This window comes from Stegastes partitus, unplaced genomic scaffold, assembly GCF_000690725.1.
Source record: "Stegastes partitus isolate 25-593 unplaced genomic scaffold, Stegastes_partitus-1.0.2 Scaffold822, whole genome shotgun sequence".
NCBI lineage: Eukaryota > Metazoa > Chordata > Actinopteri > Pomacentridae > Stegastes > Stegastes partitus.
In genome coordinates this window covers 30810-97639 of record NW_007578553.1, presented here as the reverse complement: position 1 = coordinate 97639, position 66830 = coordinate 30810, and the positions used below count along the sequence as shown (strand labels likewise).

At 40.8% G+C, this 66830-nt stretch overlaps 3 protein-coding genes across 6 annotated transcripts; 2 read left to right on the top strand and 1 right to left on the bottom strand.

Moving 5' to 3' along the window:
- Positions 1-6357: 6357 nt before the first annotated feature.
- Positions 6358-12890, bottom strand: LOC103365240 (solute carrier family 46 member 3). Of its 2 annotated transcripts, none has more exons than XM_008292632.1 (6): positions 12808-12890; positions 12011-12223; positions 9808-10690; positions 8878-8961; positions 8483-8639; positions 6358-7051 (listed from the first exon to the last, which is right to left on the bottom strand). In XM_008292632.1, exons 2-6 carry the CDS (start codon positions 12200-12202, stop codon positions 6934-6936), a joined length of 1434 nt encoding a protein of 477 aa, XP_008290854.1. In that variant the 5' UTR covers positions 12203-12223; positions 12808-12890; the 3' UTR covers positions 6358-6933. The 2 variants fall into 2 exon arrangements, with proteins under 2 accessions (XP_008290854.1, XP_008290855.1); XM_008292633.1 differs by lacking the exon at positions 12808-12890 and adding an exon at positions 12663-12728.
- Positions 12891-13252: 362 nt separating this feature from the next.
- LOC103365241 (synaptojanin-1-like) lies at positions 13253-43017 on the top strand. Of its 2 annotated transcripts, XM_008292634.1 has the most exons (30): positions 13253-13293; positions 14285-14442; positions 14675-14761; positions 15181-15448; positions 15662-15887; positions 17608-17691; positions 18593-18670; positions 20875-20936; positions 22561-22657; positions 23586-23761; positions 24657-24738; positions 24819-24971; positions 26361-26526; positions 26944-26967; positions 27621-27812; positions 29081-29165; positions 29526-29666; positions 29756-29948; positions 30034-30192; positions 31196-31352; positions 31634-31760; positions 31961-32173; positions 32261-32339; positions 32568-32733; positions 32891-33073; positions 33435-33563; positions 36611-36660; positions 36777-36966; positions 37509-37849; positions 39221-43017. In XM_008292634.1, exons 2-30 carry the CDS (start codon positions 14319-14321, stop codon positions 40238-40240), a joined length of 5052 nt encoding a protein of 1683 aa, XP_008290856.1. In that variant the 5' UTR covers positions 13253-13293; positions 14285-14318; the 3' UTR covers positions 40241-43017. The 2 variants fall into 2 exon arrangements, with proteins under 2 accessions (XP_008290856.1, XP_008290857.1); XM_008292635.1 differs by lacking the exons at positions 18593-18670; positions 26944-26967.
- Positions 43018-44285: 1268 nt separating this feature from the next.
- On the top strand, positions 44286-47258 carry LOC103365239 (UPF0769 protein C21orf59 homolog). Of its 2 annotated transcripts, none has more exons than XM_008292630.1 (8): positions 44286-44388; positions 44635-44784; positions 45057-45224; positions 45826-45893; positions 45989-46147; positions 46412-46543; positions 46668-46763; positions 46851-47258. In XM_008292630.1, the coding sequence occupies exons 2-8, from the start codon at positions 44646-44648 to the stop codon at positions 46959-46961; spliced, it is 873 nt and encodes a 290-aa protein (XP_008290852.1). In that variant the 5' UTR covers positions 44286-44388; positions 44635-44645; the 3' UTR covers positions 46962-47258. The 2 variants fall into 2 exon arrangements, with proteins under 2 accessions (XP_008290852.1, XP_008290853.1); XM_008292631.1 differs by having other exon boundaries at positions 44292-44388; positions 44638-44784.
- Positions 47259-66830: the final 19572 nt, after the last annotated feature.

Below are 66830 nucleotides of genomic sequence, written 5' to 3'. Positions count from 1 at the left end.
TTTAGTCCTTGATAATCCCCTAAAAAAATTACTGTGTCCAGCTGTATTTGGAAATTTTTGAGCCATTTAAAAAAAAAAAAGCTAAAACAATATATATATATTTCTATGACTGCTTTTTGATGTGTGTGTGTCAAGGAACATCAAAAGTTATTTTGGAATATTCATTGGATTTGTTGGCAATAACTAATATATAGAAAGACACAACTCATCCTTGAATTTATAACCAATGTTATTATTATTTTTTACCTATATGTTTCTGAGACTGAATGTATTTGACAACTGAACTTCCAGATAGCTGTGGGAGAATATATTGATGTATTATGTGCTCCTCAGACTGATGTTGAACTTTTTGCTCTCTCAGACTGCAATCCCGACGGAAGCCCCGTTAATGCAAACTGAAATGAAAAAAACACCTATTAATAGACCAGCGAAAGCCGACGCGGCCAACTGGAGGCCATAAAACTGAGCTCACTGCATAGAACAGGAGCATGGGTTGGGTTGGAGAAAATCTGATAAATACAGATGTGACTGTGTGCTCTCGCATGGCTCCACAGCGTGCAGGGCCTAACTGTTTGCCAGTGTGGCGAAACAGAAGGTTTACAGGCTCGGTGGTTTTTGTAATGTTAGAGTGAAACTGGAGAGCTTCTGATTTGACCAGAGAAGCCTCTCTCAGTCAGTTTGTGTGCTCATGTCTGTGTGTGTTTAAGAGCACGCCCCGACCAAATGCAATTAGTGTGAACCCACTTAAGACACACGTTGCTGTTAATATACCCAAAGAGACAATAAAACCTTCACAAGGAAAATTGAGACCAGAGGGGGGGAAGAAAAAAAAAGACTGTCTGTATTTGCCAATTGAGAACAAGATGATGACGATGGCAAAAAAAAAAAATCATGACAAGGATAATGATGACAATAACTGGAGGATGTCAGTAGGCTCAGTAATGAAACCATTTTAAAAATATAGATACCAAATGTGCCCCATGCATCACTCTTAGTCAAGCCTTTTTTTTCCCCACCTTCCTCTTTGATTATCAGCTCCTGACGTCTCCCCCACTCCATCTAGCAGACTGATTAGTGTGACGCACCGAAGCAGAACCAGGCAGTGTATTGATTGTCCCAGTGACCTTTCCTTTTGCCACTGTTGCACAGATGTGGGGGGTTGCCGTTCTTTTAGACTCCAGCTCATCGGCAGCCAACATCGCTAAAGACGACAACACACAGCTCTGCCCAAATGACATTCATAGGTTTCAGATACTGAGTTGTAATCATGGCGATCCCTGCAGGCTGGCACCGCCCACCTCCGGACAGCAATCTTCAGCCGGGTTCTCCTGGGATGATAATCAATAAAACTCACAATGTTCAAGAGAGCATGGCTCAATGCAACAACTCAAGGTTTAGAAATCAGTGAGCTGGTTGTCTAGTTGTACGGAACCATGGAGGTAATATGGATTGTGGGAGAATTTTGGTTGTTTCAATTTGTCATCATTAAGACCAATCACCAATATAGTGGGATTTAACTTGTACCTCACAATCAAGCAGGAAGTGAATGAGTTACTGGTGTTTTTGTGCAGGGTGGACTGTATTTTATCTAATCTTACTCTAGTCTAAAATCTATATATCAATCTATATCCTTTCAGGTCCCTTACCATATCAGTTTAGGTGCAGATTTTCAGCAGTTGCAGCTTAGTGTTTCTTACCTAAAGGAGCTAAATATTGTGTATATTGCACTTTTTTAAAAATGAAAGCAACAACAGATTTGATAGGCTCAAGAATTCAGGTATTTTACCAAATCTACTTGTATTTTTGTGTAAACCATGATACAGAGATGCAGTGAAGCAGCTGAGAGAAGATGCTGCCATTTGGCTGAGGCTGTGTTTGCACAGTTTGTGTGTGTGTGTGTGTGTCTAGGGGCCAGGAAACATGTACCGGAGATGTGTGTGTGTGTGTGTGTCTAGGGGCCAGGAAACATGTACCGGAGATATGCAGGGTGGATTTGCCTATAAACCCACTTCTGGAGTCTGAAGCACAGTTGGTAGGATGAATGGAGATGGCAATGGAAAAGGAGAGTTGAGGGGTCTGCGGTTGGGGCGTACGCCAATAACAGTGGTTGAGGATCTATATTTGAAAGGTTATAAAAAGCCTGTCAATTCCCTTAAGTGAAGCAGTGCGAAGAAAATAAAGAGGATGAGAAGGAGAGAGGTAATAGGACCAGCAGGGGAATACAGGAAATAGACATTATTGGCAGTTAAGACAGGGGAAAGACATCTGCGGAAGGAGCGGTAACCACACGAAGACATGGGATCCAGATGGGAGCGAAAAAAAAAGGTAGGCAAATGTGATTATCTCAGTGATGTGAGCAGATGAGTCGCAGAAGATAAACAACAATGCAGCAAGACTGAGGAGAAAGTTGAAAATCCAAAAAGCGGTGTGAAGATTGTTTTACCTATAAGTAATTATAACCCTTCAGAGAAAACACATCACAGCTGGGAGATGCAGTAATTATGGGTCTGGGAAAGAACTCAAACAAACATCCAGCTAAGCGCATATGCAACCTTTACAATGCAAACAGAGAGAGAGAGAGATAGCATGTGGGAAGCAATGGATGATCAGAGCAATCAGAAGAAGGAAAAAAACTGAAAAACATAGGAATCCTCCTCAGCTAATGGCAGGCCTGCCAGCAGGAGAAACCCAACACAGCAGGATGACCTTTGTGGAAGGAAAAAGGGGTGGAAGAGAACTGAAAAGATGAATGACCTCCAACCGATGGTTTAGTTGGCAAAAAAAAAAAAAGATGTGCTGGCTTCATTTGTGCAGCGATTCTGTTCGTCCACTCAAACAATGGGGCTCCATCAAAAGCACAAACACAGCAAGTAAATATTGTGTCTATCTGGGATTGTAGGTTTTTACTCTTTGATGCGCACACATACCAAGAAAAAGACCATGTAAGTACGAGTGCAGTTCTTGTTGTGGTATTGTTAAATGCGATCCCCTAGATTTACTAAGACCATGTAGAAGGAGCCACGAAAGTAAAAAAAAGTTCATAACCTGCCAGGGAGAAGTTAAGTGTGGTGTTCTGCTCTACCTCAACAACTGTCAAGGTGCCTTTCACTAAAGTATTTAAAGCTGCATCTGCTTCAGAGAAAGTGATCTCTCGAAAACTGTATAAATGCCTTTTTATTAGATGGGTTTCACATATAAAAGCAAGCAAAGAGTTACAAATTCTCTCTTTGAATAGCAAAATCGGACCCACGATCATATAAATATTAACAGTCTCTTAAGTCCCTGTGCTACGGGGCATATTTACTTCAAGAACTGACAGTTAAAGTGAATATGAAGTGGATCCTGTTGTGACCAAATCATCCTCAGATGATCAAATCACTCCAGACCTTCAAGCCTCCCTGTTCCCCTCCTTAGCTTTAGTCACACAAACCACCTCAAATGGGCTTTTTTTTTTTTCTATATTATAGTGAATTATCTCCTCAGAAGGTTGAGATAAAGAGAGTTCTGTTTGCAACTTTCTGGATCGACATCAAACGGCCGGTCTATTGGTGATGTGATGTGGTGTGGCGCAGATGATCGAGCTGCTGATTCAGCGAGTTTGGAAACCAGAAACCAAAGACCCTCGATCCCCTGCCTCCACTCTCAACCATACTCTGTCAAACTTCCCTTTAATCCACATCGACCCCATGCATGCCAGACACACACAAGCCACCGCCACGACCGTCTCTCCCTCCCCTCATCCCCTGACCTCCTTACCCCTGGGAAAACCGTGCAAACTCTCATCACCGCTCACCACACCTCCGTCTCTAATTTAACCAGAAACCTCATGTTTGGTGCCAAGCAAGCCCTGCCTCAGATGATCCCCCCCGACGTAACCTCCGATGTTGAAACTAAACTCGGTGTCGACGTTACCTTACAATCAAGCTGCGAGTCACGGATCTCAAGACTTGAGGATGGAAATCAAATAACTGCACATTAAGATCAACCGTCATTTGGGTTTCCACAAATGAAGCCAATTCAAACTGATGTGCCACAGCCAGAGTTTTCAACAAAAAAAAAAAAAAAAAAGGAGGGGGAATGGAAAGGAAATTGCGCACACTTTCACTGGCATGTTTTAGCTCTACAATTTTCAAAAGCAACAAGATTTGATTTCTTTCAAGTGCAAGGCCGCCTACTACATGTTTTCAGACTGAAACAGCTTGGTCCTCATAAACATATCCCAGTTGGGTTTGTCTCTTTTTACCTTTTTGTTTAACAGTTAGTGTCTCTGTTCTCGTGTTCTAGCCTACTGTGAAAGTCACACCTCCAGACACAGTTGCAGTCAAAACATCCCAACAACAAACAGACTTATGCTTTGTGATGCCTCACGTGTAGGTATAATATAATTTGATGTGGTATATTCACGGCAGATTAAAGGGAGCGAATTGCATCGCAGACCCACCATCTCATTCATCTTTTGTGGTAGCCGAGGTTGGTTGGTTACTTCTCTGTTTCCACACTAACTCAGTGACTAAGCAACCATGAGGTCCCTGCCAGTGTTTCTGATGTCCATTTATCATCCATAAGACACACAATTTGCATGCAGTTTCCTTGAATCTCGCTTTTCTCTTACAGAGACGGCAAATGTAAAGAAAAAAGATTCATATGCATGGATTTGTCTGCACTAATGAACCTTCTACATAAATGACAAAGATGAAAGATGTGAACTTTGGATAATTCAGGAGAGGGAAATCTAATAAAAAATGAGTTTGGGGTTTGGGGAAAATAAGGGGCATTGTAAAAAATTTTAAATGTTTGGATCAGGCATTGGTGGAAAATAATAAAAATTATTTTCTGATTGATTTAATCAAAAGGAATTTGTTGGCAGGATCAATTCTGGCACACAAATGCCAGTTTTTCTGATTTACGTTCTGCTAAAAGAAGAAGAATAATAATAAATAGATTTGTCTACCACTGTAGACCATGACATGATATGGAGACAGCTCCTTACTGGTTATCAGATCAATATTTTCAACCATGACTGCACTGGCAGACACAATAAAGTTTGCTGGTTGAATGTAAAGTCATCAATAGTCCCTTTGTAACCTATAAAATGCAGAGTAGAGCAACTCTGCTGTACCTTTTGCAAAGAGTTCAGTGTGTGTAATGAAAAAGGAATGCATACAAAGGGGAGCTGGACATAAGAAAATCACTTTTTAAAAGACAAAAATAAGGATGAAAAATAAATATCTCAACACTCTCAGAGTAAGGGAGGTGTACGATGAGGATGCTGCAAGAGTCCAGCATGTCAGTGTGATCTTAAGCCTGGGCCAAGAGGGACACCTAGTGGTTAGTATACAAAAGACAGCAAAACTTCAACATTCTCATACTGTGACTCGGCACACAGATTTAAAGTACAGTCAAGCCCCAAACACTCCCAGTTTGACAGGAAACCTAAGAAAACAAGTGCAAATTGGTGTCAATTTGTTTCTAAAATCACATTTTCCTGAGTAAAGCAGGATTTCCTTCACTGCTTTAAAACTTTGTGTTGTGTTGCTGCTGACAGGTCAAACTGTGACATCAAAAAAATTAAAATCATAAAAATGTATCGGCAAATTGACCTTTTTGGAGATAATATGTGTGACATTTTGCAAGTAAATGAACATGCTTGGTGCTTGAACTGATTTGAAGCAGTGAAAATCTCAGCGATGTGGATGCAACCCAGCAGTCTAAATGTAAGTTGAGAAAACATTTGTGTTACAATGCTGAATGTGAACTGGATTGTGTCACTGGATCCAGAAGCATGACAGATTATATGTGCGTTTGCATGGTTTTACAAATATCTAATGCTCATATACTCTACTGTCACATACTTTCTGTTTTCCTAACTGTTGTTGCCAACCATAGAGTCTGTATGTGTTTGCTGACTGATGACTCCGTTTTCAAATAACTGAGTCTAATTAGCGAAACAGCTTTCCATCAAGATAAAGGTCACTTGATTATTGGAAAGGAAACTTCCTTGCCTATTATTAACAGAATTATTGATGTCAAGATATTAAGGGACAGCTCATAAATCTCCATTAGTGGTTGTTTCAGTAGGCAATAGGAAGGCCTAAAGTCCCATCATGTTATTTAGGTCACCACTTCTTAGATCATAAACACTGAGGTCTGAGAACCGCCATAAACATTTGAGCTGTGGAGACGATTCATTTCTTAAAAGGGCCCCGACTGGTTCCTTTAAAACCTTTTCCTCATTCTGTGGTAAACTTGCTTAACTGGTTTGGTTTGTTTCATAGTCTGTATACATTCACATGCATGCTACATTTTTTTGTACAGTTTGTCGCAGCTTATAAATGAGTAAAATACATGAAATCCGTATTTGTTTTAAGCAAATTATAATAAACACAATTTATGACACACTGCATATTTGATGCGTTACATGAATTACCTTCTTAGAGTGCAAGAAGAGCTCTTCATAAACACCTAGACAAATATTACACAAAACCTGAGAGGCAAAGATACAAAAGGCATGTTACCTGTAACTCTGAAAACAACTACATATATTTTTAAAAATCACTTTCATAGAATAAACACACATAAAAACTCATTCAATCTATTAAAATGTCACAGTCAAACTATTTGAAGGTAAAAATAATGTCTGAGAATGCTCACACAATGTTCTTAATTGAAGACCTGATAGATTAGATGGATGTCATACTCCATACTGCTACCATATTGGCATGGCTCTAATCCAACAACATTATGAATGTAATATCTTTTTAAAATGCTGTATCGGAACCCGTCTGCGTACAAGACAAAGCAACAAAAGAAGAGGTGAAATTCTGCATTATTGACTTATCAAGCTAAAAACAGGAGTTACTGAGGTACTTTTGAAAAAAAGTATCCTAAAATAAGTGTACAAAGTGCTTTTGAGGTTTTGGTAGTCAACACAACTCAGCTAATGAGGGGATTGTTCTCATTCAGTTCTTCAATAGCATTGTCGTCATCTGAGACTGAAGGCTCTGGACTTCTGTCCTCTTTGGCAACATCTGTTCCAATCAGACCCACCACCCTGAAATGTGAAAAAAACAGGTGTAAGAAAAGCAGAAAAAACACATCGCTGCTATCAGTTACAGCTTAACAAGGCAAATGTCGTCTCTGCAGTGTCAGCGTAGCTTCTTTCTGCAAACCTGCATCAGTTCTGCTGCATTTGACACATTTCAATTCAACATATTTTTACCTATTACAGTTACATTGTTACAAAAAGGCATAAACTCCAATCAAGATGAACAAAACATATCCTGTCTTTTTATATCACGCACACAGTACAGTACATGATGCACCTTTTTGTTGTTGGATCCTTCCTGGTTTTCTCTTTTATCCAAATGATTACTAAACAAATGGGATCGGGATCTTAAAAATGGGTATTTAGTCAGGTCGGTCTCAATCAGTGGAAATAATTTGATTTCTAGGAGTACATTGTATTTATGTGTTTTTTAAGTGACAAAATCTAGAAAATTAGTAGCACATCATGAAAGGCTGTACATAACTCGTGAAAAACTGCTTGAAGCCAACACAGAGAGTTTATTTTTGTTGCTGTTAGCCAAAAATTACTGAACCAGTAACTTTGTTATTTTACAACTAACCCCAATGTAACAGAAAGAGAAGCCATGTGAGAGGAGTGGACTCACTCAAGGAGTTTAATGCAACACGCTGCACCTTCCAGAATGACTAAACAGCACTATTCTATCAACTCAAGTGTAACAACACAAACCAAAGAACACAGTGTATGAAAGATAAGAATCCTCTTTATGGCCTCTTCTTGTTATTTTTAAAGACTGTCAGTGCTGATGGTTAATGTACATGTCAGGGATTTATAATACGATACAAAAAGAGACATTGTTTGGTGAAGAAAGTCGAACAAGGGATGAGGAAGTGAGTATTTCTACTTTTCTGAGTCAAGCAATGCAATCCTCCCTTCAAGTTCAGCAAAACTGACTAACAGTGACTTCGCAGAAAAAAGAGATGTTTGTAATTCAACTCCATCCACAAAGTGCAACTCTGCAGCTGAAGCTTCAGCATAATCTGCTGTGGTTTTTACTGTAGACACTAAAAATAGCTTTGAATGAAAGCTTCCCACCTTCAGCCCATCATACAACATTAACATAATCTTATCAGCAGGACACTACAGTGTCATGGCTCTTGGATGGTACCTTGAATACACTGCTGACTGTAGAGTTTTGAAAATGGAGAACAGTTACTGCTTACACAACTTGGTTAAAAATAATGTGGGACTTGCTGTGGATGATCTTTCTGAAGCATGTTTTAGGTAGGTGGCTACAGGTTTAATTTATGACACATTATAATGAATGGGAACCAATAATGCCTGACAGGTGCAACAGGAAATTAACTGCGAAAATGTATGGCTGTTTGGTTTAATTATGTAAAATATTCGCACACATACAGTTTATGGTTGACATGATTGACAAAATGATTAACTTACCCCAGAACAAACAAAGGAATGGCACAGAGTCCTGCAGACAACAGGAAGACAAAGCCTGGATACCATGCCACTGTGGCAGCATAGACACTGTTGAAGACTGCTGAGGATACATTGTTGGTCAAACTCTCCAGAAAGGAAAGAAAGGCAAACAGGGCGCCTGCAAAAAACACAAACAGGAGAGACGGAAAATTCTTGTTAAGAATTAAAAACAGCAAATGATATCTAAAATTGAACAGTCTAGTTTCAGGATTCTTTGTTAAAAGGAACAGAAACTTGGAGTGTTTCGTTTTTAAGTGCACCCTGAAATCGCTGGTACAGGCAGCTGGCCACTGGACTCTGACTCAATAAACACAGACACGGGACTACGGTTCATGAAGAGTCCAAAACCCACTCACCCTGCTCAGACTTGGAGATGATCTTTGAGATCATGGAGCGCAGAACAGGGAAAGGCATGATAGACAGAAGCATCGGTATCCTCACTGTGGTCGAAGAATAACAGAAGATTAAAATCACATTATATATCATATCACTGCAGTTATAATGAAACAACATCAAATTGGAGATGCATGTATCAAAATTAAGGTATATTAATATATCACTGTTGTCTAAGGTTATGTTTGAAACACAGTCATCAAAAATATTAATTTATTTAAGCCCTCTCATTTAGATATTGGCTACAAGATAATTAAAATAAACAAACTAGTGATAATATATGGTCATTATATTGCCTTGAAATGCAATAATCTCATAAAAGACATTGTTACTCTAGTAGCATTTTCACACCTTGTAAAGCCGTTGTGCAGGCAGCTTTTGTCAATCAGTAACCTGTACAATGAGCCTGTAATGTTTTTATGGGGGTGTTCCTCTGTTTTATGTGCTCTTCATATATTTTCTGCTGCCAAGATATCTCTGATTTTTAATATGTTATATCCTGTGTTTTTATACCTGCCTGCCTGAAATCAATAGTCGAGTCACCAGAAGAAACACTGAAAAATGGTTTTGCAAACTGTAATCATTAACTCTGTTAATAATAAACATCAAAACATCCCTTTCTTACATAATTCCATGGGACAAAATCCACAGTTCTTCTGCCATGCAAAAAAATAAAATAAATGCATTTAAAACTTCCTCTGAAAGTAGCATGAGTCTTCTATATACTGATTTAGAGGATTAAAGACTAGATTGAAATATATTCATTTCCCGAATTCAGAAGATCGCTACAAAGAACGAGGAAGGTGGATTTTGTTCTCTGTGCACTTGACTGAGAGAAAACAATGCTGTACATTATTTGTATAAGCAGAACAATAGTTAATTTTCTTCCTCACCTATAAACATTAATAAGGTTGTCTTGGCAAATGCCGCGAGGACCATGCCTGATGCGACGGACAGGATCCCCAACAGGACAATGAGCAGCTGTGGTACGCCACAGTATGTGAGTGCTGACACTCCCACAAAACTGACCAGGAACACTGTGGTGGACAGCGCCGAGCCATAGCCGATCAGAATCTCACTCCAACACAGCGGCTCATTGAGCTCATACAGTGTCAGCAGCGAGATCCCCCCTACGTAGGCAAAGGAGAAGCTGGTAAAGATGGTCATCAGGAGGGCCAAAACATTTCTACACCTGCTGCTGGCCCGTGCAAACATGTAGTAGACCCCAAAGAGCATCTGTTTAATGGCCGAGTGCTGAGGAGGCCCATCTAAAACGACGCTGTCAGTGGGAGCCTTCTTCACAGTCTCTTCTAGGATGAATATTGCATAGAGCAGGATCAAACACTGACATAGTGCAGAGGTTAGGAAAGGCCAGTTAAAGCCTGCAGCTCTCAGGAAGTAGCCTGTTGATATTGCTGCCACTCCGGACAACAGGCCGATCATCATGTCCAGTCCGGCCATGCGCAGCGTCTTCTGGTGGCCATCCTCACACAAGTCGGCTATATAGGCAAAACAGCCTCCGAGAAATGTGCCCAAACCACCAAACAGAGAACTGAGAAGTGAGGAGGCGATGAGCAAATAAATGTTGAGCTCAAAGTAGGACACAGTCAGGAAGGCCAACGTATAGATCAACGTGCCGACCAAAGGCATGATGATGGTGATCTTGCGTCCTCCCCGGTCGCTGTAGGCCACCAGCATGAGAGTGACGACCAACGATGGGACTGTGGAGAGGAGCTCCGAGTAAAGGGAGAAGAGAGACGCCTGCCTCTGTACCTCCTGGAAATGCAGATACAGAAAGTGTGGTTTAGTAATCTAAAAATCATCTATGGTTGACACTGCACTATATGAATTCAATTGCAACAACACATCTTAGAAGAAGAAAAAAAAACTCAAGTTGGCAGCTATCTGTCAAATGACACAAATTAAAGGAGAAAATGAGACTCCAGTGCCATGAAATACGACACGGAAATGAGAGGACTTTGAGGTTTTCTTGTTCAGGTCTAAAGGAACAAAGCTTTCTGCAGGGTAACAGGTGCATGAGTATTTTTTTTTACAGTCAAAACCGGTTTTCTCAGTCCATGTACGTTCTCACTTCTCATTTTTCTTTTATTCTTCCTCTATAAATACAAGTGAAACATAGAAACATTACAAATCCTTACAGAAGTATATTTCCTCTAATCTTACTTATAATATGTTGTGCTTCAACGACTTACTTGCTGTAAATTAATTGTAAACTGTAATTAATTGTAAACTGTAAATTCCCTCCCTCACTCACTCGGCTTCCTTCACGTGCTTCCTGGTGTGGCCTGTTTCCCCGCCTTGAATAAATCCCTCTTTTCTACACACCTAACCCTTTGTTGCATTTTTGGATCCCTATCAGACTGATCCGTAACACTTTTCTATTTTCTGTTAGAAATACACTTTGCTTTCTACAACACAGAAACCATGAAACAACAGTGCCTGGATCAGCGTCACATTTTCTTATATTAACAGTTTTGATTCTATCACAAAATTTCAGTTCTTCTTTTGCTGAAAATGTTATTCTATAATACTGGAGAAGTTAATATCTGTACCGCACTGTGCAAACGTTTTAGGCACTTCACATGTTTAGATATTTATCCATCAGGGATGCAAATAATGCCAAACATACAGCCAGAGTCAGTAATAACTATCTTTACAGACAAGGCGATCATGATCGTCGTAAGAGATGGTATAGGCCCCAGAGCCCTGATTGAAACATCATTTTATGCCAGTCTGGGATCACTAAAGGGAGCAATTAAGACTAGCTGCATTTACAGAAGAACAAGTTCTACGAGATTCGTGGAACAACCTCAAATTTTGGAAAACTGTACACCTAAAAGAATTAGTCCTGTGCGAAAGGCAAACGCCTTTAATACGCACTGGAAAAATAAAACTACTCATGGCAGTAGGTTTGAAAGGATATTTTCTTTATATTGGGTACCTAAAACTCTGCGTAGTACAGTAATTGTTAGCTTGCTTCAGTGGAGGGGACATAAAACCCAGTTGTTCCAAATATTCTTCACTGACAATCCTCTTTAATCAATGCTCCCTTACAACCAGCGATGAAGGACCAACCTGCTGAAAGACTGAGTGGTTGCTGCTGCTGTTTGCTGCACATCTGGAGGTGTTTCCAGAGATGGGATATGTGGTGTTTGTCAGCTGTTGCCAGAGCCTCCGGTACACGTACTGCTGCACGAGCGGATAGATGAGGAAACTGGAAAAAGCGTAGAGGGCCACCACAGGCTCCACAAGGGAAAGACGCTTCATTTTGAGGGGCTGAAAAACTCCCTGAAAGAAAGAGATGCAGAGAATTGATTTAGAGATGAACATGAACAGAGATTATATAAAATACTGCAAAGAAAAATAATAATAATAAGATTAAAGTACACACAAATGAGGTTGATCTCTAAAGTGTGACTGTACATTGATGTGGCACAGCCATTTTTGTTCTACAGTTAAAACAAATTCTGAATATCAAATAGTTCAGTAAAGATTCCTCTATTGTTGCAACCTTCAACAATTAATCATAGTGTGTAGACTGAGCAGACAGGACCACTCTACTTCGTCCTAAAAACTGCAGAATTAATAAGTAATAACAAAGAGTCTACGTGGAAGTACAGATATTTGTTTGGTTGTTTTTCTGGTGACCATCAGATAGTATGCACTAAATTATAGATGCAACATTACTTGACAAGTTGAAACATAGCGCAGAATGCAAGATAAAAACCTTGTTCCTGGAAATACAGCAGTTGTCTTGCAGGATGAGCAAGGTCAGGTCAATATTTACAGAACCCACCGAAAGAGAACGGCTCAGCATTCGCCTTATTTATATCTAAGATGTTAGAAAGGCAACCTGTAAGTGTGGCACCTACCTATTTAAATAGTCGCATGTATCATGTTCTTTCAGTTAATTAAAACCCGGACAGTATTGTGTTTACGAGCCGGGTTGCTTCTCTTGCTTTATACCGAACTGCGCGACGTTACAAAACGACTTAGACCCCGCCTCCTGTTCATCTGATTGGACGATAGTTTCTCAAGGAAGCGCTTATTCGATCAGACCACCTGTCAATCATGAGTAAGAGTGGATGAGAACATTCTGTGACTTTCTGCATTGGGCCGGTATTACTGCTTAGTAACATGTTTTTTAAATGTGTTCCTTCAATTTCCACTGGGATCGTTATGCAGAATGTTTCATTCAGGTACTTTAAATGAATATAAAGTGTAATAAATGCTCCAGTTTTTAAATGGTATTACGGTAGCGTGAGGAAGGCGTGCTTTGCGTCGGAATGTACCATTATGCCAACACACCGGGAAGGATTTTGTTGTGACAGCGGAGTAAGAACCCGGCGGGGGAGACGGTAAGACGAGATACGCTGTCCTTCTTCTGTTTTTAATTTAAATAAAATCGGCGGTTGTAAGATAAAGCAAAAATGCAAATAAATATGCAGGTGCATATGTTTTATATGGCCGAGTTGCTCATATGTATCCGCGAGTAACTGACAGTTTATCACCCCGGACGTACAGGTAGAACCACCATCAAAATATTGTAAGCTAGCGAATCATAGCCGTCTCTGTGATTAATCTGGCTAACTTAGCTAACGTTACCAGCTAGCGTTAGATAGGTGAAAGACACTAAGCTGCTTTCGATTTGAAATTTGCATCTCTCTTGTTTTATTTGCTGGTGTCCAATCGCACAAAATGTAGTATTTGATGCTAACTGACGGTTAAGCTGGCTAGCGTTAGCTTCTCCTTCTGCAGTTGCAATATGAAGTCGTGACTGTCCGAGTCAGGATGGATGATATTTCAGTCACCCGGCCTGGCTGCTAACTGTCGTTAACGGTCGCGTTGCCCTGATGCTTATAATCTGCAGTTGCTTGCGATATTCACTTTACATTGAGATTGGTTTGTCCTAGGTGTGGGCCTTAGCTATGTCCGCAATTGATAGCGTATTAGACTTTGGATTTCGCAATGTAAGTTTCCCAGTCGTTCCGGATCACGCAAGGTATTGCTTAATTAGTTGACAGATTTCCTTATTAGTAATGCTAGTGGATTCTTTAGGAAATATTGAAATGCAATCTAAAAACCGTATTGTCTATAGTCAGAGTGGTGTGCACTTTTTTTGTCCCTAAAAATCTTTAGGAATCCAAGCTATGCAATACAATATGTATTCTGTTTTAAACCAGTCATCCAGAAAAACGCCTATTGATTGGGTTTTTCCCTTTTTGTAATCTCTCCATCAATAATAAACAGAGGATCTGACTCTGTTGTTTCCATCACATTGCAGATGTGGCATGTGATTGAGAATATCGCTTGTCTGATCTGCTGTCCATCATTGTTTTTGCTTTCCAGGTCATAACATAGTTTTTTTCATCTCGGAGCAACAATGGCCTTCAGCAAGGGATATCGCATTTACCACAAGCTGGATCCACCACCTTACAGTGTCATAGTGGAAACTAGGACCAGGGAGGAATGCCTCATGTTCGAATCAGGCGCTGTTGCTGTTTTGTGTAAGGCATCTTGTCTGATTACACTGCAACAACATGTTAAATGTTCTTTAAACCCTTACCTCAAATAAGGGTTCTGCAAAGGAGATTCACTACAGTAGACTAATTCTTGAATATTTAGTGATGAATATGAGTCTGTACAAAGATGAAGTCACAGGCTATATTTAACTTAAAGTTCAAGGGAGAACACTATCAGTAATATTCCTACATTTTGTTACTTCTGTTCATCTTCTAGCCGCAGCAGAGAAGGAGGCCATTAAAAATACATACAGCAAGATTGTTGATGCCTATGGAATTCTGGGTGTCCTTCGCTTGAACTTGGGTAAGTAAAAAAAAAAATTTTAAATTCAGTTTGTTGCCTCTTGACTAGGTCCAATCCAGGTTTTGATCTCTATGTTCATGTGACTGTGAAGACCCTCTGGTTTGTGGCCCTGTTGCTGCTTACTTCTAAGCTGCTTTTCCTGCCCTCGATACGACCTTGAAGGTTCTTGTTATCACAACAAGGAAGAAGCAGTTTAAAGACTAAAGCTCAGTGTTATAGATAGCTGAGATTTGACTGGTTACTTTCTATGAAGGAATGGCATCAAAGTTTAATGAACCTTTTTTTTTTTAATCCTGTCTTCTAATAGCTAATGTTTATTCTCTTAATGCTTTTGCGTACTACTTGCTGTCCTCCTTTTTTCTTCAGAATAAACCACACATAATCATTTTTTGTTTTTATATGGCACTTTTTTTCTGCAGGTGACTCCATGCTTCACAGTCTCGTGGTTGTAACAGGATGCAGCTCTGTGGGCAAGGTGCAGGACTCAGAGGTTTTCAGAGTCACACAGACAGACTTTATTTCTCTGAAGAATGACCCAGGAGATGAAGACCGGATTGCTGAGGTGCGAAAAGTCCTTAACTCAGGACACTTCTACTTTGCCTGGTCTTCCACTGGAGTCAGCATGGACTTGAGTCTCAATGCACATCGCAGGATCTTAGAAGACACTACAGATAACCGCTTCTTTTGGTAAGGGCATGTAATTATCACTATTCCAAGATTATATAGACACTAGTAGGCAGGATTTTGATTTAAATGGTGTCTGAAAGAGTAGATAAGAACCATGTACAGTTTTACATTTGAGAAATATTAGTTTCTCTTGAATGCGTGATGTGGGGGATTATGTGATTTGCAACTAAAATTTGTGTGTTTACTGTTGTGTCTGTCTGTATGAATCAATAGGAACCAATCTCTGCACCTGCACCTAAAACATTACGGAGTAAACTGTGATGACTGGCTGCTGAGGCTGATGTGTGGCGGTGTGGAGATCAGGACCATCTATGCAGGGCACAAACAGGCCAAGGCCTGCATCTTTTCCCGCCTCAGCTCAGAGCGAGCCGGCACTCGATTCAATGTCCGAGGAACAAATGATGACGGACAGGTGGCGAACTTTGTGGAGACTGAACAGGTGAATCACATTTTTTTACAGTTTATTTAGACCAATCGCGCTTCAAAGATGTAATGCTGCCACAGAACAGGAGGCAGTGATAAACATATTCTTCACACTAAAAAAGCTTTAGCCATTTTTTTTGTTTTTTACATAATGAATCATATATATTTATTCATAAAGTCACATTGTTAACACGGTATTGACAGTCCTAATGCCATTACAAAATTACATTCCTTCTAACACTGGAAAATGTTGCATAATATAGTAAAGGGTAATATCAGTATGGTACTGTGCAAATGTTTAGTCACTTTAGATGTTTAGATTGTCATCCATCATACAGTACCTTTTGAGAGGCGTCTGATTAGTCTTAAATTGATTTTGCGATCACACAAATAACCCCAAACAGAAAAGCCACTGTCTTTAAGTACTGTAATCAGTGACAAAAAGAACAAGGATTCACAAAACAGATGGAATTGACCTCACAGGGTCCTAAGAGTTTTTTGTAACTATAAAAAAATATATATATGGTAATGGTAATAATATATCAGTTTAAAGAATGTCTCACAGGTGAGTATTTTTTATTGCTCTGTCAGCAAATCGTCCAAAGACACGTGCTTATTTAAAAACGCAAGCTTAACTTTCAGTTCTTCATCGTGGGAAAATAACTTAGTTGACACGTTCCCTTTTTATAGTTCCCGTTTAAGTAAAAAAGGAGGGACACAATAACTGGAAATACTGCAATTATAATGCAGTTCAACTACACTATTTTGTTGTTTTTAAAATTAGCATAAAGGTCTGTAAATGTCTGAATAGAAGTTGAACGTTACTAGCTTCAGACATTTAGTGGTAATTGCAGGAAGTTTTGTATTAGAAAGTATTGTATTGTCACTGGTTAGTTTGGCCAGCCACAGTCAGACACTAACCCTAACCCTAACCCTAACCCACATCTGCATTTGACAGCCAGTTAATCTGGACCCATCCCATACCTTGTGTTATGATACAAAATATTACGATGTGCAACATTTTCTACTTTAAAATAAAATTACCTGTAGATCAATACATTTTTAGTGATGTTGAATATACAATATTGCAGGAGACTGATAACAGTGATTCTGTCCACAGATTATTGTGGTCTGTTCTGTTCCTTATTTCCCTTTTATTGACATTGCTGTCATGGCAACAGTGTTGTGTGTTGCTGCTGCAGACCTCATGCATTAAGTCATGCATGTGCTGCAAATATGTCTGAGTCAGAAATCATATGGATTAGCTGTCTGAGCTGTGTCTGCTTCAGTTTGTGCAGGCCCAGTCACAAGAGATGTGACATTTCTGGTGTATGCACAAGTTCAGAGTTCACACTGATGCAAATACCATGTCTCCCTGTAGGTTAGAATGTAATGTGACTATCCTGATTGTCTTGTACTTCAATGCATATTGCTTAAAATTTAAAAGAGCTGGTAGCTGCTCTACATATGACACAGTGCCTGTCATTACAATTTATCTTTTACATTTCCTTTTGTGTTGAAATATAGCCACAGATGCGCACATGCTGACACAGTTTGTAGCCCAGTTCTGTAATTACCCTGTATTGCATTATTCAGCCATAGAGATCGATGTTTTCCTTCTAACTCACCTGTTTAAATTGTCATTTCTTTCCTTAAAACGTGTCTTACTGATGTATAAATCAGTATTTTCGCACATTGCAAATAAACGTAACCAAGTTTTTTTGTGTTTTGAACAGGTTATTTTCCTGGATGACAGAGTTTCATCCTTCATACAGATCCGTGGGTCTATTCCTCTTTTCTGGGAACAGCCAGGAATCCAGGTAATGAAAGCTAAATCTGTCTCATACAGTTTGCCTTGAATTGTGAATGTGAGGTTTTCATATATTAAGCTACATTATATGAGAATCTGAAAGTAGTCCTGATGCTTTTGTAGAAGCCTAATTTCATTTATTCTGCAGGCATAAACGAGACTCAGTCAGCATCAGTGACCAAATGATCAACCTTTTTTTGAGAATGTGCGAGTTAAAATTTCAAGTGGTCGCATTGGTGCGAATGCATGATGATCATTAAGCTGCATTAGTGTCGCTGTAACCGATGCAGACAGTTACTCTGTTAATCACAGTAGTAGAAACAAGTACTTTTATGACTTCAGTTTACTGCAGTATTCATGCTTAAAAATGCAGTCTTCTCGTGAAAAGCAGAGCGAACCTAAATGCGCTGTTTATTCCGCTCATAGAAAAGACCGCATGTATAAAAAAAATCACTCGGTTTCATCTTGGACAAATCTGACATTAGAACGCCCTAGTTTTGAGGTCGCACACCTGTTTGAGCACACCACAGCCACCTCGCAGCAGCTACCACAGCTTGCAGTGTGCGGTGTTTAGGGAACATCGGTAAATTGTAGAGTCGATCAATAAGAAAATGTGCAGTCATATGTTTTGCCTGTGACAAGGTGGGAGGTGCGACCAAATGAGAAAGTTGGTCGCACTGGTGCTACCAGTGAAAAAGTTCATCTGGAGCCCTGTGCTGGCTCAGCGTGTGCATAAATAAGGAACAACTGATGATGCCAATGTGGAGCTTTTGCAAAAACAAGAGAAAAACTTAAAATAAACTGTGCTTGGCATTGTGTCTGTTAAGAGAGTGTGAAGGGATGAAAAGTCTCCTTGTCATTACAATAGATCGCTTTGTACTAGTTTTAACTCATTTTGTTGCTGTGTTTAGAAAAAGTCCATTAAGGGTGTTTTGTTGCAACTGAATGAGAATCGGCACCCTAATGGACTGGATGAGAACCCCCACCTGGTATAACCTTTTTTTTTTTTTTTTTTTTAATGGGCTCTGCTGGTGCTGGTGCTTTCATACTGCAGCTAGAAATTTCTCTGTGCAATGCCAAAGGCTATGGCTGAAAACCAAAGGAATCTCCTTATGGGTTTTAATGTAGTCCCCCTCACAGTACCTGTGCAGGAAATACCATTTTGGTTAATTGAAGCATGAACAAGGATTCCCCTTTTAATTCACACTACAAACAACCTCACTGGTATTCTCCTGACCTTGTCCTGACATTGCACAGACTAAAAAAATTAAATCAGATGTGGGGAAGGTTAAAGATAGTAATAGTGGTTGGTAAAGGGCATTTTTCTGTTTTCCTCAGCTCCCAGACTTCTTTGGTCAGGTGAGAGCCTGGTCTGAAAACATCCCCCAGCCGCTTCCCTTCATTTAGGCTGCTGATATATCCGGGGCAACTGGATAGGTGTTGATAGATAATATGGACGACTGAGCCATTTGTTCTGTTGAGGCTTTGACAAGCCAAGACCATATTAGTCACCTATTCAGTCCACAAGGTCTGTAGTTATGTCAAATCACAGGGTAGTGGGCTCGGGGTTGTTTTCAGACAGAACCGTAGTCCTGCTTTTAAATCACTGTTTTAGCTCTTAGCCCTTTCTACCAGTTGTGGCTTGTAGGCTCTCCTCCCCATACTCTCCAATGCATTCCCTGAGCCGGATATATAATTTTGGTTTTATCCCAAAAAACAGTTAATGAATTTTCCCCAGGTAGTGTATAATATAAATAGTGACAAATTAGTGTCTGAATCATAACTGTAGTGTAGTGTCATAAAATCTTCCTGGAAAAGATGCAAATCATTTAAGAGGCAGGGCAGCACCTCTTAGTGGAATAGCTGCTGTGGTCCTGGCTGAAGATAAAATCGTTGTTTTTGTGGCTGTTTTGAGAAAAGAGCCATTGAGCTGGTTATTAGTGGGAAATGATCATTGAGTAATATTCCCAAATATGCTTTTGTCTTAAAAAACACTGACGAGATAAATCCCTCTGAAAGACTGCATTCAAACGTTAATACAGTAGTTGCAGGAATTGTGAAAACTGTTCCTTTTGTCATAGACAAAACTAGTACATGACATGATATATTTAACCTTGAAATATATTGGGGATGATCTTTTTTAATATTATTATTAGTACAGAAAAATCTAACTAAGTTGAATAGGCGAGTTGCCTCTTGAGTTGACATATTCCATTAGTAAAATGTATTTAATGCTCTAAAGTGTGAGGAGGTTTTGGTCTAGCCTGTACAGCTGTAACCTGAGCAGCTTCAGATGACATCTCAGGAAGTTATTAAATATGCATAGCTTAGACGTGCACAACAGTAGTGGAAAACAGGAGTGACAAATGGCAGCCGTATGGAGCAAAATGTTCAGCCTATTCAGACTCAGCCAAAATGGGCATATACAAAGTAAGCTGCTAAATACAGAGCAGAGGAAAAGATTAGTTGACAGTGTGAAAGAGAGGGGAAGAGGGATCTTAAAGAAGGAAAGGCTTACAAAAACACGTCAGAAGTCAAAGTGCACACGGTAGATCTTAGTAACATCCCCAGAGAAAATGCAGTCTTAATAATGAATAGCTGGTTAAGACTCAGAATGCATGCGACTTGTGGCCTGAAGTGAGGGAAAAGAGAGATTTTAAAAGCAAGAAAAGATGCAAAGTGAGAGTAGGGAACATTTGTCCACAAGCAGAGATGAGAAGGGAACACAAAGGAACAAGTAGGGGCCTGCTGTGTAGTGTGATCAGATTTCCACAGGACTAGCGTCTTGCGAAGTCTGTGCTGATGTACTCGTGTGGTCATGTTTGCTTGTAAGATTCTGACTATGGTGTTTCTCATGACTCAGCCAGTGCCAGCATACTCTCTAAGTGAGAGTGTATAAAGGAGGATCAGTGAGAGAGAAAAAAAAGAGGCTGAAATGTAGAACAATCTATGAGAAGGTGTTGGTGTGATGACAGACTCCAAGATTTCTCTGCTGCTCAGCGTCTTTGTCTTTGTATGAACAAATCTCCCTGTACTGCCCTCTCATTTCCCTATTTTCAAATGTCTCAACTTCTATCCCAAATCATCAGGTTTTCTGGCCATCTGCAACATGTGTGTGTCTGCGCAACTCTCACGTTTTTTTTTCTTTTTTAATCTTTACCAAAGAAGGACGTTGTGACTTGTGTCTTGGCAGGTTGGTTCTCATCGCGTCAAACTCTCAAGGGGATTTGAGGCAAATGCACCAGCATTCGAAAGGTAATTAAAATGTTCTGGTAGCGTGTGTGCACAAGTGTGTATGTGTGGAGCAGTCTCCTGCTGCTTTATCTGGCCTCCAACAGATTAACACACCATAATACTATGTCTCCTGCACTTACTGTCTTAGCCACAGTAGAGAACAACTCTTCAGATTTGTCAAGGAGAAGATGTTAATTGAAGTGTGTCCTCAGAGGCTGCTTTATTGCAGAGTACATAAAGCAAACATTAGTAGCCCTTGATTAGCTGTTGACCCCAATAACTTGTAGTTTATTTTCATCCCAGGCTGTTTCCATTCACTCCTTGACTTTTTGCACATCTCTTTTGAAAGACAGCTTATAGTGTGTGTTTGTGTCTATGTGCATGTGTGTTCAAGGTTTTTATAAGTCAAGTCCTGAACTTCCTAACTTTTGCATTTCATTCAAATCCAGAGCCTGTTTTGTCATTGCAAGCCAGTTGTACCTTTTGAGTAGTTGTATTCCTCCAGATTCTACTTGGAAAATTGAAAAACAGCTATGCTGTAACAATGAGTTGGATTTGTGGTTACTCCACGTACCCTTCCCTTTATATACTATTCGTTTTTTCATAAACACATGGCTGTGAAGATTTTCTCTACATTAGTGTAGCTTTATCTTAAACATTTGATTTGCAGACAACCATTGAACTTGCAGACAAATGCAGGATTGATCACAGTACAGCACCCTTTCAAGATGCTAGTTTGCTGAATGACATATAAGCCGGATGTATGGTCACTGGAGCCTAAACCCATTGAGGGGAAAGATGATCACCCTAATCACTAAGCCACACCTTGATAGTACCGACTACATCCTTATCAACCATTCAGCAGCCACCCTAACAGTCTCAAATTTGCCATGCTGTGCACTATGTTAAAAACTTTTCATGGAAAGCTATGAAGGCTATTAGTGGTTCTTTGATTCCTCAGAATGTTGGGTCCTGCATGATAGACTCAGCAAGGCTAGGCCCAATACTGCTCTCAAATTTTCAGTATGCATATATTAAGACATATCAGATATCAGATTTTACACCATGGGTATTTTAGAACAAATTAGTCATTGTTCACACCAAGTAGCTGGCAGTGCTACTCGTCTAATATATGTTCATATCAAGATGATGAGTCATCCTTTGTAATATCTGGCCTTTTTTTTTTTTTTTTCTTACTGTAACAGCCAAGTATACACTGATCAGCCACAACACGAAAACGTGATTCATCAGACCAAGACCACCTTCTTTCACTTCTCCATGGTCCAGCTGTGCAGCTTACATTGTAGGCAGTTTGGTAGACATTGGGCGCCGTGACCGATCTGCAGCTACGTTGTCCTATACATGGCAAGCTGCATGCAGTGTGTGTTTTGATACCTTTTATAGGCACTAACCATTGAACACCCCAAATGATCTGCCCTTTCAGAGGTGCTTTGACCCACTTAAAACAAATTGGCCCTTGTCAAAGTTGCTCAGATCTTTAAGCTTGCTTTAGCTTAGTTTAGTTAGTTTAGCTATTGGGACAAAGTGTGATGTTTTTTTAAATCAAATTAGACATAACTGCTGTTGGTAAACCTTAATTTATGCATGTACAGTGTTTATTATGTAAGTATATGTCTTTTTCCAGACACTTTACCGCGCTGCGGAGGTTGTATGGCAAGCAAGTGATCATCAACCTGCTTGGAAGTAAGGAAGGAGAACACATGCTCAGCAAAGCATTTCAGGTGAGGGGAACCATCTTTGTCCCTTAACACTGACAGGCATTGTAAAATATTTATCTGATGCTTCCAACAAGACAGACAGTCCAAAATAAACTGGCAGCAAGTGATGTGTGTCAAAACAGATTCCGTCTTTGTTCTCATTGTAAGCCCACACAATAATGACAGTAAGGAATTCTTTCAAGTGGGTGGACGCTGTGGCTCCAGACAGAATGCGTCACTTTCCTGCTGTATTTTCCACCGGAGGAGTCAGTGAGCAGTGTTAGAAAGCAGTGGTTTATGTTTTTCTCTTTCACTCTCTGGTTTGGTAAACATAATTTACTGTAATTTGATCTGTTATCAGTTGACCTCAAACCACATCTTCTTTTGTGGTTTTGTAACTGTCATAAAACCACAGAGGAAGATTACTATTGATGTATTAACCCACATTGTATTTATTCATCTTTAAGACAGGCTTTCTGCTTAGCCCTAGCTGGATTAGTTAAATCATCAGGTCAGGATTTAATTGTCTTGACTGCACTATACATACAGTGTAGTATAAATAAATTATACAGTGGGCATTTAATTTTTACTTTATATGCTGTATATATATATATATATAAGCTGTGTTGTTCTGTTAACATCTGCAGTGTGCTGTGGGTGTTTTTGTATCATAGTAAAATATACAATACAGTTCACTTTGTTGCTAATATTTTATTTGTTTAGAAAGTTCTTTGAATGTCAGTCTTTTCTATTAATGAGGAACATAGTTGCTAGTATTACCAGAAGTCAGCTCAGCACTTGTTCCTAAAACATGGCCTGCATGTTCGCGGGTTACTATCAAAGATATCCTTTGTATCCTTTATATTGTAGGTAACACACCACGTAAGCTCAACATTTGTAGATTCTCTTTAAATTTCTGGAAATACATGCTCTTCCTCTCTGGCACTTTCAGAGTCACTTAAAGGCGTCAGAGCATGCATCATCAGTGAAAATGGTGAACTTTGACTACCATCAAAACGTGAAGGGTGGCAAAGCAGACAAACTCCACAGTGTCCTCAAACCCCAGCTCAGCAAATTTGTAGAAGAATGTGGGTTCTTTTACTACGCTGGAGACATAGGCATTGCAAGGTGAGAAATAAGTACAAATATGTATACGAAAGGCGGAGTAAATGTTATTTTTGTTATAGCTTCTTTCTGCATTTTAACAGACTTGTGATTTTGCATGTTTCTGCAAAAAAAATTACCGTCCACCTACACCTTCCATTACTGTCAGTCATTTCCCAAAACATGCAACCACAATTTTGCTTTCATAGAAATTTTCAGTATTCTGGAAGCTCAAATGTTCAGCTGATTCACCGACCTTAACATTTAGAATTTACAAAATACACATCCTCAGTTCAACGTAATCATTATTTTGCTTGTAAAGCAATCTTCTGAACCGGGTCATGGTGGAGTTATACATTCTCTCTGTCTAGTACTATGTCCTTCCTTTGAGTAGTTTCCATTGGACTGGCTCTGTGAAGTAAACTCCATTTATAACCCAAGAATCATTGGCTGGATTGTTTGCACAGCTTTGCCAGGAAAAACATTCAGTCGTGGAGTGTTTTTGTGCTATCGTGTAGCTAAAACTGTTCTCCGTACCGTTCACGTAACACTCTATACAGCTGTAAAAATGATGACAACTTTTTGTACTGCTTGTGTCTGAAAGGTATTTTTGTTTTTGTGAGTGCATCACCATTAAGGATTTACAGATCACACAGCAATTTTTACACTAGTAAAAATTCAAAATGAACAAAAAACATTTCAAACATGTCTCATTATGAGTATTATCATAGTTGAGTTGGTTTCAAAGATCTGTGAGTAGATTTTGATGAAATGAACCATGAGCCAGTGGACTCAATTAAAAACAATAAGACCAGTTGCATTATGGTGAAATGACTGTCACTAAAGAAAGTTTTAAGTTCACAGGATTTACTGGACTGATGCAAAACTTTTTGAACGGTCCTTTACAATGTCTTTTTAGGACTCAGGGAGGGACCATCAGGACCAACTGTCTGGACTGTTTGGACAGAACCAACAGTGTCCAAGCCTTTTTTGCTCTTGAGGTAGGAGCCCATAATGCTCTTGTCTTTCTCCGTCCAAGTTTGTAGTCTGCAGTCTAATCCCCTCTTCCTCCCTACCTTAGATGCTGCCTAAGCAATTGGAACAAATGGGTTTGACAGAGAAACCGCAGCTGGTGGCCCGGTTCCAGGAGGTTTTTAGGACCATGTGGTCAGCCAACGGTGATTCTGTCAGTAAGATCTACGCAGGCACAGGTGCCCTGGATGGAAAGGCCAAGGTACACAATGTGGACAATAAATGCACACAAATTCACAAGTTCACAGTAATCCACAATTGAACCATTTATGCACATTGTAATGAACAGCTGGCTATCAAAACTTTATTTAGCATAGGATTTCTTTGAATTTGGAGGACTTTAATCAATTTTAGCACCAAAATACTGATCCATGGGTTACATGAGGACCAACACCTGTAGCTATATTGGTATGAGCTAAGGCAAAATGTGATAAAATCATTTAGATATTGAGGTTTTGCTCTCTTACAGAAAACATTTCTGCAAATTCTTTTGTTATTTTTTATATAATCCTCTTACAGTTTAACAGTGAGGCTTACAAAGGTTTAAAGTTTCTCACAAGCGTTGACCCTCACAACCTACTATTGCCTGTTGGATGACCAGTTCCTTATAGATCAGGCATGCTCACAGCAGCCTAGTATATGAGGTTATGGACAGGAAAAGATAAAAAAGTGGCACAGATGCTCCTACTGTACACTGAAGCCTGAAGCCCTCTGCTTAATGTCGACAAAATTAAATTTACTTTAATACTAAACCATAAATTGTACATTTTAACAACAATATATTGACAACTTATGCATTGTGCATGCAGTGACAGAGTTCTGCATGACCAGTTGGTCCTGTGTGTGTGTGTGTAGAACTGTGTGCTTCTGTTTCTTAACTCTTGTGTGCTATTTCTTTCGGCTGTCCTCTGGACCTCTCTACCTGTGTGGTAAGTTAGAGCGCCAGTTGATGTTGTTATAGCTGTGGGTCTATTTCCGGTGCATTGTTGATTTCAGTGTCTGTGGGTTCAGTAAGGATGATGATGGAGGATGGGATAGGTGGGAGTCGGTTTGTTTTTTGTTTTTTTTTTCCTTCTTTTTTTTGTTTTTTTAAAAATAAAATCTGGTTTTGTTTCCCTTGGGGTATCCCTGCAATGCATACTGTCTTGAAGGCTCCATGGAGATCTCACTACTGATCTGCAAAAATATATTTGTAAAGAAAACAAAGAAAAAATAGCGATTGATTAGGTGATAATTTTCTTACCATACTATCAGTTGTGATTGTTGCCTAAATTACCAGCCAGATTCTGTTGTCTTTGTTGAAAACTGGAGGAAGAAATCAGTCCAGATTATTGCCACGTGGCCACAAATCAAACCGTGCTGCACATCAATCACTGACATTTTGAATTTGCACCTTGTCAAGCAAATTTGATCGTTCTCTGCCAGTTCATAAATCTGTATCAACTGGATCTCTCTGAAGCGTTTCTTTGCTTCTCTTCATTTGCTGGAGTGGGAAGTACAGACTTTCTGTCGCACCAAGTAAAACTAATACTATGGGAGGTGTTTTTTCTAATTGTTTTTAATTGTGTTTGCATGTCTGTCTTTATTGTAGGCGGGAAAGCTAAAAGATGGAGCTCGGTCTGTGACACGGACCATCCAAAACAACTTCTTCGACAGCTCAAAGCAAGAAGCTATAGACATCCTGAGGCTGGGCTCTACACTCAACAGTGATCTGGCAGACAAAGCTCGGGCCTTGCTCACTACTTCCAGTCTTTATGGTAATTCATTAGAATATGGGCAAAATACGTATTATTTTAATGAATAAAAACGTCTTGTTTGAAATATTCTCGTGAATTGTTTAACTGAAGTTTTACGCCATATTACAAATTAAATGTTTTATATTTCTTAATTGTAATTTTGAGAATGTGACTTTGTTTTTGCTCGGTTAGTGGAAAGCAGTTTGAATATTTTGATGAGTTTGGACATGTGTCTGTTGTAGCCAGAAGCTACATTGCACAATACAAGGGTTTGCCTGCCCTTTGTCTGTAAAGCAGGGAGAGTAATCTCCGTGTGTCAGCTCGCTGTCCCAGTTAGATTAATACTGACCGACTGCTCTGCTAGCATTATCTGTTAAAGCACTGGTTAACCCTCCCTTCTCTCCCTTCTCTCCTCCCTGCTCGTGCACACAATCTTAGTCACTGAGCCTGTCTTACAATCAGGTATAGTAACTGACAGACTGCCACCAGTGGATGGATTTTGTCCTCCCCTGTCACATAGTTGTCCTATCATTTGTGTTTGCTACTCATTATTTTGCATTCATTTACAACCCAATGTTGGTAGTGGTTTAATCCACTGTCTATTGCAGATAATCAGGCTCGTTAAAAGAGGATACCTCGAAGGGTTCATTTGCAGTAACAGTCATCTCTGTTTTGATTTGTTTTCCTAATGCACCCCAGGCAACATTAGTCAATCTGGTGTCAAGTTGTTTTGTACTCTCGTGAAATCATAGTTTATTCATTTGAAGAATGGCTTTTATCTGTAGTTGCAAATGAAGTCTCCATTGGAATTTATAAAATATTTTTTCATCCAATGAAGTTGAATTTTCCAGACAATAATGAACCACTACCAAGGTTGATTATGTGAATGTTACCTGTATTTCAGCAAGAGTTCTGAATTACATCTTTTCTCCCATGCCCCATGTTTTAGAACACTGTCGTGGACTTCCTCTGTTGTATTTGGATACTATCCCATTGGTTTTGTTGGTTGTGATTAGTTCTTCCTTACTTTTGTTTTGTTCCCCTGTATGCCACCCTCCATACATGTACCCACTAAACTGTTTTGCACTCTAATCCTACTCTTCTCACCTCTTCAGCCTCCCCAAGAGTATTGCTGGGAATGTGTCAGAATTACCATAAATACACAAGGCCCAAGCAGATCCGGGTTTGTGTCGGCACCTGGAATGTTAACGGGGGTAAACAGTTCCGCAGCATTGCTTTCCGTAACCAGACACTCAACGACTGGCTGTTGGATGCCCCAAAGAAGGCCGGCCATCCCGAGTTTCAGGGTATGTTGATATTTACAACTCTGTATTTGTTGTCTTTGGAAAACAAAATTAAGACAACACCTCAAGGCTCGTCATATAACACATTATATCTCATTTGTTTAATCACTACAACCATTTTATGTTTGAAAATACCCTGTTGTGGTTGAACAGGGCTTATGTGCTTGGCTGTGCCTGACTCTTGTTGTCAGTGATGGAACAGTCTGCTGGTTGCCTCACTGTAATGATTAGGCTTTAGAAAGTTACTCCCAAGTGTAGCAATCATCTCCTCTATCTGTTGGGAAGGAACCAAGTGAGTGTATTACCCAAAATGCCAAAAATGTCAGGCATTGGAAGTTTGAAGTTTGCGGGTGTCTGTGAAATTCTGGAGAGAAAGAAGAGTACAAAAGCCCTTCATTCTTCTATCGTAACTACTATTCAGATGTTACTTGAGGTCTAGAGAGCTAAGTCATTAACCACAGTTGACATTGCTCATACTGAGCATTTGTTAGGGGGATTTGTTAAGAACTGTGAACAAAGGTAAAACAATGAGAAAAGAATGATGGAGAAAAAAGAATCTGAGTCATAAAAGATGGAATAGGTGATCTTAAGGAACGATGGAGGTATTTTACTGTCTTATTTTACAGCTAAAATTATACTAATAATGTCATATTGAGGGCTGCAAGGTGGATCGGTGGTTAGCACTGTTGCCTTGCAGGTAGAAGGTCGCCGGTTCGCGTCCCGGTGAGGACACCTGGGGTCTTTTTGCATGGAGCTTGTTCTCCCTGTGCAGCGTGGGTTCCCTCCGGGTTCTCTGGCTTCCTCTCACACTGTCCAAAAACATGTTGAGGTTAATTGGTGATTCTACATTGTCCGTAGGTGTGAATGTGAGTGTGCCTGTTTGTCTGTCTCTAGGTGTGATAGACTGGTGACCTGTCCAGAGTGTCCACTGCCTTTGCCCTAAGTCAGCTGGGATAGGCTCCAGCCCCCTAGTGAGGATTAAGGGCTGTATAGATAATGGATGGATGTCATATTAAATCAAATTGCTGCAGTTCATACAGTAATAGTGCATAGTGCAGTGCTATGCTAACCCACAGTTTATTGGCCAAAAGTGGAAAAAATGTGGGTGGCTAGAAAAACTATGTATATATTTTTATTTTATTTTATTTTTTTTAAAATTAAAATTAAATTTTTATATTCCTCACAAACTCCACTGATATAATGTAATAGATTATTTAGTCAGTCATACTGAACATAAATGTAAAAATGTGATTTTTCCTCTTTCTTTACAGACACCAAAGCCAACCCCATAGATATCTTTGCAATCGGATTTGAGGAAATGGTTGAACTGAATGCTGGCAACATTGTCAGTGCCAGGTATGTGTGTAAGATTTCAACCTAAGATAAGACTTTTGTCACACAAAAGACTTAGAAAAGATCGCAAAGGTGTATCACTGGTGGCCTATAGGAAGTGTGGTATTTCCCTGTACTTCATACAACCCAATCTGAGAACCGAGATCTGTATGGTGTCTTACTTTCAGAAATGAACTGAATATTTAAATGCATTGATCGCATTAAATCAGGCACAAAATAATGGTGAGCATGGATTTGCAAAATTAATCTGCATTTCCAAGTTAACATTTGGAAACAAAACATGATAAAAAATCACTGTGACTCACTTTATTTCTTGTGTTTTTTGTTTCTGTGCTGTAACACAACTTTCTGTTCTTGTCTCAGCACTACTAACCAGAAACTGTGGGCAGCTGAGCTCCAAAAAAACATCTCCCGGGACCACAAGTATGTGCTACTTGCTTCAGAGCAGCTGGTGGGAGTGTGTCTGTTTGTCTTCATCCGCCCACAGCATGCACCATTCATCAGGTATGACCTGCACAGATTCTTAGTAGAAATGTTATCATAACTATGGGTGCGTGGTAACAGACGTCATCTTGTCACTCATTGTATTCTAGAGATGTAGCTGTAGATACCGTAAAAACCGGAATGGGTGGAGCCACAGGTAATAAAGGAGGCGTGGCCATCCGTCTGCTGTTCCACACCACCAGCATCTGCTTCGTCTGCTCCCACTTTGCTGCCGGCCAATCGCAGGTCAAGGAGAGGAACGACGACTACAGCGAGATCACACGCAGACTCAGCTTCCCCATGGTAATAACCATAACATTAACAAAGCAGTTGCAAAACACTCTGTTGTGTAAGTTGCTTGACTAAAAGCATCTATCTTCTCCTCCAGGGTCGTCTGCTGTACTCACATGACTACGTGTTCTGGTGTGGAGACTTTAACTATCGAATCAGCCTCCCCAATGAGGAAGTGAAAGAGCTCATCAAACAACAAAGCTGGGATGCCCTGACAGCTGGGGACCAGTTATTGGACCAGAAGAATGCTGGTTTGGTATGACCTACAATACCATGCATAATTACATTGTTGGTAACTGTTCAAGAGGTTCTTCACAACAGAAAATCGTTTATTTTGATGCAAGAAATAAACCAATAGGGGGTTGATTTTTTTTTTATGTCTGGAGAAACACTGCAGAAATATACTCCTCAAAAACTGACACAATATATTAGACTTTTAATGATAAGAGCAATCTTGAAAAACCCTGAAAAGTTATGGAACTTGAAAACTCTGGTTACCAGATTTTGGAAAAACCTGAATTGCTCAAAGATTGTGGAAAAATCATGGGAAATGTTTGATCATGCACATAGCAGACATAGACACATTTTTCTGACTAGTTGCCGTGGACTGTGGCCATATAGTTGCTGCAAAGATGTACAGTGATGCTGACTTGTTCAAAGACTTGTGCATGCCTCCTTTGCCACCTAACAAAAGTTATTTTCAGATGCTGCTTACTGTACAGCCTTTTTCAGCAGTGTTTTTGTTTATTCCAGTTGTCAACAAATGTGGCCTGGTATTTATTTATTTTTTAAAATCAGACTATTTTATTTGTAAAGTGGAAGTTACACAATATGAGAACAATACCACAACAATATTCTATTTATACTGCATATGGCAAATCTATGCAAAACATTCAGATTTATTTTCACTGCGATGAACTGTGTTCCACTGTTATGTTGCCATCATACCAAACCTACACTTCAATGAGAAGAAGAGAACTTTGAGTGAGCTGTATCTAATTTATATATTGATCACATAATGTGACCTCATCTTCACAACCCACTGCCGCTATGTTATTGATAAAGTACGTTGCACACTCCTTTATATAAATGTTGATAAATAAATCCATCAAAATATTTTGTTTTCCAAAGTTTGTACATATACATAGAGACCATAGAAGATTCAGTCATGAGAAGCTTGTTTATAATCATGTAAATCCACGAACTAAAATGTTTACGAACTGTTTGACTATAGTATTCTCTTAAAATGTCTTCCACAGGTCTTCAGAGGTTTTATTGAGGGAAAGTTGGATTTCGCCCCAACCTACAAGTATGACCTCTTCTCAGAAGATTATGACACCAGTGAGAAGTGCCGCACACCAGCCTGGACTGACCGCATACTTTGGAAGAGGAGAAAGTGGAACTTTGACAAAACAGGTTAGATGCAAAGCCCCTACATAAATCTTACTCCAAAATAACCCCCTTTCTTCTGATCTCAGATCTCTTACTTTAAGAAATCATGGCAGCATTCTATATTTAAATATGTTTTAGGTGTGGAATTTAGGTTTAGTGGGTTTGGAGGTTTGTGCTGCTGCTATCCTACTTACCTTCTTTTGTTCTATAATGGTAAATGTATGACAGAATAAAAATGTCTAAAGCATAAGAGTGCTGAATTCACATGTCTGTTTCTGTGCACGTTTGTGTGTTTTTTTTTACAGCTGAGGAGATGAATGTAGTAGGAGCAGCTTCTACATCTGTGGAGAATGAGGACGATCCAGACAATCCCTGGAGCCCTGGCACTTTAAAGTACTACGGCAGAGCAGAGCTGAAGACCTCAGATCACAGGTAATTAACCAGCTATATCTATGAGTAAGTGAACAAATGGCATTACAGATTCAAATTTGTGATGTAAAACCATCTGATCACATAGATTACAAATGTGCTGTAGCAGTAGTAAAAAGAAAACAACAAACATGTGGTGTCTCTTTTTAATAAAGCACCACTTTCATCAAAGGTCACTTGCCTTCCTTGATGTGTGTCTCTAGGCCTGTGGTGGCAATAATGGATGTAGACATCCTGGAGGTCGACCCGGAGGCCCGTCACCAAGTCTACAAAGATGTCATTGCCCTGCAGGGGCCTCCAGACGGTACCATCCTGGTGTCACTCTGCACCTCCGGCCCTGATGACTACTTTGATGATCCACTCATAGACGAGCTGTTGGACAAGTTTGCTAATTTTGGAGAGGTCATCCTCATCAGGTTAGCCTGACATCCTAACAGACAAAGACATAAATGTTATTTACCTTCAGCAGTCAGTCTGCATTGACAGTGTCCTTGTTTTTGCAGGTTTGTTGAGGAGAAAATGTGGGTGACCTTCCTTGAGGGTTACTCTGCCCTGGCTGCACTGTCTCTCAGCGCTTCCACTGTAAGTCATTACTGATTATATAAATTGCTTTAAAACTAAGTCCTAACATGAGTAATTTAAAATGTGCCTCCATCTCTGTCCTCGATCTCATTTGAATCCCCCCCTTGCCACAATTCAGGATGTGTCTGAAACACAAACATCAGTTTTGCAATATTTCTTTTTCTGGTTGCATACTTTGTATCCAACTTCTACTTCTGTCTTGTCTATGTTGTGTGTTTTACATTGTAGGTCCTTGGCAAGATGATTGACATCCGTCTGAAGAGTCCAGGCTGGATCAAGAGTCTGGAGGAGGAGATGAGTGTGGAGAGGATCTGTGGAAGCATTCCTACATCAGCCAGCTCCACCCTGCTTGCCGAAGACACGGACATGGGTGACGACGATTACGATATGGAAGGTGAGGATTGGCAACCAAGAAACCCTAAGCCTTATCCTCAAAAATGTGGATTGTAAATGTAGTTTTCATTTTGTTTTTGACTGCAAATGATATAAGACGGGCTGTAGAATTTATTGTTTCCAAGCAAGAACTCACTCCCTCTTATCTCCTGTACTAGGTGATGTAGACGAGGAGGTGGAGGAGATTCTTCCCCAGCATCTGCAGCCTGGAGCAGGCTCTGGCCCAGGATCCTCCCCTCTCCCTTCTCCCCGCGGTAGTCCCTGTCCCTCCCCTACCCATGGAGAACCTGCTGCCCCCAGCAGGCCTGGTCGTGCACCACAACCTTCCCGACCATCACAAGGTAAACACAATATACAGTGCAGCTTTGGAGACATATTTTGTAGTGCAATAATAAAATGTGTGCAGGGTAAAACTGCATCATAAGTCTGTATGTGACCAAGTTATGGGATGGCACAGTCTGACACAGAGGTGTTTCAGATTTAGATACATGTTTTAACAGTGTGTTTTGTCAAAGAAAACGTTTACATTTAGGACTCAAAGTCATGCGCTTTCCATCGTATACATTTCAGGAAATGGCACAAAAAGTGCATGTTCTCAGTGGGAAGTCACACTGTTTCCAAAAATAATTGGAAGAATGGTCACATGAATCACTCCCTTTTCATAAATACATTTGCCCTATCTTATATATTTCTCCCTTCCAGGACCACCTGTTGATTTCCAGCCTGGTGCCCCCACAGCTCAAGGCATGGAGCCAAAACGCCCGCCTCCCCCTCGTCCTAACGCGCCCCCAGCTAGACCCGCACCACCTCAACGTCCACCACCACCTTCAGGTACAGTACCATTCCTAATCTTTTTGACTAAAGCCTGATTTTTTTTTTTTAGCAAGAGCCTGTAACCTTGGTTAGCGAAATGAAATCCTACATTGGAAGTTTGGATATTTAATTTTTCAGCATGGTGCAATATGAGATATTTTAGGCAGGTGTTAACATTTTCACCTTTATCCCATTGTTTTGCCTCATCCATGAAGGAGGCATGAGCCCTCTACCAGTTAGAAAGGACTCTGCAGGTAAAGTAATTGCTGTGGAACGATGTGCTTATGTGCTTACATTGCTGAAGCATTTGGTCTAGCGGCTGCTATTTTCCATTTGAGCTACACGTAGAGAAGCACAATAGATTAGTGCTGCCTCAGTGACCTGTTACAAAGTCTTTGTGTTGTATTCAAATGTTCATTTCAGTTCAATCAATGTGCTATAACTCACAAAATGTCCATAACACATCATTAATGCCAATAATGTCCCACTATAGTTTTACATAAAAGGGTTAGTGCCAGATCATAACACTACAGCTTTTCTGTGGGATGAGGGTTTTCTGATTGGAAGAAATGCCTGAAGTTCTCATGTAAACTGTTTCTTCCTGGATGCAAAGCTACAATGGCTCTGCAAAGTATATTTAATTCATAGCTTTGCTGTCATAGAGATGTGCTTGAGCATGTCCAACCGGACTTCGGACTTCATGTATGACTACTAACAGTTTATTGGAGTATTTCAGACTTTTGACTTTACATTGTACAGCCAGCCCACCAATTTTTCTTTTTCTCATTGCGCTCCCTTCAGCCCAGCAGGCATTTTCTTTGGGTAGTGGCATTGCCACAAGGCATAGAACACTGAAGAGTTTATTGTATTACACTTTAACTATTTGTTTCACTGAAACATCAGTATAATCTAAAGCCTCTCCTACACATGACTAAATGTACACATAACTGGATGGTATGAGGGCTTAGCTTCAGTTTTTAGACGAATTAGATTAAGTTTGCATTTGTGAGGTTTAGGAATTGAAAAGTGGTGAATGACTACTTAGGTCATTCAATATACGGTGCTGATTGTGCCTCATACAAGTACTCCCCATAGTATGTGATTTTGGTTGGTATAAATTTGTATTTGGTAATATAGAACTATCCTTCCTTTGTGTTTTCCTTGTGAGTACTATGAAAATATTGTTAAGTTTTCTTAGACATTGTTGCTTGTATTTAAATTAATTCAATGTGGATGTAACTGGTAGGCCATGTATTTTTTTATGTTGTAGCACCAACACTGCAGCTAAATGTTTTATTTTTAATCTATTGTTTTTTTTATGTTTTCTGCTGTACCTTACTTTGAAAATATTATGTCCCTTCTTTGGCTTTAAGACTTTGGCCCATGCCCCAGCCCACTGCTTGGTAGGAGAGGCAGTGAAGGTAACTGGCCAGGAGCTGTGTTATTACATGTCATCTGATCCCTGTAGTCTCAATACTGGGTCATCAATGTTATTGATGCTTTTTTATCACTGGTGGTTTACCTTTGACAAATTCTGCTTTCCTATTAGCCCTTTTAGTCTTGTGCCTGTGTGTGCGAAAAAGATGTGTTTGGTAGCCTGTTGCAAAGAATATTTAGCTTATTTAAATGCAGAATAAGGAAGGAATGCTGTGCCACTGGACACAAATTGTCTTTTCTTGAAAGAAAACTATCTTTTTTTCCTTTACGTGTAATATTGAGTGATAGTTGACTGCATATACTACTTTTATTTTACCATGTTAGTGTGAAGTGTCTCTTCCTCAGGGAGACTACAGTATAAAATTTTGGGGGTTTCTGAAAGTAAATATTATAACTTGTGAAAAAGGGAGAACATAAAAAAATAAGGCTACTTTGATCAGTCAGTATAACCAGCACAGATATTGCAAGTGTGCACCTTATCATTGTGGACTCGTACTGGCCTGGTCATTATAGTCTTTTCATAACGAGGGAGATAATGTGATTTAAAGGAAAATCTCTTTGGTCCCGACTTAAAAGGGTCTTTAAGTCTACTTGACTACAGTAATCCATTATGATTAGTGGAGGAAATCCTTCTCAGGCAGGTAGATGGTCAGATCATCTCGTGCTTCTCTGCTTTGCTGCATTATTGCCATCATATGCTTTTCCCAGTGCTTCTCGTGAAGTGTCGTCATTGGGAGCACCTGCTTCCTGTGACTAGTATGCCACTCTGTGTATAACAGTAATGTGGTTTGGTTTCCTTTGTGCTGCAAAGGACCAAAAAGCCCTGCTCTTCCTCGACCAGATTCCCCTGCAGGTGAGTGCCACAAAGCATGACGTAGTCTCACTTGGCATTAATGTACCAAATGAAGACAAATGATTGTTAGTCAGTTATGTAGGTTTGTGTTTGTTCCATGAAAGTCAATCTTTGTGTGGAGTTTCCTTCTCCTTGTGATGTGGTGGTGAGATTATCCCTCTGTTTACTATAATCATGACACAAAATATGCCTGTCCTAGGGTGGAAGGTAGGGTTTGGTTGCGCAGCTTATTGATGACTTGACCTGTCTGCACCTCACCTATTTGTATGGTGTCTGTGGTTAGCTGAATCCCTCTGTCACAGTAAGGGTGTGTGTGGTAAGCAGGGTTGACTTACGTTTGGTGACTGTACAGTGAAGTATTACACAGAAGCAGACATCTAAGTGGCGTGGGAAAATGTTCGCAGGCTCTGAGAGGGGCTCAAAGAGAGAATAGTGAAAGAAGAGGAGTATGCTTGCTGTGTGGTAAGCAGTTGGCTCACAGAACAAGGCCTTGCCTCTCTTCTAGACCTCCTGCAGCTCAGGAATGACTGAGTCATCATTAATAATGAAGTCAGCCATGGGGAATTTGTTCTGTCATAGGTTGGGGTGGGTTGGCAGTGTACTCGTTTGGGATTTAGTACAGTAAGCTGAAGTTGTAATTTCATCTGCTTGAACCTCATCTTAAATGCTCCTGCTGTTTCTTACATCTCTACCGATAGGGCGCAGCCATCGTGATGAATATTTAATAGTACCAAATTTGTCTTAAACAGTTGTGTGCCTGGCTTGTCTCTTTCAGGTCGAGGCCAGGCAGCCGGAGCTCCTGGACCTGGCGGTGTTTCCAGACCAGTGAGTTTAAAATGCATCATTTATACACAGAAGTTATTATTTCACAGTTGTATTTTATTTTTATTTTTTTACCCAACCTCTTAATTGCAATTCTCTATTCATTCTTCATCTTCCAGAATATTCCTCCTCGAGCTGGAGTGATCAGTATGCCCCCTCAGGCTCGCCCACCACCTCCCGCTCACCCTGGAGCACCCAGGCCCATCCCAGAGGTGCATCCTGGGGCCCCTCGGCCGATTCCAGACACCCACCCCGGTGCCCCACGACCTGTGCCCAGTGGCCAAGTCAAACCAACAGACCTGCCTCTGGGTAAAAAAAAAAAGTTTTCATGGAATGCAGTACACCATTATAATAGAGTTATATGATATAATATTACTAAAGGGAGATATGAAGCTTTTTGTAAATTTCTCTGTTCTTGTTTTTGTCTTTATTCAGTAGGTACAGAGAGTAAATGTGGTACAGAGAGCACAAGAATGACATTCAGTCAGGCTAGGAGTCCTGCAGCTTTTTGGGAATTATTTTCATCTATGTGCTGTTATGACTTCAGAAGTCTGTGTTATCCATCAAAGTCCAAGTTCTCAAACTTGTAGTGAACATATTTGTTGATGTTCAGTCATTTGTTGTCTACATGTATGTTTTAGAATAAAGTTTGAAGAGGTATAAATGTATTCGAAAAGCTGATGTGTTGCGTAATTAAGAACAAAATCAATAAAATCCAGTTACTATTGTTTGTTTCAGTAGCTGAGGCTAATTTGAGGGGCCATGAAATCATGAACAGATATAGGCCTAGAAAATATACAAGCTTGTAAATCTTTAAACATAGAATTTAAGCATTCTTTTTCTTCTTTCAGGTCCCCCTCCCTTAGGTCCTCCACCCTCAGGACCTCCTCCTGCAGGCCCTCCTGCTGGGAAACCCCAGGTTTCATCACCCATGCAGCCACCCATGCAGCCTCAGCCAGCTGCCCCTTCATCTCAGTCTCAACTCCCACCACCGATGCAGCCCACACTTCCAGCTCCTCTCCAGCCACAGCAAGCTCCTAAAGCAGCGGCTTCCCCCGCTGTTGCTGCTGCCGCCGCCGCCCCTTCTGGGCCTCAACAGGGTCTAGCCTCGCCTAAACCCCCACCACGTTCCCGCTCCTCTCATGCTCTGCCGCCTGATGCTGCCAAGTCTGATACAGCCCCAGCTGCACAGGTTGGTGCCAACTTCCTTTTCATTAAATTGTCGGAACTTCAGTTACTGAACAAAGAACACTAACATAATTATTGGTTGAGTGTACTGAGATTTTCTCTGCTTGCACTGCATTAAGATGTGCTCAACAGATTTTTGTTTAAATTCTGCTGATTAGACAAGATGTTGCAGCACTTAATCATGACAGATGTAGGAGGTGGAGACTGCAACAATAGGGAAAAAAGCCTCTTTTTCTTCTTGTTTGTCTCACATTAGATGCGCTTAGTTGTCTTTGTTATTCTTCCTGCTTTTGTCTCTCTGATACATTTGTTTCTTTCTCACAAGCTGGAGAAGCCCTCAGGGTGACAGGTACTTGATATTAAACCACTTTTTTTTGTCTCATCCTCCATAGCACAACAATCCTCTACTCTGATTTTTATTATGTCTCATACATTACACACAGTAACCTCCTCCTCTTATTTTGTAATTGATTGTATTACCTTTCACATCAAGTTATTTTACCCTGGATATTTTTAGTCAATTGCAAGGCCTTGCATTTTTTGTTTTAGCCTCATAAAATGGATTATTATTTATTTTCACTTCTATTCTTTCGTCAACATATCAAACCATAAATGACCTGAAAATATGGATAAAAATGCAATGTTGTATTTTTTGGGCCATTTCCCTTCACTTGTCCTTTCATATGGGCTCGCTGTGCTTCTGGTGTTGACAGTGAGCACATATGCAATGACCTCATCATTTGATTTTACTTTTTTTTTTTTTCATTCATTTGTATTAGATATAGTGTGGTTGTATGTGGACTGTGATACATACACACGTTGCCAGCAGTAGTCAGTTTCGTAAATAAACAGAATCGTGTCTCTAAATGATTAAAGGTACCCAGTGGAGGGCAGTAATGTAAATGGGCAGTGTATGCAAGCCATAAAGAGAGAAATAGCAACATCTACAATATTTGGATCAACGGCCATACATGTTTAATGAGCTGCTAGCTAGGACTGCATGTCACTTGTCAGTTGTTATAAAGAGTGAAACACCTCAAAGATTGTCCATTTTTATCAAATTAAAGGGCGGCGAAAAAGGTAACTGCTCATAGATGTAAACATTGATAGAAACAATGCAAATGCTTAATTAGCACAAAGGTGCTTTCACTAGGGTTTGTGATGAATGAACATGCTGTTTTAAGAAACTACGAATGGAAATATGTAACTTTTTGTTGACAAATATGCTCCAAAGGGTATCTTTAAACTTTGTTTTAAAACGCGTGGTCCATTAGTTAGTCAGATGAACACTGCAGTAACAGCACATGGTTGATATAATGACAGAGCATTTGTTATGATTACTGAATGGCATTTTCTATGTTTTGTCCCTCTTTAGACCAATGGACTGAATGGAATCCAAAGAGAAGCACAATGGAAGCCCGACCCCTTTGACACACTTGCATCTGACTTCCTGTCCTCCTCAACCTCCTCCTCATCTACCTGGCACACCACCCAGTCCCTGACCAGAGGCTCTTCTCTGCGTTCTCCCCCCTCCGTTCCTCCATCTGCGTTTTCCTCCACCACGCTCCCTTCATCCTTCTCTGCCCAGTCCTCTGCTCTATCAGACCTGCAGGCTTTCGATTCCTCCTCCTCTTCCTCACTCTCCACTCCATCACCATTTGCTTCCTCGCTGCTCCCACCTCCCCCGGTCCCTTCTCGCAGTCGCTCTCAGGAGACGCTGCGTGCCTCCCCTAGCCCCCTCCCGACTGACCTGCTGCCCGCCCGACCCAGCAGCACCAATCCCTTCACAGGCCCACTAGCGCAGCAGCATCAGCAGCGGCGAGCGCTCACCCCAGACTTCAGCTTCCAGCATCAAGCCCCAACAGCAAACCTTCAAAGAACCATGTCTGCTCTCAATCCACCACTCATCCCCACCCCTGCAGCTGCACCCACCTCCCAGCTCCACAGGACCACCTCCCTGTTTGGACCATCATCCAGTCTTAATCCCTCACCAGCTCCTCTGCTCCCTCTCGCCCCTGAACTGTCTCCCGCCCCTGCCCTGCCTCTGGCTCCGCCCTCCTCCACTCCACTTGCCTTTGCACCTCGTCGCCAGCCACCTCCCCCAGGAGGGAAACCAGCTCAGCAGTGGGTCACTTTTGATGATGATTTGGATTTTCCACCTTCAACCAAAACACAGCAGAACCCTGTCTTCCCTTCCAGTTCTCTACTGTCCCAAAGTCAGACTCAGCCTTCAAGCTCTGTGTTTGACTCAGAGCCCAAGTGGTTGTCCTCTGCCCCTGCAGCATTCCCTACGCTCCCTCCTCCCATCCCAGATAGAACTGCAACCAGTAACAAAAGGCTCCCAGAGGGACCCAGTGACAACTGCTTGTTCCCAAGGGAGTCGACGGAAAGATAGGATCACCCTTCACATATAAAGGGCATATCCAGATATGTATAGATCTATGATAAATGTGTATATGTGTGTGTGTATGTACAAAAGAGACAGTATTTAAGAAGAATAGACCAATCCCCTTCTGAGTCACAGGAAAGGATTTATATCTGGAGCAGTAACGTGAGAAGTGAGTGAGCCTAAATGTGTGTTCTAACTTTACGACAGAGATGTTTGCTTGTTCCCTGATATTAACACTTATTTTACTATGAATCGTTCTGACGTTTATTTTTATTTATGGCAGCAAACATGTGCCTGTGTCTTACCATATATTGTTATATAAACTATATCTATACGCACAAATCGTGTGTAACCACCTGTGCAATATCAAGACACGTTTGTGTGGCTGTGCAGCACGCTGCATTTGCTTGCGAGGTTTCACCTAAATCTGTGTACCTTCGCAGCCACTACATCTGCTGACACACTGTGGTTCATATCCCTCATTCTGACGGATCTGTTCATCAGAGTGGAATTCTCAGAGGTCAATGGTAACCTTCTACTTTCTTGGTTTTGTCTCATAGCAGGAGGCTACACACTGCAGGTTTTGCATTTGCCCCCACATTTGCTGCTGCATGCAGCAATCAGGTTGCTTTGACTTGCGAGGATGCAAATTTAAAAGTGACATTGTGTGCTTGCTTTTACCATGAATGTACTTTACTTTGCACTGGGTTTTGTCATCGCCTCGCTGCTGACACCACAGTGTCAAATTGAACAGCACGAGTCCAAGTCAGTCAAACTGTTCACTGCCACAGGACTGATGCTCTGTAATATCTCATCCACATGACAGTAAGGCATTACGTATTTTCTCTATTCAGTCATCTTTTTTTTTTTGTTGATAGGTGGTTATGCTCAGCTGGAGGTATTTTGTAGCTCTATATCAAAAACCTATACATAGTGATTATGTATAAATGTATGTTTTCAATATGGAAACTACTCGCTAAATGTGTGTATACGTGATGACCATGTTAGTGGTTTGCACAAAGTAACTGATATGCACTGAAATGCTGTGTGTGCTCTCCAGGTTGTATTGTGTGTTGATGGCATCAATTGAGGGCCTGCAGATTGAACAGATGTGAGCGCTGTTTAATTTCCCTCCACTCTGCAGTGTTTGGATCCTTCTAGATTTATCCAAAGCATCCAACCATACTGTTGTAAATTCAGAGAATGTGGTGTGCTTGTGTGTGTACTGTTGCTCAGAGTACGAAGACGATGTGATTCTGGTCTGTGGACACGGCAGCGAGCACCTGCCATCCATAATAACAAGAGGGCACTTTTTTTTTTTTACTTCAACGTTTTGTTTTTTGGAAAAAGTCATGCTTATCATTTCTAATAGCATTTACTCTAAAATAATCTACTATCGTTACTGTGGTGAGAAGTGATGTAATGTATTTGAGGTGCATATCGTCCTTTGTCGTGTTTAACAGTGTTTGTGTTTGGATGTGGGTGTGTGTACAGAGTTAAGAGTGGAATACCAGAGTTGTTCCCTTAGGAAGTCTTCTCTTTTCAGTACAAGCAGTGTATTTCCTTACAGGTTCTGAACTAACAGCCACTGTATTCACTCGCTCATGGCTGTAACTGTGTATTTTCTCTCTTGCCTGCCAGCGGCTACGGAAAGGCTTCACTGTATGCGAAAATGCTAACAATACAAGGCAGGACTTTTTTTTTTCTCAAAAAGCACGCACCACCTAAATGAGAATTCCCTTGTAGCAACACTTAACAGATTATTCACCACCTTGACTGAACTACACAGTATGCTCAGGCGCAAATGCATCACCAGATAACATTTCCAGTTTACTGTTGTCTTTCTCAGGCGCAGTGTGGCCTCAGATAGTAGTGTGATTTGAATGTTGGGTGTGAAACTCTTCTCAGCGTTTGCAGATCCACTTGTGATATCTAACCCATAGTTGTTTCCTCCAGTTGAGGGTGTTTGTTACTGAAACTCTCTGATATCTTTACCATTCTTGAGGTATGTGTGTGTGTGTATGTGCGTGTGTGTGTGTGGTATTGTCAGAGGTGATGTGTCAGTATTTCACCCTGTACTACCTACTTTCACTGCTGATGGTCGGCATTCATGTTGACAGGGCAATAGATCAGCGGTCGTACCATCCTCCCCGACACAACACACGCCAGCTGTTGGAGTCTAAACACACGCTGTTTGCCCCAGCCCTCGGAAATTATTTTACCGGCTTAAATGTCTGAAAAGCAATTTGATGGAACACGGAAGAAGAAGAAGCATCAGACTTAAGAAACTCCCAGCTAACTAAAGCTTCTACGCTCTGTTTAAACACATGTAAAATAAGACAAAAAAAAAAAATCTTCATTCACTGCATCAGAAGCAGTAGCTATCTATGTAAGCAAGTGTATCAGGCTGCCTTTGCTTACATGTCAGTGTCATCTCTTAAATGCATTTATTGTGTTATCCAAATGTGCGCAGTAGATACTGTATCTGCATTAACAGTAGGTGACTAGCCAGCGCTTTGTGTCATGTCACGGTTCAAGATGAGATTTTATAGGCAACAAAATTGCTCCTTTTGTGAGGTTGGTGTCCCTTTTTATGGCTATAATCCATAGTAAATAAGAGTCTGTGTTGTGGAACATATTCTGTATGTATTAAAGTGCAAAACATGAAGCTGTAATTCATGTTAATATCCAACGTTCCATATTTTAAGTGCACAGCAGATGGCACATTTATGTATGAAGCAGTTTATGTTGTATGTATGCAAAATAAATGTACGTTGACACAAGTGTTTGTCATTTTTGACTGCAGGCTGTAACTTGATTGCACAACATATAATTTATACACAGTCCTACCTGTAAATGGATCTTACACGACTCAAAATTCAGTTGTGTAGACATTTTACCATCCATTTGTGAATGGAGATGTTTGTTGCTACAACAGAAGTAGGTGCACAAGCACTGAAATCCTTTGTTTTGGCATCAGTATTTTAATCTTTTACCTCAGATTTTATCAGTATAAAACAAATATTCATTAGATATCTGTATTGCGTAACCATATCGAATACCAACCTAAATACTGAGTTTACTCTTATTTGAAAATATTCTAATCATATAATCTGGTCATAATATTTCCTAAATGCTACTTATTTTTTAGAACGATCTTGTTTTTTTTTAAGACTAGTGTCAGCAAATGTGTTGAATTACTCTGGATATTATGTATATATGGTATATCCCTTACCAGATGATGCAACTTCATTTTTCCCCTTAAAAACACTGTAAACCAATAAAGAAATCCAAATAGACATTCTTTCTTTTTTTTTTTTTTTAAATCCATTAATCTATCAGTTAACTATACCATTAAAATGTCCTTAACAATAGCTTAAAATTACTGTTAATAAGTTAATACAATAGCGAAGATTTAAAAAAAAAAAACAAATAAATAAATAAATAGGGTCTTTGTATAAGAAATTGTTTATAGAGATGTTGCTGAAACAAAATTAGGTGTGCATGTACTGAGCATCTTTTAGTTCAGATTTTCTCAGTAGATGACAAATACAGTTGAAATCAGAAGTTTACAGACACTATAAAAAGACACATAATCTTTTTTTTCTCACTGTTTGACATTAACTGTGACTAAACTTTTCCTGTTTTAGGTCAGTTAGGATTACCTATATTATTCCTATTTGCTAAACACCAGAATAATGAGAGAGAGAGAAGTTTTTAGAGAAATTTTTATTATTTTCTCTAAAAAAATAAAAAAAAAAAGTTTATATGCACTAAGATTACTGTGCCTTCAAACTATTTGGGAAAACCGAGATGATGATGTCATGGCTTTGTAAGCTTTTGATAGGTTAATTGACAACATTTGAGTTAATTGGAGGCACACTTGTAGATTTTATGGTTGGTTAATAGAACAATTTAGGGAGTCAGTTTCATACAAGCAAGTCCTTTTTCTTCATTGCACAAAATACTGTATTACCACTGTTTGCCATTAGGGGGCAGTAAAGCAACACTGCGTTAATGTAACCTGTCTGACGGAGCTCAGTAGAAGAAGTGAGCGGACCTCATTGAGGAGTCATGCCACCGGTTGTAAACAAAGTATGAGTCCAGTCTGAACAGTAGAAGAAACGTGTTGTGTTTGTCGTTTTACCACACAGGTTAGTGTCTTCACTACTGCCTCTGTGGAGAAATGACATGTTAACAAGACTGTGCCAGTGAATGTAAACATCTGCCTCAGCCAGCTAGCTAGAAGCTAATGTTAGCTTGATGTTTTCTAGAAGTGTCCACACACCTCTGTTGCTATGGTTACTCTGTTTCTCCAACGTTCCCGGGCACTGCTTTTATGCAGACAAAGTCGTCGTGTATTAAGGGGTGAACTTACATCCTTTAAACGTCTCTTTTAGCAGGTGGCAGGATGGTGCAGCTGCATGTGAAGCGTGGAGATGAAAGCCAGTTTCTTTTCAACACCACAGTGGACGCGCCTCTGGAGACGGTGATCCAGCAAATTACAGCCATTTACAACGGGAGACTCAAAGTGGACAGATTGTGTTCAGGTGAAAACATATCCCCAGTGCTGCCTGCACTCGCTGTAAGGAGGAGAAACTTCAGCAGGCTCACATTTCCTGCTTATTATTGTTTACAAAGAGAGCTGCTTATTGGCAGAGTCTTGCTAGCCTAGTTATGCTATTGTAAATGAATGGCTAAGACTTTAACTCTGCACATCAGTATTGGTACAAGAGTATTTTCGTCCTGCACTAACAACAACAATACAATCATTCAGTCTTGGAGGATGCAGTGACATAGGCTTGCTTGTTCTTCTGTGCAGAGATCCCAGAGCTGGCAGACCATGGCATCGCACTGCCACCCAACATGCAGGGCCTGACAGAGGAGCAGGTTGTGGAGCTGAAACTGAAGGATGAATGGGAAGACAGTTGCATCCCCAGTGGAGGGCCAGTATTCAAAAAGGATGAGATTGGGAGGAGGAACGGACAAGGTGAGGCTCGGGCTCTTGTTTGTAAATGTCATCGTTTACCAGTAAATACAAGCAAATGCATGTTTAATGTTGTCAGAAAAACCTTGACACCTGTGGTCCATTTTTTGGCCATTGTTTGGGGTTTGGAATGGGAATTGCAAAATCTAACATATGTGGACATAGCTTTACTCTGCTTACACCTGTGGAATAAATAAATAAATAAATAAATAATTAAAAACATCTTTTGGAAAAACATTATCTTGTCTGACACCGTAAATCGTATCAACTTGAAAATCGCACAGGAGACAGAGAAGGCCTTGATGTACAAAAGGTCTGAAGGGATTTGGCGTTTCTCAAATGGTTTTCGAATGGCGAGCCGTTAAAGTTCATGAGCTGTCGCTGCTCAGTGCAGCTGCTCATGCGACTCACTGACAGGCTGAGCAGAGAGAGAAACATGGCTCCATCAACTTAAAGCAGGTTTAACTTGAAGAACGGTCAGACGGGCATGAAGTTGCAACGCAGACCAACGACCCGACCAATGCTGCTTGCAGCTTTAATTTTAGTATTTCTTTTATTTTATATGAATACATGCCATAAAAAAAATCTCTTTACCTTCCACCAGCTCCAAATGATAAAATGAAAGAGGTGTTGATGCGAACAGTGGAGGAGGCGAAGGCCCTGATCTCCAAAGTAAGTGTTTTAAAGAACAGTAGATCATCACTTCTTGCTGTATTCACCAAAAGAGTCACAAATTGATTCAATCTCTCTTTTTCCTCCTCCTGCAGAAACAAGCTCAAGCTAGTGTTTGTGTCACTACGGAGATGGTAAAAGAAGCGCTAGATCAACTGAGGGGTGCAGTCATGATTGTGTACCCCATGGGGCTTCCTCCTCATGACCCTATCAGGATGGAGTTTGAGGACCAGGAAGACCTTTCAGGAACACAGGTAAACAGCTCAGACAGCTTTTGGACGCTGGCCACAAAACATAGTTTTGAGTAAACAATAAAGGCTTAGATTACAGTTTCTATTGTTTTTAAGAAGATTATTTACATCTTGAGTCACCAACAGGATCATTAGAGGTTTTGCTTCTTTTCAAATGGTCTCTCTTTTTTGTCTTTCGGGGTTCGTGAAGCTATTTTCACTGTCTGCTTAATTCCTTTTGCCCTCATTCCTCTACCTCTGCCCTCACCATCTGTCTCTGTACCTCAGGCTTCTCTGCAGGTGATCACGGAGGACGAATGCCAGCTCTGGTGGGCTGCCAAAGAGATGCAGAGGGGGAAGAAATTGCAGGACTACGTTGGCAAAAATGAAAAGACAAAGCTTGTGGTCAAAATACAAAAGGCAAGTATTTTCACCAATCTGAAACAAGTATGTTTTGTCTCCTGGGAGAGACAATATGTGTGTCGTTTTATGTTTTAGTTGGTTTTGAGGGTAATTTTTATCTCGTTGTTGCTATGCAATTCAGAAAGGACAGGGGGCACCAGCGAGAGAGCCCCTGATCACGGATGAGCAGCAGAAACAGATGATGATGCATTACCACAGAAGGCAAGAGGAGCTCAAGGTGAGGAAAGCCAAAGCAGGACTCTATGTTCCATGTTCCTGTTTGGGCTGGAAATGCCATCTCACCTTTTCCTCATTACATTTTCAGAAACTTGAGGAGGCAGACGATGACAGCTACCTGGACTCAGAGTGGTCAGACAGAGGGGCTCTCAAAAAACAGTTTCAAGGCCTCACAAATATCAAATGGGGACCAAGATGAAGGCCAGTAACACTCACAATACCGACCGGAGCTGCTTACGGAAGAGCTCTATATGCAGCTGGCCAAGATGCCTTATTGCAATCCTAAAATCAGCTTCCAGTTGTTGTTATTCGAGGTCTTCCAAAGAATATTATATGTACAGCTGATGTGATCTTATTGCAGGAAGTACATGTATTTCTAGAGTAAACAACTGCCATACACTGTAACTGAGCTGCACGTATATATATATATATATATGAAAGAACAGGTAATAATATCACATAGAGGTTGATGTCATAAAAAACCCAATTTATTAGANTAAAATTTAATACGAAGCTCACGGTGAGAGAAGACACATCGACACACACACACACACACACATATATATATATATATATACACACACACTGTAGGAACAAATGCACAAACAAAGAGAGGAACAAAAGAGAGAAGGATGACGGCGCAGGCGAGGAAAAAACGTGAAGGTGATAGACGACGGAGAAAATGGTGGAGATCAGGAGGAAAATCAGGATGACTCAGGAAGTCGGTAGATTCTCATTCACTCCGATTTTACAGAAATGACAAGTGAAAACACTGACTACCGCTGGGTAAGCACCACTGTATCTAAATCTATCCATCTGTCCTCTTTCATCCCCTCCCTCCTCCTCTCGCATCTCTCTAATCTCTAACTTGTATGTGTCAGCAAGGAGTCTGACACTAAGTCAGAGTCATATTCTATCATCCATGCCGACAGAGACGGGACAAACAGGACAGCTACAAGACGGGCTGCGTTTTTATCTAATCTCCTCACTCTTTCAGCCTTTTCCTTTCCCTCCTTCCTTCCTTCCATCCCACTTTTTCCCTAACAGTTGTCAGCTCAGGTGCAGCGAGCATCAATCTGCTAATGGGCGCCGCTCTCTTCACGCCGCAGCCCAAAAAGCCCCAAAGTTTCATTTCATTTACGAGAGAGGAGGCCAGGAAAGGAGGTGGACAAGATGAGTGTGAGTTAGAGCTGCGTGGTGCATCATTTGAGCATCAACGCTGTGATGTGAAGCGAGGCAAATGAACTCTCTTTTTTTTTTTTTCCTTGCTGCTTGATACAAAAACAAAACTCTCATGGTTCTCATTTGCCGTGAATATTCTCCAGGAGAAGTCTGGCGGAACGTTATTTACTCCAATTTAAGGGTTCTTGGAGGTTGCATGCATGTGATTCATGCATGCAGGCTCCACATGTGCACAGCAAAATGAGCAAGAACGGGAGAAAATACCGAAAAAGGAACATCTGGGTGCAAAAAGAAACGCCAGATCTGATGTCATCCGAAGCAAAAACCTGTTTTGGATATGAGGAAGTTTCCAAACGACTTTTTTAAAGCTAAAATTACTCCAATCAGTCTAGATTTGTGCAATGTATGTCACAAAAAATCTAAATATTGCTCTTTCACGCTACTGTAAAGTGTTGTGTATTGTACAAGCGGCTCTAAGCGATGAGTCTGACTCCCTGGATGTAGACTTTGGGTATAATAAGCCATGCAGCCATACATGCTACTGGCTGCTCATTTTACAAAGTTTTCTTTTCCCCTTTCAGCAATCCACCGATTACCGTTTTCAAAATCCACTTTGCTACGGGAAACACCAACAAAGACCTCAGAGCAGCAACCTACAACAATGAAAGTTTCAAGTTTCATCCTTTGCTCCACCCCGTCCGATACGATCGCAATCAGTTTACAGAAGTACAAACAAACCAGCGCTTTGATAATGAGGTGCAGCCGGACCATTCAGTGCTGCAGACCGGTCTGATTTTGCAAGATTAACAGGGACTGACTCTCTCTTGGAGGCAGCCTTGTGTTAACATTCGAGAATTTGCATTCGTGTTTCAGTCCTGGATGTTGCCCCTCGGCCTAATTACACTCTTGTGTTGGTTTATGTCACTGGGCTGTTTGCAAAAGCCCAAAATTGACTTCACATTTGGTTGGAATTAGCTCATGGACACGATCACCAAAGCGCCTAGCTCGAGTTTAAGCTTGAAGACGTGGATATTGAGAGTTTTAACTGACTTCTGGCTTTCCAATTTCATGCACAAAGACTTGTGTTTTGAACAAACTCCAACTTATAAGCCAGCTTTCCACTTCAGGAACGTTCACCTTCGACTGCAACGGTGACTCAGAACAACAACGACGAGTCGCTGGATGTAACTCCAGTTTATGAGCATGTACAAAATAGAACTATGGAGGTTTCTTATGTAGCACATAGGGTAAAATCTGCATTGATGTTTGAAAAGAACACATTTAACCCAGAGTTGGTACTTTTTTCTCCCCTGAAAGAGGTTCTACAGGGTTGGTTCTGGATGCACAAAGGATCGGTCGGCTCTAAACAAGCTCCTGCAGAGGAAAACAATGCCTAGTGCTACCTAATTTGGCTCATCTACAAACCGAATGTGATTTTTACTTGCAGCAACCTGGACCCATAACACCTCCTCCCGCTTCCCACTTCTATTTCTCAGAGTTTACCACCCATCTGGGGATACGCTTCACCTCCGCTCGCCTCAGCGTACCTCCAGTGTGCTGAATATTGCCAAAAAATGTGAATGCAGCAATAGTCGGGGACTGTCATTTGGTACACTGCTGCCTTCTGCTTTGAGATTTAAAAATATCTCTTTTGAAACCAGATGTGCCACCTGCTCACCCCGGCTGCTGTGGAGCTCTTTCGACTAAACCGGCTCCCTGTCTTGTTAACAGCGCTTTGATTCAGCCAATTTCAGGGATATGAAAGGATGCCGTTATGTCTTGGGAGGCCGTTGTTGTGCCTTTATGGATGCTCGGTGTTTACGTGTGCAGCTGGATGAGGAGCGCCGCCGTATGTACGTTTTTTTTTTGTTTTTCCTTCCACGGTTTGTGTGGAAGAGCTGACTGAGGAATGAATCAACGGCGGTTTGACGTTTTCGTCCCCTCCGGCAAGGACGTTCTCCTTCACTTGCTGTCCTCAAACACTTTCTTTTTCAGTCTTTTCTGGCTCTGTTTGACATCACCTGTTCCTCTCGTCTCCTGCACCTCTGCCGCCACCAATCTAGTGTAAACTTGTAATCCCTTCCCCTTCCTTCTCTCCTGTCGCTTACTTCCTTCTCTATCTTAGTAATTATCTCTCCGCCCCGTCCCCTTGTTGCACCCCCTGTCATCCATCTATCTGCCTCTATGTAAAATATCTCCATCTGCTTTGCCTTTTCCCATTTCTCATTCCCTGCCCTTGCTTATCTCACTGCACTGACCCCTTCATCTTTCCCCCTCGTGCCTCCATCTTTCCATCCCTCCCGCCCGGTCGCAGGGGCTGATTGAAATTCAAACCCGAGCTTTAACCGGCGGCTCGTGCGGTTTCGGCGATTTGCTTTCGCACACATTCCTGTCCGGGGCCGTGGAGGTTGCGGGCAATCTGGTGTCGGGTGTTAAGAGAGAAGATAAAGCAACATCAGAGGCCGCGGCGAGCGACTCGTCCGTCCATTAGCTTGCTGTAATGTTTATCATTACCGCTGAGCCGACACCGCCAGCAGTCGCTCTGCTGTCTGTATCTGGTTTGTCTCTCTGAGTCTTTAAACTCCCCTCATGGCCTCCGTGTTCCTTCTCCTCTGCACATTTTTCTTTCTGTCAACCAGACTTCCTCGCCTCTTCCTCTCGCTTTTTACGAGTCGGAGGAACGGCAAAGTGAAAGAGGAAGGGATGAAGGTCAGCGTCTGAGTGGACGGGCCTGTGTACAGTTAGGACTGGGCAATAAATCAATGCAAATATGAATATTTTAAGATCCCAGATTACCTGCACTTTGGTTATCAATTTGCCTTTTCCTGGTCTCCAAGGCCGCATTCAGTTTTTCTGAGATTATTTGAGGGTATCATAATCATAATGTCGAGGTATTTATGTTATGTCTGTCCGAAAAATATAATTTCTTACACCCTTTACCAGAGCAAGAAACTGTAAAAACAGGAGAAAAAGGCTAAATTGTCAACTTTTCTGAAAGTGAGTGAACAAATAATCTGGTTCCAGCTTAAAACTAATGCTAATATTGTGCTATTTTACCAAAATTCCTTTATTTTCCATGTCTTGCTTTAAAAAAAATGGCAAAAATAAACCCGTAATACTAAACAGATGCTGTAAAAAACAAAAAAATCTACACTCCTTTGCACAACTAGAAAGCCATGACTGACTCAGCTGTGACCAACAGTCACATGGCAAAAATTCAGAGTTTCCGACTCTAAAATAAATGCAGCATGGCTCAGAAACAGTGAACAGAGGAGCAAGTTGTTGGACGATACATCCAGCATGGTGAAACATCTTTTCAGTGTTTGTACTGTGTGAAAACCTCAAGTTTGTAATGCAGTTAGTTAATAATCTATGGCATCTGGAGCATCATTGGACACAAAATGTTGTGCATGTCAATTCCAGTTTTTCACCACTTCTGTACGACAAATAATCAAAATAATTCAACTTGTGTTTTTGTCTATTTTTAGGATTTATGTCATTTTAACTGTGTCATGCTGCACAGAAGAGTTTTATGTCCTTCTTCATGGTTGTTCTGTTTCCATAAAGGTGCAGGACTTCATATTGCAGTGAAAAATTAACCCACAGTGAAGAAAAATGCCACAGAAGCAAAATAAACCACCCAGAAACAGGTTAAAGTTTAGAGGGTTATAATATCAAAGATGTCCCTGCTCATGTTTCTTCACATCAATGCAGATTCTCAATCAAATTTCTAGAAAGTTTACAGCATGTACACGACATAATACCACCTACTGTATAATCCTTGAACAATAACAGCTTCATAGTTTCAATAGCAAAAACAATCCAGAAGACTGCCCTAAAGCATGAGAATCTTCATCTTTTCTTGGTCTTACGTGGCAGTAAAGTAAATATTTGGTGATTTAGGACAAATCAAATAAATCAATGGATTAACTGCGGTTTTTGCATTAGATTCGTTGCACTGGAAGTCTCCTAAAACTGGAGCAAATGGAGGTAAAGCTTCGCTGCCCGCAACATTATTAATTGTTAACAAAGAGATGATAAGCAGATGGTGTTTGTGTGTTTGCGCCCGCACGCATTAGTGTGTTGGAAAGCGGTGGGCGACCAGACGACAGGTTACATCCACATTTTCAGGTGTCACAGCTGCTCCTCATGTGCACATGTGTTTCGGCGTGTGCGCGCCGCTCGGTTTCATGTGAATTTGTTTGCTGCGCTCGTGTGTGTGCGCGCGTGTGTGTGTGTGTGTCGTATCCGCGAGGCTGTCTTGCGCAGGACAGCTGCTTCAAAGATGGCAGTGTGAGCTTTTGTTCTGTCTCTTCAATCAAAGTGCTTCCCCACAGCTCGGCCTGCCAGACGAGAACCAAAGTCAGCCAACGCCGGGCTCAAAGCGCGGCTCAATCGGACTGAGAGGAAAAACAGGGAAGAGAGAGAAAGCCGGAGACCTGTGGGTGAGAGGCCACGAGGTCTGTTTCTGTCTCTGGTGCAATGTGATGAAACCGGCAGGCAGCCAATCAGACATGACGACGAGCCAACCGGGGAATAACCTGCAGGTCAGCGAACACACAGACGAGCACGCGCGCTCACGTGCGCGCACAACCGTCGGCATGTGCTGCTTTGAATCGCAGCATTGTGGTCTGAGCAGACTTCTTCTTGATATCGAGTGTTGCCTGTAGAAGGTAATTGGATTGGTTGTAATTGGTTGTGGTCGGCTGGTTTGAATAGCAAATGCTGGCTTTGCATAAACACACAAATTAAAGCCTTGTTTATGTTGCGTGTCTATGTGAGAATGTTTGTGTGGTGACTGCAAAAAAAAAAACGGCTAATTTTCTTTGTTGCGAGGAAAGCTCCGGCGGTGAAATTGGAGGAAAAAGGAGGAGCGATGAGTGACATGTGAAACAAAGCGGCGAGGGATGGAGGGAGGAAGAGGAGAGGCCAGAGAGGTCAGCGGGAAAATGAAGGCGAAGGCTGCACTGATGTTTCCAGCAGCAGAGAACTTCAAGCTTAGCTAATGCGCCGTGTGAATGCATATCTGTGTGTGTCTGAGGCAGCGCTCCGTTACAAGAGGTCGCGCTGGCTGTAACAAGGGACAGACTGCTGTTCATTTATACGTCGCAGGTGGATGTTCTGGCACCGCGGCGGCTCTCTGGCTCGCTTACATGCCAGCGGATGCAGACGGTCCAGACGAGTGTTGTCACGGCGCCAACGTTATCACATCAGAAGCTTGAAACATCAGGAAAAGCAATGTATTAATAGATGAATAGGGAACTTAAAATGTGGAAGAAATCACCAAAATTACACCGTTAATCAAAGCCAGAAACTGTAACAACATAAAGACTGGTCACATGCTCAGTTTTCCGACGGTGCTTGAACTACTAATCCGCGATGCGCTGTTCCACTGGAAATTAACCAAAACTACTGGAGTTAAATGTTGTATTTAAAAATTTGCCCAAAATAAACCGTTTACATTAACTGAATTCTGTAAAAAACAAAAAATTCTGTAGTCCTCAGCAAAACTGCAGAGTCATGAGTGACTCAGCTGTGAGATTCAGGCTCGCGACAACAATTCAGGAACTTTTTGGCTGAACTGGACGTAACTGCTGGCTGTCGAGTCAAGACCAGTTTGGAAACAAACTCAAATTGTACGTAAAATATCTATAGTGCATACGGTAATAATTTGTGCATGGAAACAAATAATAACTATAATTACAAATAAAATAAATGCAGCATGGCTCAAAAACAATGAACAGAGGAGCAAGTTGTTGGCAGATACATTGAGCACGGTGAAACATCTTTGTGCAGATCTTGAGTGAGAAATGTCAGCTTTGTCAAAGTTTTAAAAGTGAAAGTAGTAAATTATATTATGCAGAGCCGCCATTTTTTAATTCCAGTATTGTAACACCTGGGTGCACTTGTTGGACATGTTCATTCCAGGTTTTTTCTACATTTTTTGCACATTTTTTATGATGTTGATGCGTCATTCTGCACAGAAGACATTTCTCAGTTCTCTCTCCTGCTAGTCATGGCTGTGATGTTTCCATAGAGGTACAGGACTTTTATATTAAAGTGAAAAACAAGTTCACGGTGAGGAAAAAATGCCCAGAAACGGAACTCTACTGGACCACTGATTTCTCAGTTTCCTCCGCAGGCTGGCTGGACTCAGAGATTCAGTGAGCACTGCAGACATCCAGAGGTAGCATCTTCTGGACAGCGAGGAGGAGAAACCAAGTTAGACCAGGACTCTCTGGAGGGGTTACACATCTCATCTGGCCTGGGAACACCTCAGGATGGAGCTGGAAGGCCGACTGTGGATGAGTGGAAGACGCTTTTTGTACGCAGGTGAAACATCTTTTACAGACGGGCTTTGTTGTGTCCGCCAGCTCGTCCCGACTGTCGGCTGCCAGCGAAATAATTCCACAATTTTTGCTTTGTGCGTCTGCTTTGTGGACAATCCGCGGACAGTCGGCAACCTCTCCTCTTGTCAACCATGAAAGCCGCATTGTGCTCGCGACAGAAGAAAGCGCTCGGCAGGCCGGCTGCTCCCGCAGAGAGCGAAGGCAGAGCGCCACCACAAACACTCGCTGAGGCAACTCTCAGGAAATACTGCTTCCATTAAAACTCTCATTATACCGACGCTAATAATAAAAACGAGGTATGGAATCGATTTTAACGGCGAAGCTTTTCTAGTTTACGGTGCAAAAGCGCTCCAGACACATCAGCTGTGTTTTCTGAAAGACACTTCAGAGGTGCAGCAAACACACAAACACTCCGGGCCTCCCACTGAGCGCCGATGTGCAGCGTCAGCCTTCAAGCCTTTATTACCCCCTTGTTTCTTCGCCTCTATTTTCCTCAACTTCTTTACTTTCCTCTCCACTTATTTGCCTCCTCATTGCTCCGACGGAGCCGCGACCTCATCGTATCTCACACCGGCGCGACTACACAATGCCGTTAATACGAGCTCCTTATCGGCGTCCATTACGGAGGGTTAACTGCGCCACTTAACAGTGACATAACAACGCGTGAACGCTGTTTTGCATGCGCGCGTGTGCTCAAGCGGCGAAAAGACACTCGTCCCGTCTTTACATAACCGCCGTGCAAAGAGCAAAGTGGGGCAGACAGACAGAGACGGCAAAAACATTACAGTGTGTGTTTTGGCTTTTGCATAATCTTCAGTGTGTGTTTCTGTGTGTGCGTCGGAGGTCAGGGATGATTCAGGGAAAGAAAACGCTGAAGAAATGGAGAGAGACATGCAGCCAGCCTGCACAGCCCTGCATTCTCCAGCTAGAGAATATAAAGATGCACCATTTTCCACAAAAGTTTTCCAGCATGCAAAAGCTCTTTAACTGGAATGTAAGACATAAACAAAGATGCTGGACTTAGCAGAGACTTCCCACTTCACCAGTACGAGCTGCACTGACTCGTCTTTTATGTGGCGCAGGAAGGGATGCAAGCAAACATTAGGAGGTAAATTTAAGAGTTATTGTAAAAAAAAAAAAAAAGGAGCCAATAAAAGAAGAGCAGATGGGTTTCAGAGGATAAATACTGAGAGAGAAGGCAGGTAGTGGATAAAGAGTTTTATAGAGAATTCATTACTGTTCATTAGAATCGCCCCGTTCATCGATTATGAAGTTCTGTGAGCCATGTGCTTTATAACGACGAGGAAAAACACATCCATTTGTTGTGCCGGCTAATCTGCAGCGGAGAATTTCTCAGCGAGTGAGTGTCCTTAGTTACACTTTAATGGTGTTTAATTAGTCTCAACAGTGGTGCAAAATCAAAATCAGGCTCACAGAGGAGGCGGAAAGTGTTATATCCAAGTAAAGTACGATGCCGGAGTGTAGAAACACTCTGATGGAAGGACGGTAAGATCCTACATTTGTAATTTTGGTGAGCATACGTATATCAAAATGTACTTAAAATACCAAAAATAAAAGTACATATTATGCAGAACGATCAATTTTAGAGTAATAGATTAATATTACATAATTGGATCATCATTTTTGATGCATTAATGTTGCAGCTGGTGACGGTTAATTCCAATATAACTGATTTTAAAGTCGCTGCATCACTTTGCAACAAAAATACGTCATCATTCATTTGTGTATGATAACTAGTTTTGCTAATGTGGACATGCAACTGAAGCTAGCAAATAAATAGTAGACAAATACATTTGTAGTAGAGGAGTACAAAGCAGCAGAAACTTTTAAATAAAAACTCATGGAGGGATAAACTCTACTCTAGAATAGTACTCGAGTAGATGTACTTAGTTACTTTCCAGCACTACAAACCAGCCAGTTTGGGCTCTTAAATGATGTAAACCTTCACAGAGTCATTTTCATGTTGCAGCTATTGGATGTGAAGCTGATTCTAAAGTCACTCTGAGAGTTTTCAACAACAAACATCATCATTTACTGTTGATTTTGTTTTAGATTATTAATCTGAACACACAAATGATTAACCCGAGTTATCGGATGATGAATGTAGTGGAGGAGAAAGGGTAATATCTGCCTCTGACTTGGAGCAGAAGAAAACAGAAATAGTCGAGTAATGCACCTCAAAACTGCACCTGAGGACAATACTTGAGTAAATGTACTCAGTTACTTCCAGCCCTGCCCAGTGACCTCTCAAATCAGCGTGTTGGGACTCTTGAAGCATGTCGACCTTCATAATGTCAGCCGGTTCTGACATTTATCACATGTCGTCTGGTCTCTGTTTCCTCTCAGCTGGAAAACTCCAAGCAGGCAGGTTTTTGACTTTACCTTGAAGCAGGAACCTTTAAATAGCCGAGGACGGCGCTACGCTGTTTGTTTGTGTGTGTTTTAAGACGACTTAAACGCTGTTCCTGAAGTCGACCTGAGTGCTGAGCTGCAGCGCTACCGTCCACCGCCGGTCGCTGACGAGTCCTCGGGGATCACAGACGACGACGCCACCTCGTGAGCCGCCGTCTGTTTCCAAAGCTTTTAATTGCTTTTCGATGCAGCGGTTGGAGCTCAGGTGATTCTAAGCTCTGAGTCACTACTTGCTTCCCATTTTTGTGCAGAATGTGGACAAAAATCCAACAGCGTGTACAGTCTGACGCCTCTTTTAACCAATTCTAAGCAGTTTCTATGCTTTTTATTTGCTCCTGTCGCATTTTTCATCTCATTTTTCACTGCAATATAAACTCCTGCACCAAAGACATGACCTATGTGCAGTATGACAGTTAAAAATAAATCACCATTCATTTTACAGAAACTGAAAAAAATCTGGAACCAACATGTCCAACATTTCCCCACAGGTGTTTTCAATACTGTGAAAAAAAATGGCGTCTTCATGTGCAACAGATATTTTACTGTTTACATTTTTAAAACATCTAAAAACTTTTCTCTCAGCTGTAGAAAGATGCTCCACCATCAGCTGAATGTATCCTCCTCTGTTCACTGTTTCTGAACCATGCTGCACCTATTTTATTGATCCAGATTTCCTCTTATGATCTTTTTGAATAAGTATACATCATTTTGACCAGGTTTTGGGTCATTGTGGACACTTTTTTTTCGCAAATTTTAGGCTACTTTATGGACAAATTGAGTCATTTTGGACACTTTTTCAATCATTTTCAATCAAGTTTGTGTCATTTCAGGCCAATTTTTTGTCACTTTGAAAAGAAATATTTCAATTTAGTAAAAAGTAGAAAGATGTTCCACCATGCTGGATGTATCTCCAACAACTGGCTCATCTGTTCACTGTTTCTGAGCCATGCTGCATCATTTTGACCAGGTTTTGGGTCTTTTTTTTCATCATTTTGGACAAATTTTGAGTCGCTTTAAATATGAACATTTGTATTTTTACAGCTTCTACATTTTTTTCCCCTCTCTACTCTGCTCATCAGCTGTAGGAAGACGTTCCACCATCGGCTGACTGTATCCTCCAACAACTGGCTCCTCTGTTCTCTGGTTCTGCATTTATTTATTGATCCAGTGTGTTTTATTATCCTCTCAGTCTCTCTTATACTCATCTTTTCTCTGCACCACCTGCAGTTCACCCTGATATTTCATCTTTTTTTTGTTTTGCACATATTTTTTTTTAGATTTTTACAGAAATGTGCAAAAAGAATTTGATTAAATATCATAATTTTAGACTCAGCTGTGGTTGTTTTTCCAGATTGAAGCCCACACCACACATGATTTGTTCAAGAACGAACAAAGAGGTGCAAATGTTTGTGTTTTTTTTTTTTACAGTTTCTTACTTGATAAATGGTGCAGTCTTGGCAATTTTTCCAGAGTAAACATGTCTTTCGAGCCCGGCGGTGGGTTTTCTGGTTCAGAGTGCATTCTGCAAAGAATGGACAACGGCTGAAGCACTTTGAGCTTTCTTGTCAGGCAGCCCAGCGGTATTCTGTCAGAGCCTTCTGCAGAGGCATCGCGGCACTGTGAGATGAATGAAGGGCAGCGCTAATGTCGCCCTGAACACGGACTGATGCTCCTCTCACTTAGCAAACACTCTTCTAGCACTCATCATGAGGCACTTAAACGTCGACTGGAGTTCTTTACTCATATTTTTCATTTTTTTTCCTAATGTCTTCATTGTTAATTCGGTTTTAATACGCATGGTTAAAGACATTTTTAAGCACTTCTCGCCACACCTCTCGGGCTCATTAATTCCATTCAATTACAAACGGCACCGAAAAAACCTCAGAGACATCCAATCCAGCCAGTGAAGGTGATCAGTCAGTGTGAAAGAGAGGCTCGTAATTGTTTTTTAAAGAGTTGCATCAGCACACTGGCAACAAGCTGCAGAGCTCCGCAAACACCGACTTCAGTTCGCCTCCACGTATAAATCACATTCGGAAGATGGGGGGGAAAAATCACACACTTAATCTAAAGTTTTTTGGTTTGATTGAAATATTTTTCTCTGCAAATAAAACTTGGTGGAAGTCAGTTGAGTTGAAAAAAGACAGTGAAGGTGAGGCTGGGCTGATGGGTTTTTTTCCTCACTGTGGGCTCATTTTTTACTGCAATTTAAGTTCCTGCACCTCCACAGAAAGAGAACAACCACGAATAAATGGAAAAAACTCAGAAATATCTTCAGTGAGACAGTTAAAATGACATCAATCATTAAAAAGAAAGAAAAAAAGTTGGATTTCATTGATTATTTGTTTTACAGATTTTGAAAACATTTTTCCAAGTGCTCAAAGACGTGACCAATCCTGGAAATTAGGAGGTTCTACATAGAGTAGACATTTTACTATTTGCATGTGTACAAGCTCTACAAACCTTTTTCTTCCAACAACTTACTCCTCTACATACTGTTTTTGAGCCATGCTGCATTTATTTTAATGATCCAGTATGTTTTTTTTTTTTTCCCCCTCTCAGCCTCTCTTAATTAGTTTTCACACTTGTCTCCTCTCCACACCGCCTGCAGTCCAACCGAAAAGTCTTTGAATTTTTGTCCCGTGACCGTCGCTCACACCTGAGCCGTGAAAAATTTCACAGCTGCATTGAAGGCTGCAGAATTTTTTATTTTTTGCAGAATCAGGTTGAAACAAACGACTGAATTTGAAGAAATTTCAAATAAGACATGAAGCGATTTTAAATAAACGTCACAGCTTTTTAACTTTTGGTTGGTTTTCTTGTAAGAATGTCATGAATGTCATTTCACAGGATTTACGAGGGTCGAAGCATTCTGTCATTCAGATATACTGTAGTTTTAAATGAGGCGTGAATATAAAAGGTTATTCTGAAGAAATATCATGATTGTAGCTCGGATTCGACTCAACTCTGCTCCGTCAGTTTTGTATTTTCTCAGTTTCTGGCTCTGATAAATGTTTCAATTTTGGCAATTTTTTAAAATAAAACATGCCCTTCAAAGCTGCCAGCGATTTATCAGCGCCTCACATCGGCTCGGACCGAGATCCCAGACCTGATTTGTCCTCCGACAGTCTGCAGGGGTGAACCGGGGCTAACTCGGCCTGAAACTCCTGCAGCGCCAGCCCGGCCTCGGCTCCAGCAGCTCCGTGACACACTAGGTCACTCTGTTCCCCTCCACGTTTAAAGAATTTATTAGGATCATTATTCAGGAAGCGAAAGTTCAAAAGTGATGAACAAGGATTACTTTCTGCCACCGCGTGACAGCGAGTGACAGTCATTAGCAGGAGATATTAATAGACGGGCTATTAGCTTATGTCGGAGCTTTATGTCAGACTCCGTTACACCGACTTTCTGTCTCCCTGCTCTTCCTCAACACTTTGTCCTCCTCCGTTCACGCCGGTTCCCCACCTCGACTCATTTACGCCCCTCTCTCTCCGTCACTTTCCTCGCTACAGGGCCAAACCACTTCCCCGCGGCGCTGTCGATCTAATCCTGTTTTCCATCATTCCCAGCTCTCCTCTCTGTTCTCGCATCACGACATTTCTCACCATAAATCCCCCACAAAGTTCGGCCACCACGCATCATTTAATAACACACTCGCGCCCCGCTTCGGCCCATCTTTTCTCTTCAGCCACACTGATGCAGATTTATTTGTGTCCACCTCCCGTCCGAGGGCCTCTCTGAAAATATCGCAGCGCTGAAACTCTTAAAAGGGCCTGAATCTCTTCGTATATCATCTGGTTTAAAGTCGATAAACTTGGTTTTATGTTGCACGGGGCTTTTGAGGTAAAAATCGGTCTGACTGCCGGTCACCTTCGACGTGGCAACATATTGTGCGCACAGTACAAAAATAAAATAAATCCAATTAGAAAAAAATCAAACAAAAAATCTGGCATTAAAAGACCCAGAAAATAATACGTGAAAAGACCCTGGAATACTGTAACGTTCCAAAACTGTAGATACTGTGAAAATAACAACAAATATATGGAAAAATGTATATTTTTATCGGCTTTAAAAAAAAATTTTTTTTTACAAACACACCTTGTAAAAGTACAAATTACAATTTTATCACACTGCTTTTTTTAAAACTCTTTTTACAGTCAACATTTACATTATTGCTTTTTTTCTGTGAATTTATTATCTGTGAATTAAGAAAGCAGGGAAAAATCTGTAAAATAAGAGTTCTTTCAAATATTTCTTCTGCTAAAATAACAGCAAATATCTTTAAAATATAGATACTCTTTGTAAAATTACTGATAAATAGTAAAATCACAGAAAAAAACGACCTCTGACGTGCTACTTATATGTTAACTGTAAAAAAAGAAGCAGAGAAATCAGACCAAACAGTAAACAACATCAAAAAATCTGCATTTTTGCAAACTGTAATTTGACATTTAACAAGATTTAACCAGAAAATGAAAACTTTTTTTTTTTTTTAACTGTATTGAAATCTGAAAAAAATTTGTAGTTTTATGATGCTTCATTTTCCTTTTAAATAAAGGCAGTTAATCAAATAATCATAAAAATAAATTACCTCAATTAATCAATCTAGCCAACTGTTTTGATTCATCAGTTTAGGTAATTTTTTAATAAAACAAAAAAAATATTTTGGGGTTTCTTTCCTCCTCTGTGACACTAAACTGAACATCTTTAGACAAAACATTTGTCATCGTGGACTTTGGAAAACACTGATGATCTACATTTTTCATCGTTTTCTGACATTTTACAGCCCAAACAACTCATCAATTAATCGAGGAACTGATTATTGGGATCATGTCTTGCAGCCCTGGTTACTAATAATCAGTCTTGGTGTCATACCTGATAAAACATAAATGCAAATGCAGGAGGATGAAGTTAGATTTCCGTGAGGATGCAGACTGAATGATATTTTACGGACCATGTGCTGCTGGAAGTATGTTGTGGACATGCACGGCTGACGGCTGTGTGGAACTATAAATGACTTCCACGCCTGCTTGAACTCCACACATCTTCGCTTGTGTTGTCAGACTAAGCAGCCACCTGATCACAGGACACGTTCGCTACCTGCTCGAGGAAGAGGCGAGGGTTGAACGCTTCCCGTGCAGCTGCGTCACATCCCACCGTTTCATATTTAATCCAACAAATATTAAAAGACACGTAGAGGAGAGCAGCTGTTTTGCATCGTGTGAATGAGACGGTGATCCGGCTGCTTCCTGCTGCTGCCTGCTGCTGCTGCACAGACGCAGATAAAACCGGCAATGAAATGATTATGGCGCCGTTAACTCGATACGAGGCGATGCTCGCTAAAGTGTTCACAATCGCATCAATCACCGGATTACCGCGGTCCGAATATTTACTCTACTAACCCTGTGAAGGCGGAGCAGCGTCTGGGTGGTTGTTCCTCACCGTGGGCTCGTTTTTCATCGCAGCATAAAGTCCTGATGGAAGCAGAACGACCACGACTAGAAGAGGAGAGAACTCAGAAACGTCTCCTGTGAAGTAAGACGCTGGTAGAATGCAAAAAAGGCTCCAGGTGTCATAGATGCAACCATTTTTAAAACCCCCCCCCCCCCCGGAACACAACCGGAAGGAACCCCCAAAAAACCCGGTCAACGGTTCCGAACCAAGCCGCCTTTAATTTAAGGAACCAAGAAGGAAGAAAGGAACCCAAAAACCAAAAAACCCAAAAATCGGGCACTGGCCCGGGAACCGGAAAACAAATTTCAAAAAAATCAAAAAAGTTAAGCCGAATTAAAAACAAAAAAGGAAGGGGAAAAAAGGTTACCGTAATGTCTGGACTATAAGTTACTACTTTTTTCGCACGCTTTGAACACTGCGGCTTAAACAACGATGCGGCTAATTTATGGATTTTTCTAAATTTGACTCGAGACGAATGTGACATTGAGAGCGACAACGACAGAGACACTGAGGAAGTGTGTGACGAAATAATTCTGAGGCTGTTGGATTCACTGAAGAAAACGACTTTAGTGGTTTTAGTGTGGAGGAGGAAGATGAAGATAGCGATCAATGACTTTTACTGGTAGGCTGCAGCTGTGTTACAGGCACTGTTTGGGGAAAAAAAGCATTTGTGGTACGTATTTTATTAAAAGTTTAAAACCATCTTTCTGTGTAAATATCTCATGTTATGACGTGGACACCTGCGGCTTATATTCAGGTGCTCAATAGTCCAGAATTTACGGTAATGTCTTTTTATACAGTGTAGGTAAACTTCTGGTTTCAACGTGACCGGTAGATGTCGCCTCGTTTATCTGGTTTACTTTCTGTTCATCAGCGATCTGAATGCACGATAGTGAGGCTACTGGAAGGTGGAGGAGGAAATGGAAATGAGCCACGTAACTGGCCGATAAAAATGACAGATAAGATACGATCAAATCCTCTTTTTCTGTGGAAAAACAACAAAGAAAAAAAAAGACAGACGCCTATACGCGGCCGCGGCCTCGCTCTCCATCCTTCACCCAAACACTCGGCCGCCTCTTTATTCCTCGGTAACAACCTCCCTCCGTCTTTAACAAATTCCCTCATTTCTTCCCAATCATCTTATCTGTGGTCTTATCGCCGCTCCATTGTGCAGCCGTGACCCCGGCGGGGGCGAGCGAGCCGCCGTCTGAGAGGCGGCGAGGGAGAGCGGCGCGGGGTGAAGTTTCGATTTCACGGCAGACAGATGGGCTGACTTTACGTAGGTAACCTCTGCAAATGGGTTTTCGATCTCTAATTCTCAACAGATCCCCGCAAACGATTACACGTGAGAGAGAGAGCGAGGACGAGACGACTCTCCAGCCGACACCTACGTACAGATTTACACGTCGGCCCAGAATTTCCCGGCGGTTTCTCGGTCTGCTAAGTGACTCAGAGAATTTACAGTCACACCGACTCCAACACGTAAACAAACCGGCGCTCAAACACACACGTACACATATTGCCGTCGCCCACATCGAATATGGTTGGAGTTCTGACCCTAACTGGTTTCCTTCTGTTGCTTCGTTTGACCAGATTTTAAAAACTCTCAGGTCTCAGTGCTTATTTGTGGCTTTTTTTTTTCTCTCTTTTTTTTTTCCCTTAAATTGGCTCCAGACACAACTGATGTGATTTGGAATAACCTCGGAAATTATGCATCTCGTTATTCTAAATTGCACAGACGCGCTGTGAGGGAGGCGTCGCGCTCGCTCGAGACGACTCCAAGAGACACACAGACAGAAATTAACTCGCAATTTAACAACCTTTTCATCACCACGCACGGACAAATTACTGCCTGGACAGACTTCTGCATTCTTGTCCGTCACACAGCCCTATTAGAGAGGCTTTTATTGGTTCCAAATTGATTCTGTAGCGTCATTTAATGACACACTCGCAGAGAACTTCGACTCGTCTCTGAGCCACGACCACATTGATCTTTATCTGCACTGTAAAAAAAAAAACAACAAATAAATCTATTTTAAAAGAGCAAAAGTCCGGCAGTAAAGATCCCAGAAAAAAAACATTTTAAAAAATGTTAGAGTAATGTTAACACTGTGTAAATAAATAAATAAAAATAAGTGTAAAATAATGACATTTTGATGGGATTTTAAAGCAATATAGAAATTAAATTTTGTAGTGGTGCGTAAAAGTACAAACTACTATTTGCTGTGAATATTATTTACAGATTTGCCCGTTTTTTTATTAACTTATTTTTTATTTATCTTTTTTTTTTAAACTTTTATTTACTATTTTTATTTTTTACTTTAATTTTTGGATTATTATTATTATTATTATTATTATTGTTATTATTATTAATAATAATAATAATAATAATAATAATAATAATACTGGTGTTTTTAATAATAATACAGAAATATATTTTTTATATTTCACTAGATATCAGAAATATTAAAGTACGTAAAAATAAAAGTTAAAAAAAAGTTTTTAAAAATAATTATAATAATAATAATAATAAATATTCACCATTTTTCAATCTGAAAATTTCGAGATATTTTTCTAAATTTCTGAAACATCTTAAATGTAAAAGAAAAAAGAAGAAAAGAAACAGGCCAAAACTGTAAATAATGTTGTTGTTATAAATCAGTATTTTATATGAGAATCTTTATTGTATAAGATCTGTATACGACTTTTGTGACTTTTTTTGTATTTAAATCAGAAAAAATATTATTTTTCATTAATAGACATGGTTTTTCATTGAAATAGAAGCAAATATTTGTAAGATTTTATGTTTTGCTGAACTGATCGATTGTATGAGAAAAAGCCCAAACATCCATCCAAAGCCAGACAGAACAAGAAGCCCTTCAGCAGATGTTTTCAACAGATTCCTGATTTCAGCGTCATGAACTGCAGCAGCTACAGACTGAATCCACACAATCCAAACCGTGGAAACTTCTTCAAGATGCTCAGAACAACAAACCCGCCAAGTGTCTCAAAAAACGTTGCACAAGAACGAGCGCACTTTTTATTTTCTGCACATTTGTGATGTTAATTAAAGATTTAAAAATTCATCACTTCACTACAGTTTCTACAGCTTCTGCACAGCGCTGTATTTCTCCTCCAGTTTGAGGTTTTCTGACAAATTTTCTGAAACAACTTCATGTATAATCAGAAAAATAAATCAGCTCAGTAATCATTTAAAGATTTGTGCAAAGGATTCTTCTCTGTTATTAATCCAACCATCCGTTTATGTCGCACTAATCCAAAGTTGGCTGGTTTATCCGTTCATGAGCCGAGGAAAGCAGCTCACACCGTGGACGGGACAACATCAGAAATCCAGAGCACCCAGAGGAAACCTGGGACGAAAGAACTTCAAACCTCCACATAGAGACAGAGCCTAAAGACGACACCAACTTTTCTGTGTATGAATCCTACAATCTTACACAACTGTGTGGTTACATTGAAATCCTGCCACGAAAAATACCTGTCCACAACCTTTTAACCCTCTAAACCCCAAAACCAAAACCGGCACAATTACACAACTTATCAGAAAAAGAAATGTTGCAGTACTAATGATAAAATTAAGCAAATCCAATCTTTAAATTATGACACATCTCATTTGAATCTCACCATAAATAAGCAACTTGCACCAGATTCTGTAAAAAATGTCTGAGCTCAACACCACAACCGAGACGATTCGGCTGAAGTGCAGGCAGTGTGTTCAAAGAGGAGGCAACAGGAGAGACTGAGAGGAAAATAAAACCTACTGGATCAATAAAATAAATGAAGCATGGCTCACAAACAGAGGTTTTTGGACGATACATCCAGCATGGGGAAACATCTTTCTACAGCTGAGTCGTGTGAAGAACAGCGAGTCTGTAGAGGTTGTAAGTAAGTACTGCTAACATCTGTGGACAAGGGCTGGGCCACATCGTGCACCAGTGTAATGTTAAGGGATGATATGAAATTGAAATATCGCAATAAAGTTTGAGTGAAACACGCATGTGCCGCTGTTTTCGTCCGGTCTGATGCACATGGAGCGAGAAGCATGGCGGTGACCAACACAGTAGGGCCAGACCCCAATATCGGAATATTCGGTCCAAATATTCTTCCGCCACCCGCCTAGTTTTGTGGATCCTATGCCTCGTTATGCTCAGGATTTGTCGGCCCATTTCCATTTGAAATGCCTTTTGATTAAATTGTCAGCAAGTAATTTACAGCTTATGCACTATGGATTTTGGGGCAATACAGCTTAATGCACATCAAAAACAGCTGCTTGCTAAATGGAAAAGAAACTGTTCCTTTTTTATTTATTTGCACCAATGGAGTTGTAGAAGTATTTTGTCTGGCGTCAGTTATATCGTTATCACTGTGATAAATATTTTTGGCCATATCACCCTGCCCTACCGTGGACACTTGGGCATGTTGATTCCAGTTTTGTACACTTTTGTACATGAAATAATCCAAAAAAAAAAATCCACTTTCTGTCTATTTGTATGATTTCTGTCATTCTAACTGTGTCAAACAACACAGAAGACATTTCTGTCTCCTTCTTCATGGTTGTTCTGAAAAAATGAGCCACAGTGAATAAAAATGTGACAGGAGCAAATAAACGCCCAGAAACTGCTGCCTCC

Coding starts and splice junctions, on each gene's coding strand:
- LOC103365241 (XM_008292634.1), top strand. CDS start 14,319: ATGGCCTTCAGCAAGGGATATCGCATTTACCACAAGCTGGATCCACCA. Junction 26,527..26,943: donor CACTACTTCCAGTCTTTATG/GTAATTCATTAG, acceptor ACACAATCTTAG/TCACTGAGCCTGTCTTACAA. Junction 32,174..32,260: donor GGAGAGGTCATCCTCATCAG/GTTAGCCTGACA, acceptor TTGTTTTTGCAG/GTTTGTTGAGGAGAAAATGT.
- LOC103365240 (XM_008292632.1), bottom strand. CDS start 12,202: ATGAAGCGTCTTTCCCTTGTGGAGCCTGTGGTGGCCCTCTACGCTTTT. Junction 8,962..9,807: donor AACCTTATTAATGTTTATAG/GTGAGGAAGAAA, acceptor CTTCGACCACAG/TGAGGATACCGATGCTTCTG. Junction 7,052..8,482: donor ATTCCTTTGTTTGTTCTGGG/GTAAGTTAATCA, acceptor TTCACATTTCAG/GGTGGTGGGTCTGATTGGAA.
- LOC103365239 (XM_008292630.1), top strand. CDS start 44,646: ATGGTGCAGCTGCATGTGAAGCGTGGAGATGAAAGCCAGTTTCTTTTC. Junction 45,894..45,988: donor CGAAGGCCCTGATCTCCAAA/GTAAGTGTTTTA, acceptor CTCCTCCTGCAG/AAACAAGCTCAAGCTAGTGT. Junction 46,148..46,411: donor AAGACCTTTCAGGAACACAG/GTAAACAGCTCA, acceptor TCTGTACCTCAG/GCTTCTCTGCAGGTGATCAC.